The following is a 70149-nucleotide window of genomic DNA, read 5'->3' on the forward strand; positions in this document are numbered from 1 at the left end:
TGCTCGGTGGGAAGGCCCTTTTAGGATCAAGCTTTGGTGGTCAGACTCTGTCTTGTTTTAGAAGCAGGAGGCCTGGCTGGCTGCTGGTGTGTGTCACCCTGATGACATGACAAGAACAGGCCCGGGAGAGGCCCCTTCCTCCAGGCCATCCCCCTCACCATTCTTGTCAACCCTGGGGAGTCTTGGCTGGGACACACAGGTGAGTCCCTGCTGGAAACTGGCAGGATGCTGGAGGACGTTAAGTCATCTTCCTTGGGAGGGGGTCTGTGGGAGGACAAGAAGCTCCCATTGGAACAAAGCCCCTCCCCACAGCAAGGCCCGGGCTCCCAGGGAGCCAGACCTCCAGCTGGGGGCCGGGCGGGTGCCGGGTGTGCCCACAGAGAGGGGGTTTGAAGCGGAGAGGACCATCCTGTGCCTTCTGCTGGCCCGGGGTGGACAGAGTGGCCTGCGCCAGGGCCTGGCAGGGAGCCGACCCCTGGCGAGCTGTGGCTGTAGCTGAAAGTTAGACAAGACCCTGGACCGGAGGTGCTTGCTCTGCGCTCAAGTCACTGGGCGGGACATGGCTGGGGTGAACAAAAACATCACTGCCCAGGATCAAGTGCGGTCTCTGGAGGGGTGGCTGGCACTGTCTCCTCAGAAGCGCTGAGGCTCTGAAGTTGGCAAGGGAGAGGACGAGGGGAGAAGGGAGGGCTAAGGGAATGCTACTTGGTGACCCTTGCCTCCTTAGGCCGGTATGTGTGGCGGAGCACGCCCCCGTCCCGCCAGGCTGCTGCGCCTTTAAGGGCCACTGGGGGCGTGCTGTCAGCGCCGCGGCGCCGGGGTGAGCGCGGTGGTGACTCGGAGGCTGGGTTTGGAGTGGGACCTGCCGCGCTCCGCGCTCCAACTCTGCAGCGCGCTCGGGCCCGCGCCATGCCCCGCAGACACTGAGTGGGCCCCGCCGCGGCTCGGGAGGGCGCCGCGCGGCACGGCCATGGGCAGCTTCCAGCTGGAAGACTTCGCGGCGGGCTGGATCGGAGGTGAGCGCGCTTAGGGGACCCCGCCGGGCGCCGCGCGGGCAGATGCACCGCGCGCAGCCGAGGCAGCTCTGCGCCCCTGCGCTCCCTCCACGCGCCCGCGCGCAGCGCCCTCCCCGACTTCTGTCGGGTGGTCTTCCCGTTCCTCGTCTGCTGCCCGGCTAACCTCTGGGAGCTTCGCAGCCATTCGCCCCAGCTTCTGATTTGCCTCAAAGTTAGGACCCGCAGAACTTGCTCCGGTAATGATTAAACAGCCCGTCAAAGCCCACGGCCAATGGAGCCTCCCGGAGTGCACACACCCTTTGGCGACACGGTGCGGTGCGCACCTGCATTTGGGGAAGTGGCTCGGGAACTTGTGGATGAGGCTGGCGCTTGGCGGCTGGCTCTGGACGCGGGTGGCGGGGAGCCCGGCTTCGCTTGGGGATCAGGCCGGCCCTAGGGGAGCGCCAGGCTGCAGGTGCCCACTGACAGCTGGGACGAACCCCTCCTGTCTTCTGTCAGCCTTGCCTTCCTCCAAGGTCCCTCCTCCCGGCATTGTCGGCTGAGCCTCTCTTTGCCTGGCCTGGCATGGGTTGCGTGGGCAAGAGCTGCATTTCCAATAGGTCTTACCCCTCCTGTCTCAGCTACTGGAGGCGGGGCGGTTAAGGGACTTTGCTAATTATAAAAAAATTATCTTTCTTTTGACCCATCTAAGAGGGGCAAATGCAGCCTGTCCCCAAAGAAAAGATTAAAAGAGAAGCAAATAGATAGGATGCCAGGTCCTCTCTCTCACCTGGCGGGAGCCCACTTCTCTCTCCCCACAGTGACTAAGGGCCCTGCTCCACACCTTCCTGAGCAGAGAGGGCTCCTTTTATGGTGGACAATTCTGTTGGCACGGGCACCCTTGGGTTGGGTGGAGACCTGCCTCTCCTAACTTTACCAGGCAGAGCGCAGCGGCCTGAGGCCCACGGGGCATACCCAGGCCCTCTTCAGCTGGACAGTCCTTCAGCCACTTGGAGGGGCAGGCAGAAAGGGGAGACCCTTCCCTGGGCTGCCTCCCCAGTAACCAGACCTACTTTAGTAGGGCTGCAAGTGGCTTGGTTTGAGAAATGCTCCGGAGGGTAGGGCTGAGTCAGAATAGCTCCTGATTAGACAGAGATAGCCTGATTAGTCAGATGGCCTCTGATTAGATAGAGACCCCCCACCCTCCCGTGTGATGACTCACGGGCCCTCCCCAACTCACATGGCTTAGCGACTAGGGAATTGTCCTTTATTCTGATATTCTGAGATTGTCCTTGCTTTGTTGCTGTTAACATGCCTTTTTTTTTTTTTTTTTTTTGCTTCCATGAAATGGTGGTAAGTGTAGTAACACTGAATACTTAGTTGGTGCCAATTGCTATTTAAGTGCTATATGTATTCTTTTAAAACAACTTTATTGAGATTTATTTTATGTATCATAAAATACACTAATTTCAAGTGTACGATTTAATGATTTTTAGTAACTTTACTGAGAAATACAACCATTACCATAAATTAGTTTTAAAACATTTTCATCTCCCAGTAAGACACTTCCATATACAGCTGAGCCCTCTCTCCTGCCCCGTCCCTGGACAACCACTAATCTCCTTTCTGTAAATTTATCTTTCCTGGATATTTTATATCAATTGAATCCTGAAATATGTGGTCTCTTGAGTCTGTTTACGTACATTTCTTTAATTATTATAATGACCCCAATGAGGGAGGTGCTGTTTTATCCCCATTTTACAGATGAGGAAATTGAGATACAGAGAAATTCACTGACTTGCCTAAGGCCATGCATCTAGCACGGGCACTGGAATTCCAGCCCAGGCAACCTGGCACCAGGCTCTGCCATCTCAATGCCCATCTATAGCTGTTTTCTTTCCTACCACCCTTGCACGGCAAGATTTTACGATTAACATCCTCCACATCTAGTTAGAGATTCAACTGGTCTATGAAGTCCTGAGGTCTGGAACAACTGACCTGATAATCCCTTTTTTTTTTTTTTTTTTTTATCTCACATGCACTTTCAGATGGGTGGGCAGGAGGCTGAGCAGGGCGATGTTGACCCATGGCTACATCTGAGGCTGCAGCTCCGCCTGGGGACCAGGGCTCCTTCCCCCACCCCGCTGGGAGGGCTTCCCGTAGAGGGAGGCTTCCTCAGGCCTGTGGAAGGCTCAGCTTCTGTTGCCCGTCACCTCCGCCTCTGCCCAGTTCAGGGAAGGAGGGGTGAAGAGGGGACAGGAGGTTCTGGACTCAGGGAACCATCGTTCTGGGATTCAGCTGGTTTCTCTAATATCTAATATTCCAGGACCCCTTTCCTACCTTACCTGGGTAAATCACTTCTGCTAGCAGAGACGTTTCTTTCTTCATCAGTGTGCTAGAGAATTTGTCTTTGAAGAAGTTCCTGTTTCAGTCTCAGTTACCAGCTTCTACAACAAGAGCATCTTAATCTAGTGGCCTTGGGGAAGCCTTGCTTCCCTCTAAATTGTACAGGCCTTATAAGTACCTATGTGGACAGGCATTTTTCTGAGAAAAGATACAGCATATTCATCACTTTTCCAAAGGGGTCTTCTTTTCAAAAAAAATTCTGTAGTGATGGCATTCATTTTCAAGCATGCTGTGAGTGGCAGGCTGTCTGTAACTACCTTACATTCATGAATTCATTTCCTTCCCACAATGAAACCATGAGGCAGCTGCTATTATTGTTCCCACTCTACATATGCTAAAAGTGACGCACAGAGAAGTTAGGTAATGTTCAGGAAACTGAAAATTGCTGGATTTTCTCTTCACACACACCCTACCCCCTTTGTGAGTTGAAATTCACATAATATAAAATGAGCCATTTCAAAGTATACCATTCAGTGGCATTTAGTACCTTCACAATGCTGTGCGAACATCACCTCTAGTTCCAAAACATTTTCCTCATGACCCAAAAAGATCCTGTACCCCTTAAACGGTCACGCCCATTTCCCCCTCCTCCCAGCCCTGGCAACCACCAATCTGCCTCTTGTCTTTATGGATTTACCTGTGCTGGATAATTTATGTGAATAGAATTATATAATGTGTTACCTTTTGTGTCTGGCCTCTTTTAGTTAGCATAATGTTTTTGAGGTTTATTCATGTTGTAACATGTATCAATAGTTTGTTTCTTTTTCTCTTCTCGCTGAACAGGATTCCTTTGTATGAAGATAGCGCGGTTTGTTTCTCGGGACTTCAGCTGATGCACATTGGGGTGGTCTCCGCCTTCTGGCTACTGTGAACAGTGTTGCCAGGACCGTGTCTGAGCACATGTACTTGTTCGAGTGTCACCTTCAGTGCTTGGGCCCATGCCTAGGAGTGGAACTGCAGGGCCATGTAGCGATTCTATGTTTAACTTTTTTAAAGAACTGCCAAACTGTTCCCCCAGTGGCTGCATCATTTTACATTTCCACCAGCAACATACAAGAGTTCGAATTTCTCTATATCCTTGTTTACACTTATTTTTCTTTTTATTATAGCCATCCTAGTGAGTGTGAAGAGGACTCTCATTGTGATTTTGATTTGCATTTCCCGAATGACTAATGATGTTGAGCATCTGTTGATGTGCTTGTTGGCCATTTGTACATCTTCTCCAGAGAAAGTCCTTTGCCCATTAAATTTTCTTGTAGTCGTTAAGAGCTTTCCTCCTTCCTTCCTCCCTCCCTCCTTCTTTCTTTCTTTCTTTTTCTTCCTTCCTTCCTTCCTTTCTTCTTTCGTGAATTCTGGATACTAGACCCTTATCAAATATATGTTTGCACATGTTTCTCCCATTCTGTAGGGAATCATTGTGTTCACTATCCTTTGATGCTCAGAAGTTTTCAATTTTAATGAGTCCAATTTATTCTCTCTTTTGTTGCTTGTGTGCTTGGTGTCATGTCTAAGAGTCCACTGAAAATCCTAGCTTGTGAAGATTCTTTCCTATGTTTTAGTCTAAGAGTTTTACAGTTTTAGCTCTTTCATTTAGGTCTTTGGTCTATTTCGAGTAAATTCTGTATATGGTGTAAGGCAGGGTCTAACTCCATTCCTTTGCCTGTGGTTATCCTGTTGTCCCAGTACCTTCCTTTTTTGGGGGTGGTTGCTTCTTCAGGCAGAACCCAGATTTTACTCCATTTTCTCTGCCTTTTTGGTGCCTGGGCCAGTGCCTAACGCACTGGAGGCCCCTCCAGGGACTGACCACTGGCTGACTGAGTGAATGCCTGTGCCTGAGCCCTGTGTCCTGTCCCAAGAGCCAGCGGCTGCACACCAGGGGCCAAGTGACCGGGTGTTCTCTTTTGATCCACAGGTGCAGCCAGCGTCATCGTCGGCCACCCTCTGGACACAGTCAAGGTACAGTAGCGGTGCTGCCCACTACGTCTTGGAAAGAGACCCGGAGCTGGCCTGCCTCGGGGACTGTGCCGCTGTGTCTGAGCCCAGAGAGTCTCCTGCCCAGGCAGGCTCTCCGTTGCCAGCTTAGGAGGTGGGGTGCCGGGAGGCCTTGTTGGGAACAGCTCTACCCTCGTTACTTGGCAGGGATTTTGTTTGTGTGAATGTCCTGCTCCTGCCTACAGGCTCTCATGAGTTGGTTGGGGAGGGGCCGGGGCCTGGCACGTGTCCTCCTCCAGGGCCCTGCGGAGCTGAGGAGTCAGGAACGCCTTCTAGTGTGAGGTGGTGGTGTCTGAACCCCAAATTTAGAGATGGGTTTCGGGTGGGTGGAAACGATACACGAGGCACAGGGAACCGCGTGGATGGAGGCACCGAGATGGGGGTGCCGGCTGGGGGCTGTGCTCCTGCGTCAGGTTTCTGGTAACAGCTGCAGATCAGGAAAGGCGGGACAGCACTCGGTCCTCAGAGGACTTGAATGCCAGGTTAGGACTTTGGATCTAACCCAGAATAACCTGATGATGGGGGGTGAGGACTCTGGAGCTGGCAGGGCCTCCCTGGCATTGGGACCGTCCACCCCCCTTGTTCTGGGGTGTTCCCCGGAGAGGGGAAGGGGCTTGGCTCAGGTCACACGGCAAGGTAAAAACCGAGAAGTGAGATGCTGCAAAGAAGCATTCTTTGGCCCCACGGCCACCCCTGCCACCCAGTGGTGAGCAGGACTCAGAGCCACGCCCGGGGAACATGGCCATAAGTGGTGCCTCCTCGCCCCCGACTGACTCCCACACCCTTGTCCAGAGTTCTGCCTGGATTGTGCACAGAGAGGAACCCCCCAGGCCCTTCTCACATGGCTCTTGCAACCCCCTTTCTCTCCATCTTCCTGTATGACAACGGCTCCTCGTAGGTCAGGGCCCAGGCCTGCTCTCTCCTCCATGAGACCAGCCTACCTGGCTTACATATTTGAAAGAGCCCTCTAAGTAGTAACACTGTGGTGAGGGTCCCCAGGGGACGTCCCAGCCTAAGGGGACGGCAGGCAGGGCCCAGTGCTGGGAGACGGGCGCACACAGTGGTGAGAGGAGCAGGCTTAGTCTGTCCCCTGGGAAGGTGTGATCTTCCCGCTTCACAGAGGAGGAGAGCAGCGTTCAGGAACCTGCTCCAGGCCCCAGAGCTGGGGACGGCACTGCTGGGGCTCAAAGCCCCAAAGTGAACTCGACTCTCGGGCCAGTCTGCCTCCCTGGTCAGCGCCTTCTCCGCATCCGGAGCTCCTTGAACAGACTGGAGCCCAACAGATGTTCCCTGAATGAAGCAAAGTTGTCCCAGAGCTGCTTTCTTGAAAAAAAAAAAAAAAAAAAAAGCATGCTGTTGCTGCTGGCCTGTCCCCGTTGGGGAGCAGCTCCCACGGTGCTCTCGGCCACAGTGGACGGTCCTGAGCCCTGGAGTGGCCTCACCTTTGGAAATCATTCTCCAGGCCGCGCCTGCCCTTGGCCGGCTGAGATCCTCTGTGGTTTGTGCTGAAGCTGCCGAGGGCTGTGCCTCCTCCTTAGGCTGCCTGGGAGCTCAGCACCGAGGAACCTGGAGGAATCCAGAGCTGGGACACAGGAGGCGTGTAGGGAAGGGTGCCGGGGCTGCTGCCAATGCCAGCGCTGGGGCGATCCCAGCGAGCGCGGCCTGCCCAGCCTCCCCTGCCCGTTCCCTGGCACAAGAGCTGGTAAAAGCTGGAGTTCTGGGGCTCAGTTCTGAAGGGGCCCTTGCAGAGAAAGAGGGGCTCTCAGGCCCTCACCAGGTAAAGGCTTTGTGGCTATTTTCACAAGATGTGGGGACATGTACAGCATTTGCAAGGAAGTGGCTTGAGGCCTTGGATTTGCAAAGGCTGAAATCACATGGTCACTGTCAGCAGATGTTCAGGCGCTTATCACTTATTGAGCACCTGCTGTGTGTACTGCACGAGGCCAGGTTATCTCATCTCCAAGCTGGTCCTGATGGTGGGTGCCCCCGTAGGCTGGTGGTCCTCGGGCTTCAGTGTGTATCAGCCTCACCTGGGGGTCCCAGGTTCCACCTCCCTTAGAGACACTGGTCCAAGAAGCCAGGGTAGGGCTGCAAATGCATGAAAAATAAGCTCAGCTCATAAAGGGATTCTGTGGCAGGGCTTCTCGGGGCCACAAGGGCTGGTCTAATCCCTGCATTGATTCCCGGGGCAAGGGGCAAGGCCTTGGGCCACCAGCTGAGCAGAGGCAGCAGTCAGTCTCAGGCCCCCGGGAGAGTATGTCTACTGCAGGGAGGGCTGAGACCTCTGCTGCCACGAGGATCATCTTGGGCCGAAGAGGATAAAGAGTCTGGTTTGTCAGGAAGTACCAAAATGCCAAGCACCTGTTCAAATGCCTGAGCCAAAGTGGTGGAGGGAAGCTGGCAGGGCTGGGCAAGAAGCCTCGCTAACGTGTTATTGTTGGGGGTGTGGGGAGGATGTCGGAGGGGGCAGGTGCCATTGGAGCCAGCCTGGAGACTCCATGGGACGAAGGTCAGGCACTCACCCGCCCATGGCCCAGTACCCGTCTGCCAGGTGCCATAAGCTGACCTAGGGTCTGAGAATTCAGCAATGAGGGAGGCAGGCAAGGGGAGAGATATTTTTAGGACAGTGATAGATAATTATCAGGGGATACAATAATGCACAAGACATTTACAGAAAGTGGTAGGTGCTAGGGGGATGATAGCACAAGGCCATGGCAGAGGCTGCAACGAGGGGCTTCCCTAAAGCAGAGGGTCAGGGATGGCGTCTCTGCAGGGCCTCCAATGGCACCATGAGCCAGACATACCAACTTGGGGTCAGAGTGCTTATTGCAGAGAGACGAGCTGGTGCAAAGGCCCAAGGGTGGAAACAGGCTCGCTGCATGTTTGGAAACAACGGAGGCCGGCGTGTACATAGTGCTTGCAGTGAGGCGAGCATGGGGAGTGGCGCAGGTGCTGGGAGAAGTCTGGGGACACTGGGGTTGCTGGGCAGGCCAGGGACCTCGCTGTCTGCCTCCTGCCAGGCCTACACACCCAAGCCTTGGCTCCCAGAGCCCACCAAGGAGGGCTCTGCAGCAAGTTCACCTCTGAAAATCACTGCTGTCCAGAGGTCGAGCCCATGCCAGACACTCCCCAAGGCTGTCCAGAGCCAAGCCAGGCCCTCGGGCACCCTCCTCACCTCTGTCGTAGATGCGATGCCCACTGAGCTCTCTCCTGCCCAGGCTGGGCTTCCCAGTTCAGAGCACAGCTTAGCACAGAGCTGGGCACCGCCCTGGGTGAGTCCCTGCTGAGCGCGGGGCTATCCCAGACTTCAGCCCAGCTCAGGGTGCCTGCTGTATACCTTTCCAGGGCTGGGCCCGGGGACACCTGGAAGACTGGGATGCAGTCCTTAATGTCTCCTTGAGAGTGAGGTGGTTCCTGGTGCTCCCACCCTCCCACACTCACCTAACTCGTTCCCAGTCTGCCCTCTCTGGGGCTCACTGGCAAACCCAGTACTTGGCGGCTGAGCCAGAAGGACGCGCTCCGGAGCCAGCAGGCTCTGGGGCTGAATCCTGTTCTTGCCATTTTCTGCTTGGGTGGCCTTCTGCTAAACAGGGGACTAATCCCTGGCTTGCAGGGTAAATATAAGCTCAGAGAGTTGTTCCTGGTACCCAGTAGGCATTCAAAATCGGTAACTGCCATTTTTTATCAACATCATTCCATATAAATTAAGTTTTTCCAAGTTACCACATTGTGTGAAAATGTCTAGTTGGAGAATGTGTTTAAAATGCTCTGATTGAAATGGTATATATATAATTTACTATGTACATAATAAGGGGGGCCATAGGACACCTCCTGAGGGGCCTCCCCAGCTGTGGAGCTGGGGCTGCTCTCACAGGCGGCCCCTGTCCGGGCAGCCAGGAGCAGGCGACTGTGCCCTGAAGGCGAGGTTGACTGGAGGGAGTTGTCACTGCTGTTGCTGAGTTAGGTGGGAGAGATTTAACTGTGAATAGCTGGGGGGGGGGGGATGTGTCAGCTTCCTCAGGCTTCAAGCAACTGAAATTTATGTCCTCACAGTTCAGGAAGCTGAACTCCAAATTCAAGGTGTTTGTTCCTTCTGGAGGCTCTGAGGGAGGAGCCGCCCCATGCTGGGGCTGCCAATCCCTGACGCCTGAGCAAAAGCGAGACCCCGTCTCTACTAAACATAGGAAGAAATTACATAGACAGCTAAAATATATATATAGAAAAAATTAGCCGGGCATGGTGGTGCATGCCTGTAGTCCCAGCTACTCGGGAGGCTGAGGCAGGAGGATCACGTGAGCCCAGGAGTTTGAGATTGCTGTGAGCTAGGCTGAAGCCATGGCACTGTAGCCTGGGGAACAGAGTGATTCTCTGTCTAAAAAAAAAAAAGAAAAAAAAAAAAAAAAGATCTAAGCAAGTCTTAAAAGGGCCTTGATTCTGCAGAACCAGGAGAGGTGGGAAGATAATAGCAGAGCCCATCATTTCTCTAGGCCCCAAGTGAGGGCTCGGGGCTTAGTAGCTCCTCCTTGGCGGCTCTGACAGCTTCTTCCCACACAGGTGTGGCATGTGTGGCATGCTGTACATGCTTAGAGAGTGTTTTGGTGGAGAATTACAGGCTGTACATCTTAAAAGAAGTGGGACACTCTGAGGCCAGGCTGAGGGTGCTCTGGGCTCTTGTGTGAGCCTACTCAGACCCCTGTGCCTGTCCGCTGCTGCCCCTGTCACCACAGCCGGCCTCTGTCACAGGGCACCATGCCTTCACCTGCAACCATGTGCCAGGGGTGTGCTCAGCCCCGGGGCCGAGAGGAGAGTGAGACAGGAGGCCTCCCTGGGAGGGTGATCCAGCATAAACCCTACATAATCAGACACACAGGACCATTGCGACATTTCAGCTCAGACCCAAAAGCAGGAGCTGGAGAAAGAGTCTTCAGGGGGAGGGGACAGCAAGGGCAAAGGGCTGGGGGTGGGAAACAGTCACTGCTTGGGGACTGGGGACATGCCGGGTGGTGGGCGTGGAGGGCGTGGTGGGTGAGGAGATGGCTTGCAGGGGCCAGAGGCAGGGTCGTGCTCCCCTCAGGGCCTCCTGGGCGCAGGTAGAGTGTGTGGAATGCATTCTGAGTTTGGTTGGAGGCCACTGAAGTGCCCTGGCTTCTCTGATGTTTGAGAAATGTCGGTCTGACTGCTACGTAGAGAGAGGAAAGAAGTGTGGGAGAAGCAGGAGCCCCGGAGGGGGCCAGGCCACTGTCCGGGTAAAGATGAAGGGGTGCAGCCTAGGGGCGGTGCCGCTGGGGGCAAGAAGAGTGAGTCCCCCAGGGGTACTTAGGAGGGCAGAGTGACAGCAGACAGAGTAGAGCCCCGGTTTAGCTTTTTGTCCTCAGGAGGCCAGGACCATACATCCCCTGGCAACTGTCATGTTTGCACTAACCGGCCTTCCTCCTGCTCTTGCACTAGCAGGTCTCAAGGGGGCAGGAGGGGGAGGCAGGCGTGCAGAGGGCGGAGCGCCAGCCTGGCGGGGGCCTAAAACCCAGACCTCCTTTCTGGCCGGTCACGTTGGGCAAGGCCTCCCCCTCCCTGGGCGTCCTTTGGGGCGGTGGGGACGTGAATGATCTCTGAGGGGGCCCCGCCCCTTGCCTCTCTCCGCAGACGCGCCTGCAGGCTGGCGTGGGCTACAGGAACACCCTCGGCTGCATCCGCACCGTGTACCGGAGGGAGAGCGTAAGTGCCCCTGGGCGGGTGGAGCGACATGGCACCCACCGTCGGGCAGGGGACCGGCCACAGCCCCTCCCCAGCACGCGGGAAGGGCCGGCAATCTATCTCACAGCACAGCGCAAACGTCACGCGGCACCTGCGCTTACCCCGCCGCCTCCTGCAGCACCGTTGGCGAAAGCGCCGGCTTTGTGGACACCCTCTGGAGAGGTTCTGAGGAATTCAGAACCCCAGTGTGGAAAATTTCTGCAAAAACAAGGTGACCTGCCAGTTTTTCATAAGGGAATGAGTGGCTGGTCAACATGTACCCACAGGCAGCGCTGTACCTGGCTGGCGGGAGTCAGGCGCTTCCGAGTCCAGACGCCGGAGCTCGCTGCACCGCTGCCTGGAGACCGCACCACCCCAGTGTTTCTTTGCACAGGGGGAGTCTGAACGGCATTTTGTACATGATGCGTCGGGCTCCCTTCTTGAGAATTAGCATGTGCTTAGGAAGACTTTCTACGGCTGCTCTTTGGGGAATTTAAAATAAATTTTAAAACTTGGATTGAAATGACCTGAATTAAAGAAATGGTCAGGGAGCAGCCCTGTGGCTTTCCTTGAGCCACTGGAAATTGGCCCCATTGTCACCGTTGTCTCCAGCAGGCTCCATCCTAACAGGCGCCCCGGGTCTCAGATGCCTCCCGCAAGCCCCTCGCACGCCTGGCGCCAGGGTGTCGTTTTGACTCTCTTGGTCACTGCTTTGCGGTCGGGATGAGCACCACAGACCTAGTGCTTGGTGTTCCGAGGTGAGGCTGTGCGATCCCACAGTCCCCTGAGTGGCCGCTGAGTGTCCTTTGGCCCACGTCCCTGCAGGGTCTGCCAGCCCACGTCCCGGCTCCAGGGTGTCGGTGGGGACTGTGGGCAGGTTCTCTGAGACACAGCCGCTTGTGGCTTAAGCAACGTCCCAAGTTCCCTGAAGGACCTTGTTATGGAGGAAGAACGAGAAGCAGGGTGTGTGTGTGTGTGTGTGCGTGTGTGTGTGTGTGCGCGTGTGTGTGGCGCCCTGCCTCTGGCAGCCGGGTGGACTGGCAGGTTTGTGCGCAGCCTGGAGTCTGCACCATGGGTCGCCCCCACTTTTTCATCTTTGGCACCCGTGTGCTGCCCTAATTCCTCCGAGGGCCTGCGGAATTTTCCAGTTCTCCTTGGAGCATCTGTGGTGTTCACTGAAAATGCAAAGTAGAAGGGACCTTGCCCCCAGCCCGCAGCACCTTCTCCTCGGCCTCCTGCATCCTGTATGTGCACGTCAGCCCTTCCCATGTCCTTCCGGGGCCCCCTCTCCAGATACTCCTGTCAGGAGACACCCACGCTGAGGGGCACTCACGTACAGGCTGGCCCAGCTTCCCCTCGGGGGGCTGTGGGACCCCCTTCTCACCCCCCAGGCTGAGTGGGTTGTATCATACTTGCCTGTCAGTTTGTCCCGTCCCCCTTGCCCTGCGCTGCCTCTGACTTTGGGCCCAGTGAGGGTGGACACTGCTTCTTCCTGTCGTCCCCCAGAGCTGGCACGGGACACGTGTCAGGAGAACGCTTTTGTCCGAGTAGCAGATGAGGAGGCAGCTCGTGGTGCGTGGCCAGCCCACTGCCCCTTGGGGCCCTCAGGCTGCCCCTCGGCCACAGCCACTCCGCCGGCAAGTACGGGCTCCAGGCCAGGACGCCACCGCACAGGAAACGGGGACACGTAGAAGCTGGTTCCTCGCCAGAGCGGGAACGCCTGCCCTGTGCTGCGGCGGCTCTCCCCCGCCTCTCCTGTCGCACCAGCGTCTTCTCGTCTGTTCCCTGACACACGGGCTCCTTTGCCCTGTGGGGTCTCCCCCACCGGCCCGCAGACTGCAGGAGGGCGGGCGGGGCAGGTGTCCCGCGGGAGGGCGAGGGCGGCCGGGGTCCTCATGCCCCTCCCCACTGGGTTTCCCCACAGGTGTTCGGCTTCTTCAAGGGCATGTCCTTCCCCCTGGCCAGCATTGCTGTCTACAACTCGGTGGTGTTTGGGGTCTTCAGCAACACGCAGCGGTTCCTCAGCCGGCACCGCTGTGGGGAGCCCGAGGCCAGCCCTCCCCGAACGCTGTCAGACCTGCTGCTGGCCAGCATGGTGGCCGGCGTGGTCTCCGTCGGGCTGGGGGCGCCCGTGGACCTCATTAAGATCCGGCTGCAGATGCAGACACAGCCATTTCAGGCAGGTAAGAGGCCCGGGCAGGGGAGCCTGGTGTCTGGGCCTGTGACCCTTCCCCGGTTTGCCGGATCTGGGATGCGGTTGTTAGCATCCTCGTTACTGAGCAGGGTCTGTGTGTTGTCATGCAATAGTCTGTCATTGTCATTACAAGCGTACCTCGAAGATACTGCGTGTTCGGTTCCAGACCACCACGATAAAGCCAATCTCTCAGTGAAGCAGGTCACACACATTTTTTGGTTTCCCAGTGCATGTAAAAGTTGTGTTTCCACCATACTGTGGTCTGTTAATTGTGCAATAGCATTATGTCTAAAGAAACAATGTTCATACCTTAATTATAAATACTTTATTGCTAAAGAATGCTAGCAATCGTCTGAACCTTTAGCAAGTAATAATCTTTTTTGCTGGTGGAGGGTCTTACCTCAGTGCTGATGGCTGTGACAGATCGGGTGGAGGTTGCTGAAGCCGGGGTGGCTGTGACAACCTCCCAAAATAAGACAGCAGTGAAGTTTGCCACAGTGATTGGCTCTTCCTTTCACGAAAGGTTTCTCTGTAGCATGTGATGCTGTTTGATAGCATTTTACCCACAGTAGAACTTCTGTCAAAACTGGAGTCAATCCTCTCAAACCTGACACTGCTTTACCAGGTAACTTTATGTGATTTTTCTAAATCCTTTGTTGTCATTTTGACTGTGTTCACAGCATCTTCACCCAGAGTAGATTCTATCTCAAGAAACCACTTTTTCGCTCATCATAATAAGCAACTCATCTCTTCAGGTTTTCTCGTGAGATTGCAGTGATCCGGTCACATCTTTAGGCTCCACTTCAGTTCTCTTGCTGTTTCCACCACATCTGCGGTGACTTCTGCCACGGAAGCCTTGAACCCCTCAAAGCCATCCGTGAGGGTTGGAATCAACTTCTTCCCAACTCCTATCAATGTTGATATTTTGACTTCCTCCCATGAAATGTGAATTTTTAATGACATCTGGAATGGCGAATCCCTTCCAGAAAGTTTTCAATTTACTTTGCCCAGATCCCTCAGAGGAATCTTTATCTATGACAAATACAGCCTTATGAAACGTATTCCTTAAGTAATGAGACTTGAAAGGTCCAAATGGCTCCTTGATCCATGGGATGCAGAATGGATGCTGTGTTAGCAGGCAGGAAAATATTAATCTCCTTGTGCATCTCCATCAGAGCTCTTGGGCGACCAAGTGTATTGTCAATAAGCAGTAAAATCTTGAAAGGAATCTTTTTGTCTGAGCAGTAGGTCTCAAGAGTGGGCTTAAAATATGAAGTGAACCCTGCTGTCAGCAGATGGGCTGTTACCCAGCTTTGTTGTTCCCTTTCTAGAGCACAGGCAGAGCAGAGTAGCATCATTCCTAAGGGCCACAGGATTTCCGGAATGGTAAAGCAGCACTGGCGTCAACTTAAAGTCACCAGTCACCAGCTGCATTAGCCCCTAACAAGAGAGTCAGTCTGTCCTTTGAAGCTTTGAAGCCAGGCATTGACTGCTCTTTACTAGCTGTGACAGTCCTGGATGGCATCTGCTTCCAATAGAAGGCTGTTTTGTGAACACTGAAAATCTGCTGTTGAGTGTAGCCACCTTCGTCCATTACCTGAGCTAGGTCTTCTGGATAACTCGCAGCTTCTCCATCAGCACCTGCTGCTTCACCTCGAACTTGTACGTTACGGAGATGGCGTCTTTAAACCGCATGAGCCAGCCTCTGCCAGCTTCAGACTTTTGTTCTGCAGCCTCCTCACCTCTCTCAGCCTTCACAGAATTGAGGAGAGTTAGGGCCTTGCTCCAGATTAGGCTTTGGCTTAAGAGAATGTTGTCGTGGGTTTGATCTTCTATCCTGACCATGAAAAAACTTTCTCCCTATCAGCAATAAGGCTGTTTGGCTTTCTTATCATTCATCTGTTCCCTGGAGTTGCACTTTTAATTTCCTTCAAGAACTTTTTCTTTGCAGTCACGACTTGGCTACCTGTTTTACACGAGAGGCCAGCGCCTAGCTTTTGGCCTGTCTCGGCTTTGGACATGCCTTCCTCACCGAGCCTAATCATTTCTAGCTTCTGATTTAAAGCGAGAGACATGCGACTCTTTCTTCCACTTGAACACTTAGAGGCCATCGTAGCATTATTAACTGGCCTAATTTCAATATTTTTGTGCTTTAAGGGATGGGGAGACCCAAGGAAAGGGAGACGGGCGAGTGGCTGGCGGGGGGAGCAGTCAGAACACCCACGAGGTCGATCAGTTAGGGCTGCTGTTTTATATGGGTGTGGCTCGTGGCACCTCTAAACCGTTACAATAGAGACATCAGAGATCACTGATCACCGATCACAGATCACCACGACAGATAGAATAACAATGAAAACGTCTGAGATAGTGCGCAAGTCACTAAGATGGGACACAGAGACGCGAAGTGAGCACGGACGGGCAGTTGGAAAAATGATGCCAAGAGACTTGCTGGATGTGGGGTCGCCCAACCTTCAATTTGTAAAAACTGCATTATCTGCGAAGTGCTGTAAAGCCAGGTGCAATAAAATGAGGTATGCTTGTGTTATTATTTTATATATAGGGTAACTATCATTGGTTGAATAATTACTATGTGCCAGGTACCTGCTAAGAGCTCTGCACGTGTTCTCCTAATCCATTTTCGTAACAATTCTGTGAGGCAGGTGCTGTTATGATCTTTACTTTACAGATGAGAAAACTGAGGCTGCCAGAGGTTGAGATACTTACTCAAGAACATCTAATCGGGGACTGGTGAGTGAGGACCAGCTCTGTAATTTTCAGTATCCAGTGAAAAATAAAAATGCAGGGGCCACTTGTTCAAAAATCGTGACACATTTTGCAATGGCAACAGCAGAGCATGAAGCCAAGCACGGGCCATGTGACTGCACACGCCTCACACCCACAAAGACACCCTCAGCCAGCCAAGCTGGGACTTGTGCCCACATCTGCCTCATCCCAGAGCCCTTGCTGTGTGCCAGGTGCTGTGCCAGGAGCTTTGCGTGTGTTTCGTCCTCACAGCGACCCAATTCCTGGGCGCTTACAAAGGGAGCCTGAGGCACAGAGAGGTTCCAGAGCCTGAGCTCGCTGCCCTAGTGGGAGACGGGCAGAGACAGGGACCCAGGAGGTCTGGCCTGTGCCCACCGATGCAGCTTCTGCTTCTGCCCCAGGGTCTTGTAGAAGCTGAGGCCGCAACACCTTTGGTAATGCCTGGCGGCCGGGGCCTTTGCACAAAAACAGCCTCAGAGCAGAGGAGGGCAGTGGGCAGGGCGCACGCCTCCAGAGGGACGTTGTCCAGGTAACGGGCGTGGCTGTGGGTTCCCAGGGATGGTCGGAGTCACGGGTCTGTGGGCTGCCCTTCTCTGCGTGGCTACTCTGTCCCCCAGCTGCTTGGGGAAGGTCTTTGGTGACTGCAGGTCCTGGGCACAGGAATCTCTCCGGAAAATGAGAGGGAAGGTGGTTTTCTGTCTCTTGTTCCTCAGGAACCCTCAGGGCAGGGGTAGGAAACTCAGATGCCCGTCGGGAGAGATGCGAACGTAAGTGAGCAGAGGTGCCCGGGAAGTGACCGCTCTACCATTTTTCTTGAGACTGCAGCCCTACTAGCCTATATTTCATTTTCCCTCTTTTGATTGAAACGTGGACATAGAACATATTTTACGTTCGGCATCACCCTGCTGTTAGAAAAGCAGCAGTTCAAGCCCAGTGTGTCAGCTTCAGCGTCTGGGAGGCAGTCGGGAGTGGTGAGGACTGTGGCAAGCTGGGCCCACGTCCTGTCCAAGGCGGTGGCCACGACCCCACTCCAGCTGACTGCTGCCCACGTGGCCTGATGTGTTTGGATCCTCTGATTTCCAAGAGAGGGCAGAGGGCTAGATTTTTCTGTGAGATATTTCAGTTGGAAATGGTCAGATAATTCCATTAAAAACAGACAGAACACCATATAGCCCAAAGCTGCGTGAACTGGACAGAATGGGGCTGAGGCCAGGGCTGGCTGTAATCTCGTGGTCTGTGCCCTGGGCCAGGCCCAATCTGTGTGGTAACTGTGCTGACACGGGCATTTCTAGGAATCCCTGGGCAGGGCTGGTGGCTTTGCTCATGGCTTGTGGCTTTGGTCCGTAATTGCCAATCTGCCTCCGGGGTGATGCCAGTGATGTGAGAGGTGGCACCCACGGGCTGAAGCCAGTGCCGGAGCCTCTGGCTTCTCTGCCTGTGACAGGTGGACTGGCGAGGCCAGCGAGTCCCTCCTGGTTGTCTGTTAGTGGCAACCCGTGGCTGAGAACGTGTAGACTACAGAACATGGCAAGGAGAGGGAGCAAATGCTCTTCTACCCAAATACAACCGCTGTCAACACATGAATGTGTTTCCTTTTCCTGTTCTGTATACATAGATTACAGATTTTAGAAGGTTGTGGTCGTGGTATATGGATAATTTCATATCCTGCTTTTAACTCAACATTATAACATAAATATTTTCCATGTTAAAATAGCCTATAAGATTATTTTAAATAGATGGCTAATATTTAAAATGGATATGCAGTATTCCTCAAATATACACACACACATTGAGAGGATCCGTATAGTATGGTAAGAATTCAGTCTCTGGAATTAGACTGCTTGCTTCTAATTCTGCCTCCACCAAAGCTGAGAAACTTCCATCACCTCACCCAATGTCGCCAAGCCTCAGTTCACTCATCTGCAAAGCGGGCACAATAGCAGCTGCTTCACAGCTGGGCTGAGACGGGGTACCCCTGAAGACCTTAGCACAATGTTTGGTGTCTCAAAAACATGAAATAAATGTTAGCTATACTATCATAAATGTATTATTTAACAATCTTTCTATTGGTGAACACTTAGGTTGTTTACAGTTTTTCTTCTCTTAAAAATAGCGATGTGATCAGCAAATTTGTCCATAAACAGTTGCCTTCATTTAGGGTTATTTCCCTAGTGTGTGGGCTCTTTGATTCATGAGTGGGACAAAGGGTATAGACATTTTTAACATTCTTTGTACGTATTGCAAAATCACTATCTAGAAAGGCTTTACCAAATACATCAGCGCTTGCTGCAATTTAACGGGAATTTCTGTTGATGCTGACTATGGTTGCACAACAAACAGCAGTTGCCTCCATGCGGAGTCCTCCCGCTCAGCAGAGGTGTGCTCCTGCGGACTCTGCCACTCGGCAAGCAGGGAGGGGCTGGCCTGGGTCCCGCTGGATGTGTCTTTTACAGTCAGGCAGCTGTGAAGAAACCCTCCTTTTTAAAGCCGTTAGCCTTTGCGTGGCGTAGGTGGTGACTGGGTGCCCTGCCGGGCCTGAGCTGGAAGTCAGGGCTGTGTCTCTGGAGGCCGGGAGTCCCTCTGCTGCCCGAACATGTCCCTCCTAGAGGCTGATGGTTAATGACACTCGTTCCTCCCCCATCTGGAGCTTTGAGGTCTGTGTTTCTATGAAAAGCCTAACATACGTGCAGATCACAAAGCCATCAGCGTCACAGGAGGGCAGAGTTTGGGGGAGGAGAGGAGGACTCGGTACTAACTCCGTGCCTGCCAGGCTGGTCTTTCACCAGGCTCCGCTGGCGGCAAGGGCTGAGCACGGCGTGTGTTTGGGTTCACCCTTAGAATCATCCACTCACGGGCATTTCCTGCACCCCTGCTCTGAGCCGGGCAGAGATACCAAACTCTGAGGGTTCAGGAACAAGGGCCTGGGAGGCCGTGGTTCGGTGGGAGCTCAGTACTGACCTGGCATCTCGTGTTCTTCCTCAGCTTCCTTGGACACTGACATGCAAGCCCAGTTGTGCATGTTTTCAAGAATTACTTCCCAGTAACTTCCCAAATCAACTTTTAAAAGTCATCAAAATTTTGTTTTCGCAAACTAGAATTGGTTCACTGCCAGAGTCACTGAGTACTCCGAATTCAGTGCTTTCCCAAGGCTGGCTGCCAAGGCCCCCAGGCCACGCGTCCCCGCCACGCCATGCCATGTGGCACCTGGCACCGCACGGGCCACCGGTGGGAATCTTTGCTGTTTTCTAGAGGAAAGCTCCACTGTTCATTCATCAGCAGTGGTATCTTGAGCTGGGCACAGGTTTCCACTGCTCCTACTATTGCTGTTGAATTAAAAGTAAGTATTGGTAGAAATTCATCATCATCATTTTAGGTTTTTGTGACTTTGGGCCTACCCAATGGTGTTCCTATGATGCATTTTTGTCTCGGGCATATTTGGGCCTAAAATTATGATGACTGTGCTTGAAGACATTCTGCTTTGTGGTCCCGTATGAACCTCCATCCCTCCACGGCTAGTGCTGACAGACCCGTGACAACTGCTGTCACGGGTTGTGTGACACCTCATTGATCTCCCAGGGTTCTTTCACCTGGACAATCAGGAGAGGGTAGGTGGGCTGTGGAGTCTTTGCTCTGCCTAAGTGGACTGTGACCAAAACAGTTTGTTTTCAGTATAAGAAGTCATTGACTTGGTAGGGTGTGTGTGTTTGCACAGGTTCTTGCAATTGTCAAAGCTCATGAACTGTACACTTAAGAGCTGTGCCTTTTATTGAATGTAAATTATACCTCCATTGAAAACCAAACTTGGCTGGGCGCCGGTGGCTCACGCCTGTAATCCTAGAACTCTGGTAGGGTAAGGCAGGAGGATCGCTCGAGGTCAGGAGTTCGAGGTCAGCCTGAGCAAGAGCGAGACACCGTCTCTACTAAAAATAGGAAGAAATGATTTGGACAGCTAAAAATATATGTAGAAAAAAATTAGCAGGGCATGGTGGCACGTGCCTATAGTCCCAGCTACTTGGGAGGCTGAGGCAGTAGGATCGCTTAAGCCCAGGAGTTTGAGGTTGCTGTGAGCTAGGCTGACGCCACGGCACTCTAGCCAGGGCAAAAGAACAAGACTCTGTCTCAGAGAAAAAAACAAAAAAAACCAAACTAATAAAAACGAGGATATGAGGCTAGAGAGGGAGAAGACCAGGGGCTCTTGAGAGTGACTGGTTCTCATGGAAGAAGTGAGGCTTAAGAATGGAGAGAGGTCCAGCCAGGAACACACAGCCCCAGTGTAACGACAAGGAAATGTCGGCCAAACCCGGGGTGAGGAAACTCTATTCACAAGAAGTAGGCAGTGTAGTCTTTCAAACTATTGTTGTAACAGAAAACAAAGACGGACTATGGAAATGTTCCAGATTAAGACTGGATTCTGTACCAGAGGGGAAAGTGCTGACAAGGACACCCTGATATCAGTTGGCAATTTGATGACAGATAGTAGATTAGATAAAAGTCCACTCAGTGCAGAAGTATCAAACTGATAGCTGATGACAGCTGTGTAAGACAGTATCAAGATTCTTAGGAACTGTGTTTGCAAGTATTTACTGGTAAAGAGCCATGTTGTAGGTCACCCACCCTGAAATAGTTTAGAAAATGAAATTATGTATGTATGGGTGGGGAAAAATGTACGTATACGCAAAGGAATTTTCTCATTGCTTGCCTTAGGAAGAAAAGAAAAAGAAGGACAGGTTTGGTTCTTGTTGACAAGCCGGTTCACGGTTTGACAGGGGTTTTTCCAACGTCTGCACTTCCAGAGAGGATTTTATCAGAACACTGTCCTTCAGTTAGGAACTCCTGAAAGCCAGGTCATACCCAGAGCTGATTCCTGAAAACCTTGACTCATGGTCAGGTCATTGTTACCCGGAGATGAGTGAGGCCCAGGCAAAGTTTGGGCACGGGGACAATGACCTCTACTTGGTCAAAGTGCACACATCATGGAGTGAGAAGGGAGGTGGGGAGAGACCCCACAAACGACAAGCAACTGAGGGAAAATGTGAGCAATAGGTAAATCTGGGCAAAGGGTATATATGGGCATTCTTTGTACCATTTTGCTTTGTACATTTTTGCAAATTTGCAATTATGTCCAAATAAAATTTAAAAAAATATCTATTGGGAATGAAGGTGCTGGAAGGAGTTCCCAGGGCTTTGCAGTATAAACTCGGGGCGGTTCAGAGCTATGTCAGTACCCTAGGGATGGCCGTCACCGTGACAATTCTATTGCTTTAATCTCAAGCAATAAAAGTTAGATTGCTCATGCTGCAAAGCTGGGCGAATGCGAGAGAATTTCCTTATTGCTTACCTTGGAGGGAAAAGAAAAAAAGTACAGGTTTTTTGTTGACAAGGTCAGCGGCAGTTTGGCAAGTGTGTTCCTAGTCTCTGCACTTCCAAACAAACAAGATGTTATCAGGACATTCTCCTTCAATCAGTAACTCCTGGGAGCCACTATCTACCCACAGCTGATTCATGAAAACCTTGACTCCTGGGGCAGGTCAGCATTACCTGGAGATGAAAGTGCTCCAGGCAAAGCTGACGTATCCGGACAATGACGTCGGGTCTGCCTAGTGGCGAAATTTCCCAGGATGACCAGGTTTGGGAGGGGACCAGGTGCCGAGTGACCTTTCAGGGGGCTTTCAAAGGCCACAGACTCTGACTTTGTTCGGGGGGCCTTGTACCCCAGAAGCGTCCATCACCCCTGCTCACCTCCTGTAAAATCCACTGGGGAGGAGGTGGGCAGGGCTCTGTCTCCCGCACGCTGTGGTTGGCCCAGTGGGGACGGCAGGGATTTAGTGACGTCCCCGCACAGATGGGAACTACAGCCTGAGCTGGTCCAAGCACACTGCCCAGGCGAGCAGAAACCTCCCCCTCCACCGCTCCTGCTTCTGGGGTGAGGTAAAGCACAGGTTGTGCTTTACGCCCAGTGCCCAGTTTAGGCTGTGGAGTCGTGAAGCCGAATGTTTGTCCCTCAGCTTCCGTCTGAAAAAGCTGGGACTGTTGGGGGCCTTGGACGTTTAACCACAGGATGAAAGTGACTTGCTTGTCTGCCGGCATGTGTGAGAACAAACCGGGACACTGTGTGCAGGGAATTAAACCAGCGGGCAAAATAGGTTCGTGGTCACAAGCAAACTTCACTCTACTTCCCTTCTGGTCATGGCAGGTTATTTTAGTTCCTTGAGAAGGGAAAGTTGAGGACAAGAGCCTACTTTATCTGCATTGGGCCTGGAAAGTCTGTTTGTACTAAAGGGTCTGTAGCAAGGAGAAGATGAACATCAGACGGGGAGGGATATGGAGTCTCTGCTGGCTACACGCCTAGAAGGAGCCAGAGACACAGATAAGCCCTGGTCTGCCAGCATAGACCCCCGAGGTCAGACAAGAAGACAGCAGCCCTGAGCCCCTGAACTTTGCGGGCCCAAGGGCACCAGCACTGCCCTACAGCTGTTCAGGGTGCAGCCTGTCCAGGGCTGGCGTGAGTGGGTGAGAATGAACCCGCCCCCTCCAGCCTGTGGGTCCTGCACCCACGTCACGCCAGCCACCTCGGTGTCAGTCAGTAGCTCACTGAGCCACTACAGTGTTCCGGTCACCACGCTGAGCACTGTACGTGTATTACCTCATTTATGCTCAGGACAGCCTATCCCTCTTTTAAAGATAAGGAAACAGAGGCTGCAAATGCTGACCTGCCAAGGCCAAAAAGTTCGTGAGTGGCAGAGCTGGGATTTGCAGCCAGGACAGCTGGCTCACATGCTTTTTGTCACACTGCGCACAGGTACACGTGTGCACACACATACAGCACGTTGGATTTTCTAGCCTCTGCTTCAAGAAAGAGCCTGGCGTGCCTTGTCGTAATTGAGCCTGGGCATTCTGCAGTCACCTCTGCTTAGACAGACGTGGTGGTTGTTGACCAGGAAGCTCTGGCAACCCTGAGGCGGCTGGTGCTTTATCCCGTGGTTGAGTTGTCTTCAGTCTGGCCGTGCGTGTTGGCAGTGGCTCCTTGCTGGGACCTCAGGATCCTGGTTTTAGCTGCCAAGAAGGTCAGGAGGTTTGGTAAAAAGCCGACGGGCCACGTGAGAGGGGCCTGCCAATGGGCCGGGCTGGCTCCAGGGCCAGGGAATGGCCGGTCTCTTGCCCTCCGGGTCACTTGCCATCTTCTCCCCCTGTCTTTGCAGCCAACCTCGGTTTGAAGTCCAGGGTGGCAGCTCTGGGGGATCAGCCGGCGTACCAGGGACCTGTGCACTGCATTGCCACCATCGTGAGGAGCGAGGGCCTGGCAGGGCTGTACCGGGGGGCCGGCGCCATGCTGCTGAGGGACGTCCCGGGCTACTGCCTCTACTTCATCCCCTACGTGTTCCTGAGCGAGTGGATCACACCCGAGGCCTGCGCAGGCCCCAGCCCCTGCGCCGTGTGGCTGGCGGGCGGCGTGGCAGGTAAGAGCAGCAGCAGCCGGAGCCCCGTCCCTGAGGAAGGGCAGGACACACGCAGCCACTCACCCGACAGTTCTTGGTGAAGTGCCTACTTGTGCCAGGCCTCGCAAGGCAGGGGGGAGGGCTGGCAGTCGGGGATGGCACCCCTGTTCTCTCATCCCCTCCCTGCCGAAGCTGTGAGCATGGCGGTCCTCATTTGGGCTCATCCAACTCTCAGACAACAAATATATTTTGAGCACATACTCTGTGCTCAAAATTACTGGGCTTTGGGGAGGAAATCTGTTATCATTGTTCATCTTCATTGACTATCGGCACACTGCAAACCTTTCTAACGTGAGGATTTGATTTGTTCTATGAGGCAGGAATCCATCTCCCCATTTTACAGATGGGAAAACTCAGGTCCAGAGATACTGAGCGACCGACCCAAGGTCACATGGGTGATGCTGACAGTATAGCAGGGGCTCTGCAGTCAGAAAGAGCCAAGTTCAGATCCACACTTCGTGACCATGGACTGGTTACTCAACCTCCCAACTCAGCACCCTGCACACGTCCCCTTTCATTTAGGGAAATAGTCAGCATCCGCGCAGTGGTCCTCCCTGTCGCCCCCAAACTCATTTCTGCTCCCCCCTCCTCACCTCCTGCTGCCACTTCACCATGCCCGGCTCTCCCCACCACAGGGCCTTTGCACCCGCTGCTCACACTGCTCAGATCTGACAACGCGGAGGTCACTGGAGATTTTGACAAGAGCCTCCTTTGTGAAGAGGAGGGTGTAAATCCCTGATGTCGTGGGACCAAGGGAGAGTGGGAGAAGGGAATTGGAGAGCCCGAGTAGACATGACACTTCCAAGGGTCTTGCCTGTGCTGTGACGAGGGACAGGGAATGGAGCTGTAGCCCGCGGGGCACGAGACGGTCAGGGGAGGATTGCGTCCTAGGGAGGTGGATATCACGGCATGTGTGATGCTCACGGGAAAGCTCCTACGCAGAGAAGAAAACTGTTATTCCTCCCCTCCTCCCGCACCTCCTCCTCCTCCTCCCTGCGTCATTAGCGATGCTGTAAACTTAGAGCAAACACGGCAAAGCCCAGGTCTTAGCCGCCGCCCAGTGTGTGCCCTCTGCACCGCGGGGCTGGGGCCCGTCCTGTGCCCGGGTCCTGCAGGAGCTCAGTCGTACTCGTTGGCCGAGAGGACGGCAAGGTCCCCCTGCTGTCATTTCTGAGGAGGGCAGATGTGCGTGGCCTGGTGGGCAGATCTCACTGTGTGATGCCCTTGCCAGGGGCTGGGGGAAGCCGCTCTGGTCCTGGCAGAGGGTGGGGAGAGTGGAGACGGGCAGAGGGGAGTGGAGACGGGTGGGGAGAGTGGAGACGGACAGGGGAGGGTGGAGATGGGCAGGGGAGGGTGGAGACGGGCAGGGGAGGGTGGAGACGGGCAGCGGAGGGTGGAGACGGGCGGGGAGGGTGGAGACGGGCAGGGGAGGGTGGAGACCTGCAGGGGACGGTGGAGACGGGCAGGGGATCCCAGAGGGCGCGAGCGGGAGGCCGGGGGTCCGGAGGCGGGTGGGCAGGCAGGGGCTCCGTGGGGAGCTGCTGGGCAGCAATCACAGAACTCTGCAAACCGGCTGCCCTGGACTTTGACATCACTTTGGTTTATTCTCCTCACCCGAGAATGTGTCAGTTTCCGTGTTTGTACAATAAGCTGGTTTTCCTTGAGTTCTTTGCCTGAGCTCATCCAATGAGGACGGCCCAGTGGCTCGTGCGTGGTCCCAATTCTATTCCACATATTTGGAAAAGAAATATTTAAAAACCCTGTCCCTGCTTTTTTTTTTTTTCCAATCACTGAGCTGCCTCATCCCGGGCTCCCTCTTCTGGTGCCCTGGGAAGGTGCCGCCTGTCACTGACTCTCCGGTAGCAGCTGGCACGTAGCACCCTGGCCGGGGACCAGCGCTGCGCTTGGTGCTTCACGCCCGTCAGTTCTTGTGGTCCTCGGGGCAGCCCCGTGGAGGCAGGCACTGCTGCCCCATTTCACAGACCAGGGGCCCAAGGCTCAGAGGAGGGAGGAGTCCTCTGCCGGGTCCCGCGGGGACCCCGTGGCGAGGATGGATGGGAAACAGACTCCGCGGGTTTCAACCCTGGGCTCTGTCCCCTCCCCCAGCAACTTGGTCAGTTTCTGAACGGTGGAGATTTGCAGCCAGCCCCGACACCAGTTTTCTCTCTTTGCAGGAGCGATTTCTTGGGGGACAGCCACTCCTATGGACGTCGTGAAAAGTCGACTCCAAGCTGACGGGGTTTATTTCAGCAAATACAGAGGTGTCCTGGACTGTATCTCCCAGAGTTACCAGAAGGAAGGCCTTAAAGTAAGCCACGGGGGTCCCGCGGGGCCAGTGCCCGTCCCCGGAAGGGGGCTCAGACATCGGGGGGATGGGAGACTACAGGAAGGGACTCGGGAGACCGAGGGGCTTGCGGTTACCGGGTAGGAGGCGCCACAGGCAGGTGTTGCGCCAGGGACTTCCCCTGGGTTGTCTTGTCACGTCCTCGCCAGCCGGGAGAGGCGGAGGTGTGCGGCCCACCTGATGGAGGTTCAGAGAGGGCTGGTGGCCTGCCCACGGTCACACAGCTGGTACATGGTGTAGCGGGGGCCTGGCCCCCATCTCTTGTCACCACCGTGTGCCTGCCCAGCAAGGGCACAGTTTGTGATTCGACCAACAGGCAGAGAGGGTCATAGAACTTCAAACGGGATGCTCTGTTTTTATCTGAGATACTTCTGTCTACTTTCCCAAATGGTCATAATTCTAAAAAGCTTATAGAGATAAAATATATTGCTGATACTATTTCCTTCAAAAATTACTGTGTTCTGTAAAAAATGAAGTCCCGGAGGCCAGCTGAGTCCAGACGATTAGTTTCCTAAGGCCGACAGCGTTTGGTCCACAGTGTTCATTCAGAGACAGGGTTTAAGTCGATACAGCAACACTCAGCTCGATTAACCACCCACTGACCAGATGTTTCAAGAGTAATTTTTAAATTTATTATTAATTCGTTAAAAAATAGGTAATATATGAAAATAGGAAGCTTCCAAAGTACAAGAGAATGTACTGTCTCAATGTCCCTCCTGGGTCCCTGTCCTCTCTCAAAGGTGATTACCGTGAAGAGTTTATTGTGTTATATTGACAAAATATTCACAGCATGTACCAGAATATGTGGGTGTATGTATAGATCTGTGTATGTTTGGATATGTGAGCGAGTGTTTACTTAGAAACATAAATAGTAACGTTAGTAAAAACCCCACACAGCCCTGGAAAATGAAGTTGTCTCAAAGGCAGGTTTCTAGGAGCATCAGAAGGGGGTAGAGAGCCCTTCCCGGCCCAGGCAGCTCCAGGTCCCTGCTGGCTCAGGCTCTGCCCTTGGCACGGATCACGCCACCCCACACATTCCTTCCTGTGGCCCCGGGAGGCCGGGCACAGAGCTAAGCCCATCCCCATCTGCCCTGTTCTCACCTTCCCGTGGCAGAAGATCTCAGTGACAATAAAGGACTGTAAGGGAGTAAAATGATGATGGTGGTGCCCAACCTCAGCGGCCGTTTGTAACCCACTTAGGGGTCATCAGTGGTGTGGCCTCTGTGATAGGAGAAATCAAAAGTCCGTGGCCTCGGGGGTGTCCCCGAGTGAGAGCGGAAGAAAGGCCTGCAGCTTTGCAGCCGTTCTCCGCGGGCTGTGAGGACCGTGTCCAGCCACACGGGCCTCGGGTCTGACTGGGAGGGCTGCCCCTGCAGCGGAGGCTGGAGGAGCGCCTGTGCTCTTTGGCTCCGTAGGGGTGGCTGCTGGGGAGGGCTGTGACAGTGCCACGGGGCCGGAGGACAGACAGAGAGGGACAGCTGCAGGTAGACAGCTGCCAGGGGCACCGGCTGCCCTGTGGTGCGGCCTCTTGGGGGTCTGGAGCCCCCTCCCTCCCCAGGAAACCCCCACAGCTGCCACCACCGGACTCCCAGCCCAGAGACTCTTCCTTCTAGCGTCCAGTTCATTCATTCATGGCTCATCCATGGATCCACGGATCGTGTAATAAATGTGCGTAGAAGTCTGCTCCGGGCCAAGCGCTTGCAGATGCCGGGGACTCAGAGGCAAACCACACACACTGTTCCCGCTGCCTGTACTCACGGCCTGTCTGGGATCATTAGTGGGGAGAACAGCGGGAGGAGTTGCTGGCATTGGAGAGACAGAGTGCACACAAGGTGATGGGCCACACTGCACTGTGTGGTGGCCGTGGGAGGACTGCCAGAGGCTGCTTGGCAGAGGGTCCCAGGAGAGGCCCGGTGGTGGGAAGGTGTTAACCTGCCCGGGGTGTCAGGGGAGCTGCCGCCCAAGAAAGCCAGGGCAGAGTGTGTGGTTCTTTGCAAGCCAGGGAAGGGTGTGGACTTGACCTTGGGTGGTGCGGAGCCGTTGAGTGGGGGGCCCAGTCTGAAGGCTCAGAGGTAACAGCCGCAGGTCTGCACTCTGTTTGCTTCTGTGGGCCCCTAGCAGGGCAGGCCACAGCTGCTGGGGGAGGGCCGTCCGTCTGTCTGTCTGGAGTGGCCACGGCTCCTGCAGGGCCAGCACTGTGGGCGGGGAGGCTCCCACTCCAGGCTGCCCAACTCGGCCTCAAGGGCAGAGCCCAGCCCAGAACCACAGGGAAGCCTCTGGGGGCACCAGGCATGGAATTTTCCTCTCTGCCTGACCCAGTTCCTCGCTGTTATTCAGTCACTCTGGGTGAGCCTGTGGAATTCCGGAAAGGTCAGCGGCGGAGAGGAGCACTGATGTTCCCAGGCTCCCGCCCGCACCCTGCCCGGGTGGCTCCGGGACATGCCTCAGCCCCCTGCTCACCCCAGGGTCCCGGCCCGTCCGCCCCCTTCCCGGGGCCAAGCTCGAAGGAAGGCCACCCGCCACCCTGGCCGGGGACACGGCCTGCACCACCTCCAACACCACAGCGCCAGCGGCCACAGAGGCTGGGGAAGTGCGTAGGCTGCTTTCTACTGTCTTGAAAATACCAGTTCTGGTTCTGAAACTTGGTGAATTATTTGGGGTCAGAGAGCGGGTTTATACCACATGCCCGACAGTTCTCTGGCCATTCATGCTGGGGTGGGGGTTTGCATCGAAACTGCTGTTTCCTCCTAGAGCATTCATTACAGGCCAGTCCCTGCTGCACCCCTCACCAAGTCCCTATCTGTCCCCATCACTGTCTGGGTCCCCAGTGGGCCTTATCTCCCCCAATACGTTCCAAACTGCTCCAGGGGCAGAACCACATCCCGGTTATCAGCCTCCACCCAGCACCAAGCAGGGAGACCCAGGGAGGAGGGGAAGATCCGGGCGGTGACTGGGAAGCATCTTGCAACGTTCCCCAGGATGCAGACACTGTGTGTGTGTCACGTAGCAGGAAAGGCAGAGGGTGGCAGCCTCAACACAGGCCCCTGCTCTGAGCACTCAGAGGTGGCGTCCTACTGCCCGTTAGGTGGTGACTATCGGTAATGACGACGAGGGTGACCGTGATGGCCAACAGTTAATGAGCACCTACTGTATGTCGGGCACTGTGTAAGTGCTTGGAAAGCTTTGTCTCATTTCGTCCCTCAGACGTCCTTACTGCACCAATACTAGTGTTACCCCATTTTACGGTTGGGAACATTGAGTTCCAGAGAGGTCACCCCTTTGCCCAGGCGGCACAGCTACCGAATGGGAGAAAGCTGTGGCTCAGCTCTGTCTGCGGAGTCTTAAGCGCGGCCCGAGCTCTGCACTCTGCCGTGTTGGGATGTCCTGTGAGACCCGTCCCAGCGGCTGGTCACGGCTGGGTGCTCTGTCTACTTAGGGCTTGCAGATTCCTGAGGGTTGTGTGTGCTTGTGTGTGTGCACAACAGAGAGAGAGAGACAGAGGGAGAGAGAGAGGGAGAGAAAGAGAGAGAGAGAGACAGAGACAGAGAGAGAGAGATGGAGAGAGAGATGGAGAGGGAGAGACAGAGAAAGAGACAGAGAGAGAGAGAGAGAGGGAGGAGCCGGGCGGCGTCTGCGGGTTTACGCAGCGGCCTACAGCGCTCTGTGCACGCGTGTCAGGGTCTGGGCGGGCAGGTGCCGTCAGGTGACAGGGGTCAGGGCAGGGGCACGACTGGGGCATCCTACGTGGTCTCTGCCTGCACAACCTTTGGCCTCTGGCCGGGGACTGGGCCCGGGGAGGGCGTCGCCACCCGCTGCTTCTCTGCCCTCAGCGGTGGCCCCCGCAGGGTGTGGGCCAGTCTGTGATAACGGGGACCCTGTCCTCACGGGGCCCCTGGGCGAAGGTGTTTTTCAGAGGCGTCGCCGTGAACGCTGTGCGGGGCTTCCCCATGAGCGCGGCCATGTTCCTCGGGTACGAGCTGTCGCTGCAGGCTCTCCGCGGGGACCACGCGGTGACCGGCCCCTGAGCACCAGGTCAGTGTGCTTCCTTCCCGGCCGCCTGTGCCTCCTGGGAGCTCGGACTCTTTTCTTTGCCATGAAAATGTTGTGGGCTTCTGGGATGTCCCTGTGCCTTCTCACGTCTCACCTGCGGTAGGTCTGGGGCTGGAGCTGCCCCTCCTCACCCATCGGTGGACGGCAGCTCTAAAACGCACACCAGCGACGGGCGGTGCACTGGGTCCTGGTGACCGAGTCGCAGAATTCGCCTGTTCGTGGCCAGCTCTCCCACTGTCTGCCCACTCAGCAGCTTCGACAGCCCTTGGGGAGAAGGGCTTTTAGCCTCACTGCACAAACGCCATGGCCCGTGCCCAGAAGTGAGGACTTGAACCAGGGTGCCCACCGAGGGCACCATCTCCCACCTCCCTACTGAACTTCGGAGCCTGAGTCTGAGAGCCACCCACAGGCTCCCAAAGCCCTGAAGGACAGCTCTCTGCCACCATTCCTTGTCCCCTTTCTCAATGCAGAAAGATCACTGCAGCAGGAGTGATCTCCTGAAAACAGCAGTCTGAGCCAGTGACTCCCTTGCTCAAATGCCCTTAGTGGCTCCCTGGCTCCCTGGTGCCTCTAGATAAAGCCTGTCCTCAGCACTTCCCTTCTCCAGCCTCTCTCTCCTCTCTCACCTCTGGGTCTCTGCCCAGCTGCTCCCTCTGCCTGGCACCCTCTTGCTTCCTTCAACTCTCTGTCCTCCAGGCCCCGGGGCAGAAGCTCCTCCTGCAGGACACCTGCTTGGCTTCTCAGCTGGGAGGACTTGTGCCTGCTGTAACCCTGCCCCACCCCACGCCCTGCACCATGACGGCCTGCGGCACCCTCAGCCCGGGGCAGTGCTGCGGCGCTCGCTCTGTCCACTGTGGCATTGCCGGTGCCTGGCGCGGAGCCCGGCACACGAGGGTGGCTCAGCGGCATCGCTGGATAGGTGGGTGATCAGCCTCCAGTGTCCCCTCAGGGCCTCCTCTCCCTCCTCTGGCTTATTCTCCTTTGTTTCTCCTCTGGCCCCAAACTGGTTTCTTGTAAAGGTCAGAAGACAGGTGGGGTGAGTCGCTGAACTTTCTAGTCAACCAGTACCATTTCACTCCAGCCTTGGTTACTACAGATTCTCCCAGGAAGGACGGTCTTCATCAGCAAGGTCTGGAAAACCCCACTGCTGCCTCCCCCGGGGGCTGGCAGGGGCACAGAGCCCCGCCGGGATGCATGGGGGGCACCGGAGCCTGGACGCAGGGACGGCCCGGCCCACCGGGCTGGCGGGAGTGAGCCCAGGACATGCCCTGGAAGCCGGCTTTAAATAAGGGCCCTCAGCTCTGTACTGCAGCACGACAGTCACAGCTTGGCGGCTTTTGTCCTTCCTGATACAAGGGAAGGGGAGCAGCGCATTTGCATAACTGGGCATCCAGGGTGAGGAGTTTGTGCTCCAGTGAGGCCCAGGCCGGGAAGGGAGTTTGCCTTGTGCTTCCCACTGTGCTCAGAGACCGGCCATTCCCCCGTTTTAACAGATAAAAGTAACCTTTAAAAAATCCTATAATAAAGTCAATGCATTTTTATTGGAGAAAAAATAGAAAATACAAATAAACAGAAAGAACAAAATAAAAATACTGCATTGCAAGACCTTGTTATTACTCTTCCAAGTGTGTCTGATGTGCATCCCCAGCTTGGAATTCTGCTCTGCACGGTGATTTATGGCCCTCTCTCCCCGTTTAGTAGGTCAGGACTGGTTTCCATGCCATTGAATCTTCAGCCATAGGACGGTTTCAGTGCCAAGACCTCACAGAGCCCGGAGTGGCTGGGTGCCTGCCCAGCCTGAGTACCCTGCCTCTTGTGGGGATGGGCTGCTTCAGGACGAGGGAAGAAGTTTCTAGCAAGCCAGTCATGACTGTCCTGGATTTGGCCTTTCATAGCAGTGGCCAGCCCAGCTGGAAGCTTTTCTTTCTGAAGCGCTGTCTCTTGCAGGGGGCTTGGATGTCCGTCTTCCTTAGGAAAGAGGACGGCCAGGATCAGCTGGGAGCAGGAGGTTCCCGGCCACTGGCCGGGGCCTCACCTTGCGTAATCCTCGCCCAGGCATTCAACTGCTCGCTCTGGCCCAGGAACACCACAGCCGTGAACAAGACCTGCATCTTAATTCACTAAGTACCCTGAGATTCGGGGCGGGCCATGCTCCAAGCAGGAGGAGCACTCACTGAAGATGGGGAAACCAAAGTCTTCCTCACTGTCTAGTCAAGGGCAGAGTGAGATGGTGTCTGTCAGAGAACGAGGGAGCCCTACAGTCCCTGAGAAGTGGTGGGATGGTGACTGTCTCAGGAGTCCCTGGGCACAGGCGGCAGGAACAGCGTGAGGATCGTTTCCGAGCTCCTGCCGGGGTAGAAGTGTCCAGCTCCAAGCAGCCTCCCGCTTCCTTCCACAGCCAGATCCGAGCTCTCCTGCAGCTCCCAGAGTCCTGGTGGGAAGGTCACTTCCTTTTCCTCCATGCTCCGAGTTATTTCTCTCCCAGAGCACGTGCAGCAATGACCCCAGGAAGATTCGAAGCCCAGTAAACACCACACGAGGTGGCTATTTTGTGACACGGTTAGTTTTACCTGTGTACAGGGAGAAACCAGAGTCAGACGATACGAACATGCACACTCCGAACCTCATCAGCCTTCTTTCAATTTCAGGAAAATTCATTTTTAAGAAAAGAAGACACGTTCTCCCTATAGGATCTCTTTGGAACATTCACAAAGAACCGGGCTGTGCTCATGGCGATGCTTTGCCATCTGAACTTCTAAAAACCAGGCCCCGGGTGGGTTGTTTGACCCCAAGATCTGACGGTAACTCCAGTTAGATGACGCTCTTGTCTTTCCTCCTCTCTCCCAGGGCCAGTGTCGCCTGACCAGGGCATCACTCCACTGCAGGTCGGTGCTGAGGGCGTCTCCGGAACCCGCAGCCGTGAATCTGATGAAGAGAAAGGACTCCCCGCCCCTGGGCTCGGTGCCAGGCGGGCCTGCGGCCAAGTGCGCCACGCTCAGAATCGGAACCTTCCTCCCTTCGCAGTCCCAAGCACACGGTCTCCACCGGCTGGGCGCCAGCTGCGGCCTCGGAGGGAAGCGAGGGACCGTCGGTCCATCCATCACCATCTGTTTCAGCTCTGGACTCACACCTGGCAAAAAACGGGGTAGAACTGACCCCGCCCCCATGGCCAGTGTAAACTCGTTGGGGATTCACGGAGGAGCTGGAGTTGGCTGTAAGTTTCCAAATAAAAGTCTTGAAAACTTCTTCAGGTCGGGTCTGTATCCGATGCCTCTGCCTGGCTGTTGAGAGGCACCCGGCCACTGTCTTTGCTCTCTCTGTTCAGGTCCCTGTAGATGTCACCAGCCCAGAGAGAAACCCGCTCCATGCAGGGGAGGACCTGACGGTAGCAGTCTGGTGACTTTTTTCCCAGATGCTGAAGGTGGGCAGGGGAGGGCGCAGGGGTAGAGAAGGGTGATGGGGGAGAGAAAGCCTCTCCCGCCCCGAGCAGTGGCTTTGTGACGTGCTTTGGAGATGGTGGCCCTGGGCTTGGGTGGGGTGGGTGCTCTCTGGGCCTTATTTTCACGTGGAAAACTGAACAAAACAAAAACACTTTGTCCACAGTATGGTTTCCAGAGTGATTCCATTGTTCTACATTTGATTCCCTGCTGCCTTTGAGTGATTTGGATCATGTCTCCGAACATCCCCTGCCTTAGCAGACCCAAGACCAGAGCATTGCTCCGGCACAGAGATGTTGGAAATGTTCGGTCCTGTCCCTGTAGCCGAGGGTTCCCTCACATGCCCTCCCTGGCCTTCCTCCTTCACGGCTCCTGGTACTGCAGGGTCCCCTGGGCGACTCTGCAGGCTGCAGTCCAAGCTCGCCAGCCCTCCCGCAGTGGGACGTTCATTCCTTCAGTCAGCAAACCTTTTTTGAGCAGGTGCTGTCCTGGGCTGGGGTGGCCACGAGGGGCCGCAGCGGTCCCCGCATTCTGGTGTACGGAGCGGCTCTGTGGGCAGGAGAGACAGGTCTGCCGTCCACCCGGCATCACTGGCCGGGCAGGCGCTGAGGGTACCGGTGAGGAGATGCTCTTGGCCTCCAGCCCATTCCTGAGTGGGCCCCATGTCTCTGCTGTAACGTGTCCTGGAGCGTGTTTACTGAGTCTGCCTCAACGGGACCATTGCCTGGTGCTGGTCCTGGCTGCGCAGCGTGTTTGGAAGTGATGATGTGTCTACCGGATGCCCCTGATGAGGCTGAGATGCAACAACGACCTTCTTCAGGTGTCTGAGCCTCTCCCGGGTTCTCCTGGTCATCTTGGTGCCTCCTGACGCTAGGAGGAGGTAAGCAGAGAGAAGCATTGACCCAGTCTGCAGATGCAGAAACTGAGGCTCTGATGTCCCTGAGCCCCTGCTGAGGACTTGGACCGCCAGTCCCACTTGACAATCTTCCTGAGGCTACACTGCCTGCCATCCAGCCCAGGGAACGTCACGAGCAGCCGTGGTGATGACCATTTCATGTTGTGAAAAAGAGAAATTTGTTGGGACACGTAAGTATGGAGTCTCTAACCACCATCAGAAACCTTCCATAAACCACATCAGAGCTGCCCTTCCGGACCCGCCTCCCATCGCTCAGTTCCAGGCTCCCTGTGCTCCAGCCGTTTTCCCGTCCCACCCACTGGCAGGCACGTGATGGGCACGCACATGTTTGTTGAAGGAATGACCGAGTGGTCCAACAACCTGGGACCCCTGGGCCAGTGCTGTCTGCCCCCGTCCCCCAGGCTTCCCTGCCCTGTGCCTTTCTTTAGCCTGGACACCCTCCCCATCCCCAGCAACAGGGATGTCCCCCTTCCCCAAGGCCCGGCTCTGACGCTGCAACTGGGGCTTCCCTGATTCTCCCTCTGTCCCCCGGCAACTTGCACGGCCCTTTCACCCACACACCCCCGAGGCACTGTGTCCCCCTAGTGCCACAGTGTCTGTGCACCCTCTCTTTCTCATGGGGCCTGAGCCCACTTCAAGGCCGGGGCAGAGCTTCCTGGTCTCCTGATTCCGCAGCAACCATGGACAGTGTCTGGAATAAAGGAATAAAGGAATAAAGCAAGCATACATCTACCGGCAAAAATGCAAGCCTCACCGTGTTGATTGAGATTTGATTGTGCTAATGGACATTTAGAAACTTTCTAAATGTCCATCAGCAGAATAGGGGGTTAAAAATTGAGGTGCATCCATACTCTAGAACAGCGCCACACAGCCACTAAAAAGAGTGAGAGATCTTAGATCTTACGTATGTTGTCATGGGAATATTATGTCAGCAACTTTATAAGTGCAAAACTGAGGTGGTAGAATAAATATATGATGTTATTTGTTTTCTTTTTAAATACATACTATATATGCCGAGTTATATGGGCAATGAGGAGCCTGGGAGGGGACACACCAGACTTCATAGTGGCCATTGCCGGGATGTCAGATTGGGGAACGGCTTTCAATTTCTACTTTGGTAATGATGATTTCTTTGTGCACCACTATAGTGTTTCGAGTTTTTACGGCGAGAATATATTGCTTTTGTAAAAGCACATGGTTTTGCAGAGCGAGGGCTCCATGCCGGGCACTTGTTTTGGGGGCTGCTGCCTGGCTCTGCCTGCTGTCGCCCTCAGCAAGGCTCTAGTGACAGCCCCTCGTGTGCCCCTGCCCGCCCCACCCCCGCGCTGGTTAGACGATGCTGCAGCAACTGCCCCTCAAAAGCACCTGGGCTGGAAATGAACCAGACTCGACTTTAATGGAGACACTCCGCCCAGCTCAGGCAGCTCCCATGTGGTAGCCAGAACTGGGAGCTGTCGGCCCTGCTTCCTCTCAGATTCTTCCAGAGAAGCCAATCTTAGGGAATACTGGGGGCCCACAGCCTGAGGATTTTCCTCAGTCCACACGTCATGGTCTTCCTCTCGCTCAACCACAAACACATGTGCTGGGTCTGACTGTGCTGGTGCCGCGGGGGCCCTGGGTGGCAGCGGCAGGGACACTTGCCGTCAGGCATCAGCGTCTGTGTCGTCCTCTGCAATGTCTCTAGACAAATGCAACTCAATTTTTAAGAAAGGCTGAAAACAGAACAGAATTCCAAGCCAAGCGTCAATTCTGGTGTCTGAGTCCTGGAGTTGAAGAGCTTCAGACGCAGCCAGTTGGCTTTAGTGAGGACGGTGAAAAAAATAACAATAACTATTAGTCTCCGGTGGTTTCAACAGCGGGCCTTTTCGCTCCTAAAAATTATTAAGGGCCTCGGAGAACTTTTGCTTATCTTCCAACACTTACCAGAAATTAAAACTAAGAATTTTAGAAATACTTATTCGTTTAAAGTATAACAAATGACATGTTAATATAAATAACCTAGCCTATGAAAATAACTATTCTTGTCAAACACAAATAATGAATGAGAAGAGTTGCAATTGTCTCCCGTTTTTGCTGCTCTCTAAGGGCTGTCTGAAATGGGGGGCCGTCCACGCCCCGCCTGCTGCCGCAGGTGTGTGGCATTACCGCCACGCAGCCTTTGGAGAACGCCCTTGTATGCTGGTGAGAAAATGAGAGTGAAAAGGGCAGATAACGCCTTAATGTTATAGGAACATAGGTTCCACCTGATGGGCCCCTTCGAGACCTGCTGCCCTGCAAAACAAATCTGTCTCCCGAAGGCTGAGAACGGCTCCCTTGGCTGCTACACCGCAGAGCCGCCACTGGGTGGCAGCAGGGGACAAGCAAACCCTCTGCAAGTGCTGGTGTCTGGTAGTGCGTGACCTTTGACCCCACCCCCATCCCCTGCCCGGTGATAAGAGCACCTGGGCCGGTGACATTTCTCTTCCTGTTTTCTGGGTCTTGCCATCTCCCTTGGCATTGTCCTTTTCCTTCTCTGTGGTGGACAGAACCTCAGCCTAGGGAGACCTTCACCTTGAGTTCCGGTCCCAGGTCGGCCACTGGCGACCTGCGTGATCTTGGCAAGCTTTTGCCCCCTCTGAGCCTGTTTCCTCGCTTGTAAAACAGCCACACTGGCCTCCCTTGCCTCCCCTCCATGGCTTCAGCAGGAATCAAGTGCAAAAGTGGTTTTGCAGACGGCACAGTGCAGTGCACAGGGGCGGGAGGAAGGCAGGGGCTCTGCGATCTTTCTGGTTTCTGTCCTCTGCCCTCTGTGAGTCTGTGCTGTTTGCTTTGCTCAGGAGGGGACGCAAGGTGGCTGCAGGCTGCTCCTGGGCCTTGTCTCCGCGGATGAAGCCCCGAGAGCTGCAGACATGTGGCTCCTCGGCCCCTGGGGCTCCAGGCGGACGTCCCGTGAGCTGCGTGGGGGGCTGGTGCAGACGCTGATGGCCCTGCTCATGCCCAGGGAGCCTCAGGGTCACTGGCTCAAGCTCTCCAGGGTCTGACCCTCCTGGGGAGCGTGAGGAAGGCAGCCACAAGTGCTGGGGAGGACGTGAAGGAATTAGAACCCTCCTACATTGCTGGTAAAAATATAAAATGATACAGCCGTTTTATTAAATGGTTTAGCATTTTCTCAAAAAGCTAAACTTAGAATTCCTAGATGACCCAGCAATTCTACCCTTAGGTATATAGGTATAGCCAGGAGAAACGGGGACTCTAAAACCCACTGAATGATGCACTTTGAGGGTGAACTGTGCAGCATACGGCATGAATCCTGTCTCGATGCAGCCGTTTCTTTAAAGTAATAAAGACTGAAACGCTTTGGACCCGTGTTCATTCCTGCCGAGGCCCCTCGCAGAGGCAGGGAGGTCTCGGCCTGGGGTCAACGAAGGCAGCAGGGTAGCGACGTGTGGCAAAGCGAGGAGAGGAGTTGTGGGGTTGAGACTTCACGGCATCGTCCTGCTCCAGGCTGGGTGAGGGGTGTGCAGACGGAGGGACAGATGGGGACGTGGAGGGCCAGGGTCAAGGCCAGCAGCATCCAGACTTGGCTCTGGCCAGCGCTTCCATCTATAGTCCCCTGGGAACAACTCTCCCTGGGGCCTGGCAGCCTGGACAGGGCGGCAGCTTTCTGCAGGTGGGCCCTGTACCCTGGGGAAGCCATGCAACCTCTTTGGGCCTCAGTTTCCTCATTCGTGCAGTGAGAATAATTATATACAGTATTTATTTAAATATCGTGGAGTTGTCGAGGCTCTAAAAAGATACTCTAAAGAATATGGTTAGCAGGGTGCCTGGTGCGCAGTAAACGCTCAATAAATGTTAGTTCTCCTTTCTTCAAGGCGGCTTCTGGATAAATCTCAACTCTCCTGGCTGGGAGGACAGCAATTACAGCACACCTCTCGACAGGTGAAGCCTCCTGGAGCCTGCCCGCGGGGCAGATCCTGTGGTTCTGCAGCTTTTGCAGAAAAGCGGAGGGGAAGCACCGAGCCAGGCTGGCGAGGAGGCCCCGGAAGTGAGTCGCAGTGCTCCTCTGCCCACTTCCTCTGGCGGCCCCCTGCATCGCCAGGTTGTGTTCTGAAACCGTCACCAACCACCAGCCTCTGTCCCTGCTGTGATCCTACCCGGGGTGAGCACTGCTGAGGTGGGTGTCTTCCGGTGCTACATGTGGTGAACCACATCGCGCACCACGGCACAGCCGTGTCTGGGCCAGTCATTCAGAAATCACAGGTGGAGGAGGGGAGAGGAGAAGGCCCCGTAGTCCTGACCAGGGATGCCACGTGGCTGGGAGCTCCAGAAGCTCCTGTCCCTCCTGGAGACACCCAGCCCAGTCCCGGATAAAGTGTCTGGGAGAGAATACCCACCTCCCCCCACCCTGTCCCTTCTGTAAGTGGGGGTGAGCCAGAGGAGAGCAGTTTTGTGAATACAGCTCGCCAAGCCCTTATCACAGTTCTGAAATCCAAACCAGCTCTGAACACTCAAGATTTGCTGTGTCTCATTTGGCTGCAAAACTTGGCCACTTTGTGGGAATGCTCATGTGTTTCGCCGCAGGGTAGTGCTGTGTTTGGTTATGGGATCTTGCTGCAGGCCCTGCTGTGGGTGTTACATGACAGATGGCACCTGAGTTGTGTATTAACTTTCCCGAAAGGCTAAAAAGCTTGAATTCTGAAATCTGTCTGACGCCCGGGTGTCTGGGTAAGGGAGTGTGGACTGGAATTATGGCGAACCTATTTTACTCTCAGGCTGGGGTCAGAGGAAGGAGTGAGAAAAGGGCAGAAGGCTAAGAGCGAGGGGTTTAGAACAAGAGAGCTCTGGGATGAATTCCTGCTTTCGTCCCACCAGCTGTGGGAGCTTGGGATAGTCACTGAGCCTTTGTAAGCTCTGGTTTCCGTATCTGTAAAGCAGAAATACAGTAATAATAATATCTACTGCCTACTATATTATTAGGGGATTAAATGAGATACTGCATGCCGAGTACATACAGAGCAAGTTTAATATTAATCAATAACAATAAATGTATTACTTGGGAGGCCTTCCTCCAGCACCTGCTGTGTGTCCCGCCCAGAGCGTCTGTGCTGGGGAGGAGGCACCTTGTCCGTGGGGGCCCACAGGCCGGTAGGGAGCCAGGCGAGACAGCCACAGGGGACACCGTCTTCAGTGTACTGCGCAGAGGCAGGACCCTGGCACTGGGACCCTGTGCCCGAACTCTAAGTCTCCAGGAAGAAATAGTGTAAGAGATTCTGGGGTATTGTCCTTCCTTATAGCAGTGGGAGCGTGAGCTCTCGTACCCACTGTCGTGGGACATCCTCAGAAAACTGCCTCGGCAGCACCCGCGCCCCCGCCCGCTCAGCCCCCACCGCCACACGGAGTTCTCCGCTCCTCCGGGGAGCAGGCGGAGGCTGCTGTCGATGGGTCTTAAGGTCTGTGGCCCCAGCAGCAATGCCCGATGGCCTTTAGCACTGGGGGAGGACAAAGGTTAGCACCAGTGATCGCCTTCTGAACGCGTCCTGATTTCGCAATCCAGCCGTTGCTCTTTGATATCTGTGTCTCTAGAAATAAGGAACCGAGGAACTTGTCTCTTTCTGTCTCAATAAGGTTAAAAACGTTGTATTTGGATGTCACCATGAATCCATAATTTCTGTGCCCGGGAAGGTAATAGGACATTCCCCCGAGCCAGGCCCCCTGTGCTAAAACTCCTTCTCCATCACCCCTGTGCAGGCAGGAGGCCAAGCTTGTGCCCACCCTTACTGCTAAGGGAGTGCCCCCTACCCCCAACAAGCACCCCAGAGACTGGGCTACTTAGATGATCAGAAAACCTACCTTTGGCCGAGGAGTGTCGGCAGGGGGGTCGCACCAGGGTACTGCCTGGCATTGCAACTGGTACAGAATAAAAGCTGAGCAAAGCCCTGCCAGGGCCTCGGTCTCCTGCTGCTCTGAACTTTCTATATTGTTGTGATACAAACTATCCAAGGATGGGCCAGCCTACCGGGGAGGGGAAGCAATTCTAATTTCGACAGTACCTAAAAAATTCTCCTTTATGGTAGATTGCTCCCAGTAGGAAGAAAGTAGACTTTATCCTTTAAACGCCTCCAGGGTCTTCCCAAGAGCGCTCGCCTTCAGCGAGGTTGTCAGACCACCCTGCCCCTAACCTTAACCCTGTGTCCACCCTGCCCGTCCCACGGGGCCAGGGAGGCCAAGCAGGATGGCTGCCGGCAGTCTGTCCCCTCCCAAGAGTTCTCCTGTGTGAACCCCAGCCCGGGGCCCGCCGTGAGGTGTTTGAAAGGACGTCACCTCCCTGAGCACCTGTGGTATGTTCTGGGTCCTGTCTCTGCTCCAGGTGTGCACATTCCCGACCTAGACTCAGTTTGCACTTTGCTCTTGCGTCTCAAGGGTCTGTCCTCCCTCCGGTCCACACTGATGGGGCCAGGCCAGCTTGGTGCAGGCACTCGGGATACAGCAGGGGGCAAAACAAAGATCTCCGCCCTCGGTGAGCTGGCACATGAGCAGGGACAGACAGATACTGATAACACAATGAATGGGTAAAGGGGAGCGCACCTTAGCAGGTGGTAAGTACCGTGGAACAGAGGCCAGGATCGGGTCTGGGGTTGGGAAAAGGTTGAGGATCAAGGCGAGGTGAATAGCTACAGCCACACTGTGCCAGCCAGACAGCCTAGTTCAGGGATCCCTCAGGACACTGCAGTAGACCCTGTCCTCAGCCAGGCTCTGTGCCCCGCACGGGGTGGGGCTGGCTGAAGGTATTTCAGGGGAATAGATAGTAGCTGTCCTAGGGTTTCTCTGCTCCCTGGCACTTCTCCCGGTTCAGCCTGAAGCACTCCGCTGTCTTCCATGAGAACGTGCCCACGGTGTTGAGGAGTCTCCCACCTCTTGGACCCACTGAGCTGCAGCCATCTCCCGCCTCAGTTTCCCAGGACTCCAGCCCCCCGCCAGTGCCCTGCTGCCTCCCTCAGGCGTGCCTCAGCCTCCTCTAGTGGCCCCCCTCAGACTGTCCCCCATGCCCCTTCCCCGCTGCGCCCCTGCAGCCCCGGCCTCGGTTCACGAGCTGCGAGTCTGCACTGAGGATCGGGAGTCTTATTCCTGCCAGGGGAGGCTCCGATTCCTTCTTCCCCTCCACAGAGTCTGTGACTTTCTTTGTTCCGAACAGCAAGGCCTGAATAAACCTGGAGACCAGCTTGTGCTCTTTTTCCCCCCATATTTATTTACTCCAAAATAAAGGCGTAGAATTTTAAACAAATGACCGCAACTGATTATAATTTATAGTAGCTTACTTGATATTTTAATTACAACAGCTTAAAGAGAAAGCTTTTTAAATTCAATAAATAGAATAAAAAATACTTCATCTTCATGCTTTTCCTTTCATCCCTCTCATCTTTTCTTTCTGGAAAACTTCCAGGAGACTCGTCAGGAATGTCACCGTGTTGCCAGCTGTGGTTTGGTTGCAGGGCTGGTCACAGGAAAAGAACTGCGGGGATGAGAGTTGACAAGGACAGAGTGACTCACACGGTGTGGACCCAGCAGCCCAGGAGCCACCTGCCCCGAGTAGGGGGACGGAGGTGCGGGATGGGCAGAGCGGGGGCCCGAGCCCTAGAGTGGGAGGTGGGATAGTCCAGGCTCTCCCGCGCTGCGTGAAGACAGAGTGGGTGGCTGGCATGGTGGCGGGATTCCAGGGGTCTGTCACACGCACACACACACACACACACACACTTAGACACCTATCAAGTGACCCTAAATTTCCAGTTAGAGAAAACCTTTCCTGGGGACTCCTTGAGGCATAAAATTGCATCATTAGCCTTTCCAGTTGCCCCTCCAAGGTCATTGTATAGCACAGTAGCTAAGAGCGGGACTTTGGGGTCACATAGACCTAAGTTCAAATCTCAACTCTGCCACTTATGAAGTATGCAGCCTTAGGCAAAGAAGTTAACTTCACCGAGCATCAGTTTTCTCCTCTTTAAAGTAATAAATCGAATTGTCCCTACGTTCAATGAAAAACTCTACATGAAGGGTTAGAACTGAATGCTGTCGATGGTAGAAACATAGCAGCTAAATAGCGGGGCTCAGGGCCTTCACCGCTCCGTGATCTCAGTGGAGATGCTAATTCCCAAGGCTGGCGGGGAGGTCACCCCACCCGGTCTCAGCACGCCCTCTGCCACTTCCCTCCAGGGGACAGGGGACATGCGGAGGGGACAGGGGACATGCGGAAGAAGATTGTGTGCCGAGGGGCACTGAAGGCAAGTGGCAGGCTTGCACCTTGACCTGGGCACTTTGCCTTTCAGCACCTCCTTCACCAACTAAAAAAAGTCTCCTTTAACTAAAGGCCACAGTATCCCTTCGGTTAGCAAATTGAATCTCTAGGATAATTTGGTGTTGTGGGAGCTATAGCCCTGATTCTCTAGATTGTAGCTCCTAGTTACAATCAGAATGGATTCTCCCATTATTCAGAAAGATGTAAATGGCCCTGTCTGTGTGAATATTTTTTAAAACGAGAGGGAACAATGGCCTATCTCACTTAAATTCTATTGTTTCTGATTAAATTTCTTAGATGTCCCTTATCGACCTTGAACTATCAATTCCAGCTTTATCATCCTTTCTCACTCAAGCAGGGCTAGCATCAACACCCCCATAGAAATCACCAACCAGGATATATCACACAGGAAAACAAACTCACCGGGCACTTGTTGTGCTTTAGGACTTCAACTGCTTTTTTCACCCGACTGAAAACCAGTGGGTGTCTTGTCTGCACCGTGGTGTTGGTCAGCTGTGACAGCCCCTCTCGGAAGCATGGTCGGGTGCAGTCGTCCTGGTAAGTCATAAGCATTTATTAGAAGAAACACTCCAAGGACAGGTTTGAGAATAAATCACTAAGCGTGTTCTATAGAGACTATTTTAATTTAACCAAGGTAACTTGAACTTGCATTATGTTATCAGATACATCCCTTGCCAGTCTAGAAAATAATCAATTTTTCAAGGTGAAGCCCACTTTCCCATAGGGACAGTCCCTGGAGATTTCCAGTGTGTTCCATCCAGGAAGCACGAGGCCTGTGGGGCCCTGGAGAACGGCTAGCTCTGAGTCTCCTGTGTAGACAGTGCTCCCCAGCTCCAGGTCTTGCAAGAGCGAGTTGGGAAGTACAGAGAGAGGAAAAGCCTTTCTGATGGGCTGTGCCAGCTGAAGCGGCTAGAATAGGGACCGCAAACCGGGCGGGGGGTCGGGGGAATGCTGGGCTAGGGCTGCGTGGCGCACGCTTGCACTCCAGAAGACGCCCTAGCCTCTTCTCATCCAGTGCTGGACTGCCATGGGTGTAACGTCTCACGGCCACTGGAGTGCGAGGCTCAGATTCTCCCAGGCGTGGCTTGAGAGTGAAACACTGCACACAGTGTGTGCCTTGGATAAGCACTTCCTCCTCACCATAACCAGGAGTTTGCATTAGGAATCAGAGCATTCCTGCCACCCTTCTTTCCTGCCAGAGTAGCAGTGGCTCCCTCGGGGCTTTGCCTCCACCCACAACTTTAGGCAATCTCTCTGCCCGGAGTGCAGCATGCAAACCACACAGCAGCTGCCCTAGTCAGCTAGGTAGACACCGGGGAGGGAGGGACAGAGGGAGGGAGGGGAGGAAGGAGGAGGTATAGCACACAGATAGTTTATGCAAGATGAAAGATAAAGCGTTGTCATCTTATTTACATTGTTTCACAACACTAGAGTCATTGGCAAATGAGTTATAAGCAATACGATAGGAGCTACATCAATGACTACATTCTTGGTTCTGGTTTGATTTAATTGTGCACACAGCCACTCATCTAAAAAGATATTCGAGATCCTTTTTTAAGTATTGAAGAGTGTTCAAACTTCTCAAGGGCCATAAAGCTAACTAAATACGAAGAAATTTAGTACAGAATTGTAAGAGCCCAGTTTTAAAAGCAAATTCTAATCTGTACTAATCGTAATTAAGTAACAATTTCTAATTTTAAATATCAAATACATCAGTTTATTATTACTTAAAAACAAAAAAAAGGATCAAGATGATATTCTCTCCATGTACTTACAGAAGGGATGGGCAGACACAAACAGCTGGTCACCTGCAAAAGAGAGATTTCAGAGTGAGATTCCAGACGTGAAAATTAAAGTTAGTTTGGAAAGTTCTTAAAAGAGCATTCACTCACGTTGGCGCTGCAGTTGCATTTTGAAGGCGGATCTTTCTAAAGCAGGTAGAGAGGTGAGAACCCATAATGAGTGGTGCGTTTTTCCATGCTCCTACCTGGAGCTCGCTTACATCGCCAGTAGCTGGCACCGCGGCCCCCCGTGCAGCCTACCTGCAGCTTGTTGATGAGGAAGTTGACGTCCAGGATCCCTGTCAAGGTCGAACACCTCTGGCCGTCCGCGGTGCAGAGGAGCAGGGCAGAGGCGAGGATGGCAGCGAGGAGCATCTTGACGGGGACGACTAGAGCTCGACCTGCTGATGCCTTCAGACCTGGTCGTATTTAAAGCTCCCTTTCAAACCTGGGAAAACCCTGACATCAAACCGATACCAAGGGCCCACTTTTTCTCTGTAAGTTGGGGCCACTTGATATTGAAAAACAAAAAATCAAACTGAGTCACTTGACGAAGACTATGTCATGCCAGGAAATATCATTCCCCAGAAAAGATGCTCTTCAGCAATTTGGGTACTGAAAGGCTAAAGGAAAAGTTAAAGATCTAAAAACCATAATTTTTTTTTTAAGGCAGGGATTCCGGTTGTGAGGGTTAGAATACTTTCCATGAAAGCTCAGGTCTGTGTTTTCCCTTTTTACATTATTGGAAATGCTGATATAAGAGCCAGTCATGGGTGTTCTGATGAAGGGAGCCTTGGGGAGGGAGGAGGGGCAGGAGGAAGCAAGATGAGTGATATCGCAGCGCACCTCTTATGTCTGCTGGCGTTTTTCTTTAGTGATTGCAACCTCGGTCTTACTATGCTTTATTCCCAAATCACAGTGTCTTTCCTGCCTAGGACCAAATTCTCCACCTCTTGCAAATGCACCTGAGAAGTATTCCTTTGTGCAAGTGCCTGGAAGAGCAAATCTTCAACTAGAAGCACAAGAATGCAGCAACACACTTGTTAAAATGGGCCTTGAAGATTCCTTAGTATCTTGAGAGACTTTATATGGCACCGTGATATCAAGTAAAAACCTGGTACTCGAGATAGGATAATAGCTAACATTTATTGAGCACTTACTATGTACTTCTAAGCACTTTATGTGGATTAAGCCTTGTGATACCCTCAGCCACCAATTGAGGTAGGTACTAATTTGTCATCTGCACTTTTTACCTTTTAAAGCACTGTCTACATCTTAGCTTCCTGGCCCTTTACCATGGCCGTGTTCATCACTGCGAGGCAGAAAGCAGTCTCGCTGTAGCCCTCTGAGGTAAATACTATAATTACCCTTATTATTTTATAGCTGGAGAAACTGAGGCACAGAGGTAAGTAATTTGCCAGGAAGCTGCAGAATCCATACCCCAGCCGAAAAGTCTGGCCCCCGAGTCCCGCTCTTAACCCTCCTGTGCTCCTGCTTCTATGAGTTCTTACCTGCCTTTCCCAGGTGCGCCCCAGGGCCGTGGGAGTCTAGTTCATCCCTATATTCTCAGCGTGCAGAAAAGTTGGGAATTGTGGGCTCTCACTAAGTGCTTGCTGAATTAAAACATTAATTTGAAAAGTAGTTCTTGAAGTAGAAACTTCCTATTTCCGGGATTTTATAACATTGCAAGTCTAGTTTCTTGGGTACATATTTACAGGTGTGTGCAGGTAAGAAAATGTATCTTGTAGGCAGTAGACTGAAAAGGGGGGAGTTCTTTAGCTTAGCACTTGGAGGCATAGTAGCCAATCGGGGCAAGCTCGTAAGATTTCCTTATGTGTTGGCAATATCGTTTTTCTCATTGCACATCGGTCCTTGTGAGTGAAGATGTTTGGTCAGTGTTCTGCTGCACCATGGGGAAGGGGCGTGTCTCAGTAGCTAACAAGGTAAAGAGAAATAGACTTTTTGCTAACTTCCCCAAATCATTCCACAGCGCTGACTTCCATGCCTGCCCTTTGCAGACACTAAGGAGAAAGCTCATAGGCCTTCCAGCCTTGGCAAACACTACTGTTGCAGAGCTCAGCATTTATACTCTTTTCTTGATGATAGAACTCTCATTAATTTGTGGTATCAATGTACCCAGTGGAAAACCCACTTTTTCAGCCTCTTTTGCTGCTACAGGTAGCCATGGAACATGTTTTGATCAATGCAACTTATATGTAGAATTCTTTTGCTTTTCCGGTAATAGGAAACAAAAGTGGCTGAAACCTGCCTTTCTTCCTTATTCCAATTTGGGTGTGAGGGCAGGAGCTTCAGCAGCAATCTTATAACTATGAAGAAATGGACAAGAGAATTACAGCAATGGCAACACTAACATTTTTCATAAATAGAAGATAAGCATTAAAAAAAGCCGTGAAAGTAATAATAGAAATCACAATAAGAATACAACAGTGATACTACAACGCAACATACCATTGCCTGCTGAAGACACTGAGTTATAAAGCCTGTTCTTGTTTAACAAAAAATGGAAATTAGCATGCTTTGGAGAGACGTTAAAGATATATTAGCATCAGACTAAACCTTTTTCCCTGACATTATTGGAAGACTTCAAAGAGACTTGTAAAAGCAATCAACTTCTCATTCTGTACATCCGTATTATTTAATGCCCAGTGTGTGAACCATGGAAATTATTTCACTTACCATCAAGTATAATCTCTCACGTTGAAGAAAACATCACAGCACCCCCTTACTGTACAGATGAGGGCTGTACCCAAAAAGAGAAATGGACTTGTCCAAAGCCACAGTTCTAGTTACTAACAGGGGACAGTAAAGTGTAGTGGTTAAGACCAGTGACTCTGGAATCAGACTGTCTGGGCTCAAACCCTGCCCCTGTCCCCTGTTAGCCACATGGCCTCTGGGGAGACTAGCTGGCCTCCCCAAGCTTCCCTTTCCTGAACGGAAGATGGAGATAGAGGGAAGTTTGCCAGAGCAAAATCTAGATTATGGGTCAACAAACTATAACTGACTTCCCAGATTCAGAGTAAGGTCTGCAAGCTAAGCATAGTTTTTGACTTTTTAAAGGATTTTTTTTTTAATTAAATAAAAACAAAGAAGAACGTGTTAGAGATAGATGTCTGTGGCCCATAAAGCCTAAAATATTTACGATCTGTAAGGAAAATTTGCTGCCCCCTGGTCTAGTTCACACCCCGTGCTTCTCATTTTCTGGACATCATCTGCCGTCTCTTTCTGGGGCCGGGAAGAGCCAGGAGTTGGTCCCATAAACCCAGAGTCACCTCCTGGTGAAGCCGGGTACCTGCGGTCAAAGACATCCAGGCAGGCCCAGGCGGGCTAGGAGGAGTCTCACATATTGAGGTCAGGAGAAAAGTGAGTGAAGTGAGATCTCTTCCTCCCCGGCGAAGTCCTGGGCTGACCAGCAGGCCTTGGGTCTGCCTCCTGCCACCCCAAGAGCTGATGCGGGGAAAGGGGACCCGTGGACACTGGTGCTCCTTGGGCAGGTTACTCAGCCTTTCCATGCACCAATGTGCCACCGGCACCCACCCGCTCAGAGAAAGGGATCTGGGGGCCTCACTCAGCCCTTCCCACGGAAGGCAGGAGTGCGCCATTTGGGGTACTTTTCTCAGGAACAAACCACGTTTCCTTTTGGAAATCTGGTCTGGTCTGGTCCAGACCCTGCGTCTTTGCTGTCTTACCCACCACCCTGCAGTCACATTGGTCCCCTGCCATTGCCCCCTGCAGGCCCGTGCCCTGGCTGAGCCCTGCCTGGCATGTCGTCCCCAGCTCCGCCTCACACGCCTGTTCTCACCCTTCAGGACTCAGCTCGGCCGCCGCCCCCTCCGCGAGCCTTCCCCGAGCACAGTCGCCATTGCAGTCTGCCACCTGTCCCTTTCCGCGTTCGGCTCTGCAAGTGGAGTGCGAGCTCCCTAAGCGTCTACACTGTGACTGACCGTCTCGCTCACCACCGTATTCCCAGGGCATGGTCTACACTGAGTGCTCAGGAATTACTGGTCAAATGAATAAATGACCAATACATTTAATTTTTCACACATTTATTACATTTGTGTTCTTTATAAAATGACCGGTCCATGGTTCGCAGGAGGTAACAAGCAAAAAGCAGATACGACATTTTAAAGACCTGAACAAGGAAAGCCTTGGAGAGAGAGTGAGCAAAGACGGGGGGACCCTCCTGCGGTTCTGGGGTCCCTCACATCGTGCATGGGTGCGACTTTCTCAGGTGCTTTTCAATCTCTTCTCTTTCTGGGTTCTCACAGCACCTGCGTGCGTGGCGTGGGAATTCCGGCTCTGCAAAGGATGAAAGGGCGGGTTAGATGACTGAGTCTTTGCAATTCTTTCCCATTTCCCCACCCACTCAGTTATAAAAAAGAAAAGAATAAAGCCTATTTACACAGTAGCTCTGCCGTTCAAAACACCATTAAACAGCAGATGTTTATCTAGGCAAAGTCTACAACTTCTGAGGTTTAGTTTCTAGGATTTCTTTCAGTATCAAAATGTTAAGAATGCAAATGATCTCCGGAGGAAACACACCAAGCTCAGAAATAAATTACTCACCTGTTTTAAATATCAAGAAGATTGGAGAGTGAGATGCACGCCAAGATTTTACACAGATAACAAATTTTACAATAAATGACAAAAGACAATAATCAACCATTTATTTTGTTCCAAAGATAAAGTCTGACATTTTTAGTTTGTGATAAAGGCTCATGTGTCATGGATAATTTCTCCAGGAATAAAACAAAATGGTTATTTGTTTTAGGAAACCACAACATGAAATGAAAAAAAAAAAAAAACCACACCTAAATTTCTAAGTAAAACCCATTCTGCCTTTTACTCTAAACATCTAAGAGATAAATAGTTATGAGAATCGTCGAGCACTAATTTCTTAATCAAACAGTTATTTCTAGAGCACTATTTCCCAGCCAAGTGGGATGAGGTAAGGCCCACTGCATGCACTGACCTCCCGAAGGGGGCTTCTCCCCAGAGGAGGGTGATTTTCAGCTGGGCGCCTTGGACCTCCTCCCTGGTGTCCTTCCTAAGCCATCTCTGGGTCTGCCGTCCCTGCAGGGCTACTGCAAAGGGCCTGGCTCCCGTGCAGTCTTCCCGAACGCCAAGACCTGGGATCCGTTCCTCTGCTCCCTCCCCTCACCGCTTCTCGCTCCTCACTGTCGTTGGTTAATAACAATCCAGCCTCTCCTTGTAAATGGAATTTTCACCTCCTCCCATAGGTATAGTTCATCGTTACCTGAAACCTGCCCCTATATTTCTCAGGGACTGTGGGACCCCGCTATGCTGTGGCCAATCCACTGGTGTCCACTAATTAAGAAAGGATGAGAACTTCTGTTCTGGATTATTAATACACTGGGGCCTTAAGGTGTTCGAATTTATTCAATCTTACTGTACACAAGGTAACATATTAAGCAGTTTTATACACATTGTCTCACTTGGCCCCCTCAACAATCTTTATTAACCCCATTTCATATGTATGGAAACTGAAGCTCAAAGAGGCCAACAGAGGGGCCGCAGTCACGCAGCCGGACGCAGCCGGCAATCGGCACGGGATTTACCTGATGCCGGAGCCTGTGCTCTTGTCTGCAATGCCATAAATCAGTCTCCGGCTCTGGCGACCCGCGCCACATAGGCTGTGTTCCAAGTCCACTTCACACAAGCAGAAAATCAGTGTATGCCTTTGGGGTGGGGGCAGGTAGATTCCAGGCGTTACCTGTATTAGGGTCCTAGGGCTGCCATACCAAAGTACCATGAACAGGACGACTTACAGCAATGGAAACTTATTCTCTCACAATTCTGGAGACCAGAAGTCCAAGATCAAGGTGTTGGCAGAGTGGCAAGCATCCTGATCACTGTGGTTGTTGAGAAGAGGGGGAAAATGAGGCTGGAAGTTTTGAAGGGAAGGGTAGAACCCTGTGTCCTCAAGGATGCTTTGGCCACAAATCACAGAAACCCCAGCTGACCCTGACTGAAACAGTGAGGAAATTTACTGTCTCACAGCTATGGATGGAGCGGGTCCCAGCGTGGCTGGATCGACAGCTCTGGGGTCTCACGGAGGACTGGCTCCTTCCGTCTCCGTGGTTGACCTTCCTCTCCTTGGAGGCTGCCTCAGCGCCAGGGCTCACGCCAGGCATGACGGTATGAATTCTAGATTTGGAATTAGTGGTTGAGAATTTGTAACACTTTCACTTTTGATACAGGTTGCCAAACTGCCCTCCAGAAAGATGTTCTAACGTGTAACAATAGAATTTATAATTTATAATAATCCCATCAGTCATGTTTAAGAATGTCCTGCCAACGCTGCATATTGATTTTTTTAATTAACGTTGGCAGGTGTGTCTGGCTCATATATGATGCTAATACATATGTTTTGAATTCATATATTAATGAATTATTGCTTATCTATATTTCTTTACCTGATTGTGCCCAGTTTTCTAGTAGTGTGTTGATCTTTTACTTAAAAGTTCCTTGTATATCTTTGTTTTTCAAATATATTACATTTCCTTTCCTCTATTTGTTGTTCTTCTTGTACTGTTTTCTGATTGTGTTTTCATGTGGTCAAATATATAACATATTCATCTCTACTTTTTTAGTCTGTTAACGATTTCTTTTAGCAATTAAATCTTTAATCTTTTTGGAGTTTATCTGAGGATATAGAAGGGATCTAATTTATTTTTCCTCTATGTTTGGTCAATACTATTATTGGCTAAATATCTCTTTTCCCCATTGATTTGAAACACCACTTTATTGAGTACTAAATTTTTATTTTATTTAGGTGTCTTTCTGGGCTCTCTGATTTGTTCCAAGGAGCTTACAGCTCTAGGTTGGCTTTAGAGTGCAATCGCGGTCATAAAAAAGTAGTTGACATTTCCTTCACCTTATTGGGAATGCTTTCAATGTCATTTAAATATCATGTTTACTACTAATTTCATAATAGGGAATAGTTCTGAATTTCTAGTTCTCTGAGTTTTTATTAGATATGATAGCTGAGTTTTATCAAATGTCTTTTAAGTTCTTATTAGGATAGGATCGTGAGTTTTATCTTTCAACTAATTCATGTGATAAATTATTTTACTAGATTACTAAATGCCGAGCCATCCTTACAATCCTAGAATAAGTTCTGTTTGGTCATACTATGTTACTATTTTAACACACTGCTGGATCCAATTTGCTGTTTCTTTATTTTGATTTTTTTTTATCTGTAATGCCCACCAGGAGGTCTTCTCAGGCTCAAACATTCAACTAAACACAGGCTCAACTAAACACGCAGACTCACAAGACTATCATGGGTTATACTTAGTACTTCTCTTCTCTGAAGAGGGGAAGACGAAACACAGGTTGGGGATGGAGGAGGTGGGAGGCTTCAGGTGCTCCTCATCAGTGGGAATGGTCTTCGCCATCATCAAAGAACTACTCTCTTCAGTGCTCCAGGTGAAGGCGCAGGTGTGAAGAAGCAAGACTCCAACTGGGAGGGCCTGGGTAAGTCCTGGTTTAAAGGCCTCGTGCTCCACGGAGTCAGCATCGCTGGAAAGAGCTCCGCAGCCATAGCTGCCAGAGCCACTGTGCTCAGGGGATCCCAAGGCTGTGACATCCCCACCAACATTTATAGTCCATTTATCGTCCTCCCAGCTCAGATACCCTTCGCCAGCCATGCCTTGTTGAGTCTCATCTTCATCTGCTGTGCAGGGGAACAGAGGTAAGTAATTAATGGAAAAGGCCAAATTCTCTTTCAGAAGGGAAAGAGTTGTACTAACAACTCAGCTCATACACCCACAAGTGAAGTCATTCTTAATTTCCCTTTTCTGTGCCTTCTTTTTCAGGTTTTGATCAGAGATATGCTATCCACATAAAAAAAATTAGGAAGCTTTCCATCTTTTTGTATCCTTTGGAAGAGTTTAAATAGTATGAGAATTTTCAGTGTTCCCTCACTCCTCCATGGGAAACAAGGGATTTTTCTTATTCAAAACAGTGAGAAAACAGTGCCCGGGACATAGAAATTAGAATACTTGCTGAAAGAATTAAGTTCTAACATAACTCGTCCTTAAAATCTGGGTGTGATGACTTTTGGAGGTTAATTCTTTGGCATTTTCTATTTCTTCTGTTTTTATTGCTATATTAGATTTTCTACTTCTTAAGTTTTCATGTGTATTTGCCTAGGAAATAATCCCAGATTTGCACTGACAAAGTATTAATATTGTACATTTTACCCACCTTTTCTCTTTAATAAAACTTGTAAGAAATTTGTATATTTGACTCTTTTCAGAGATTCAAGTTTTGCTTTTATCAATTCCGTATATGATTTTTCTTACCTTCCTAGTTTAGCCTTGTATGTTTTTCTTTGGTTAACTTCTTCATACTTGATTTAGATTTATTTTATCATCCCTTTTCTAGGTCCCGAGTTGCGAATTTGCTTCGCTCTTTTAAACAAACAGTAGCTTCAGTGATTGAGTCCGCTGTATTGTAGGCACAATGCTATGCATTTTAAACGCATTATCTCACCGAATCTTCGTAATACCCCACAAGGCCACACGAGAAGTCTTTATAGCTGAGTACTTACGAGTGCAGACTCAAGCCAGACAATCTATAAGTCTACCACTTATAACTCTGTGACCTTGTGCAAGTGACTTCTCTGTGTCTGAGTTTCCTCGTCTGCAGGGTGGGATAATCGTATTAATACAGTCTACCTCGTAGGGCTGCGGTGGGGGACAAATGCATGAGCACTAAGAAGCCTCTAGAACAGTGTCTGACCCAAACATGGCATGATGGAAGTGGTTGGTATCAGTATTTAAAAATGAGGAAAACGAAGCTTTAAAAAGTGGAGTGACCTGCCCAGGATCACATAGCTATTACTGGATACGGGGCCGTCTTTTGTACTCAGCATGGGCAGCAGCTCACAGATTTTGGTCTGTAGTTTGCTCATTCTTATTAATTTCTTAAGTCTATAATTTCCATTTTGTTTTCTTCTTTGATGAAGTTAGTATTGTTTTTCCTTCTGTAGGAAACATTTTTGTTTCTTCCTATGTGTATGATCTTCATCCTTGAAACTCAGAAATTTTACTAGAACAGTCTTTGATTATTCCTGACAGGAAGGCCCATTGGATCTTTTCTTTCTTTCTTTCTTTCTTTTTTTTTTAGACAAGGTCTTGCTTGTCACCTGGGCTAGAGTGCAGTGGCATCATCATAGCTCATTGCAACCTCAAACTCCTGGACCTAAGCGATCCTCCTGCCTCAGCCTCCCAAGTAACAGGGACTACAGGTGTGCACCACCACACCTGGCTAATTTTTCTATTTTTTTCTAGAGATAGGGTCTCACTCTTGATCAGGCTGGTCTTGAACTCTTGGCCTCAAGTGTTCCTCCTGCCTCTGCCTCCCAAAGCAGGCAGGAGCCACCGTACTCAGCCTCATTGGATCTTAAGACCACATTCTCAAGCTCAGTAAACCTTTTTCTGTTAGTTTTTTGATCTCCAAACTTCTCTTCTTCTATAATTCCTATTGTACATATGTCAAAATCAAATCCTATGTTTCATGTCTTTGGTGTTTTTTTCCTCTTACATTTCTTATGATTTTTTTTTTTTTAACTTCTGATTCCTGGGGGAACTTCTGGATTAGGTCTTTTAATTCCCAGTTCAATTATCTGCAGAATCCAATATGCTGTTTAATTACTTCTATTGATTTTTTTAACCAATGAATATTTTAATTTTAAGATTTTAAAATGTAAATATATATTCCAAAAAGTACATAAACAAGCACATGCAAGCCTCCTTTGCACCATTTTTATAAAAATGGGAAAGATGACGTACAAATGATAAAGCCTCATATAGTGGCTTAAATTTCCCACTAAAATTAAGTTAATTAAAAATTCCATTTGAACTTTAGTCTCCATGAATGTTCTCCTGCCCTGGGTCTGGCCATCCTCCTGCTCCTTGTCCAAGATCTGGCGCCCACCGCTTGGCCCTAAAACTAGTCCCCTGAGCTCAGCCTGCTCTTCTCTGTGCTCTTCCCCCTTCTGCAGCGTCACCACCATTTTCTTTTTGCTTCTTTAACAAACTTTTCATTTTGGAACAGTTTCAGATTTATACAAAAAAGAAAATTGTGAAGATAATAAAGGAAGTTCTCATATACATAGGATTTCCCCCATTATTCACATCCCATATTAGCAAGTACATCTGTTACAATTACTGCATCAGTATCGATCGATTACTATTAACTCCATACCTTACTCAGGTCTCCTTCATTACCTAATGTCCTTTTTCTGCTCCAGACCCCATCCAGGACACCCCACTACGTTTAGTCATCGCGTCTCTCTAAGCCCCTGTTGGCTGTGATAATTTCTCAGACTTTCCCTGTATTCGCTGACCTCGACAGTTTTGGGGACCACTGCTCAGGCATTTTGTAGACTGTTCCTCCATTGGGATTTGCCTGACATTTTTCTCATAACCATACCGGGGTTATGTGTTTTGGGAGAAAGACCACAGAAGTAAATGCTATTTTTGTCACACTGTATCAAAGGTACAGCCTAGCTACGTGATGTATCACTGTTGATGTGTCCTTGACCGTCCGGCTGAGGTCGTGTTTGTCAGGTTCCTCCACTGTCAAGTCAATCTTCCCCCCTTTCCATACCGTGCTCCTCTGAAGGAAGCCGCCGCGCACAGCCCACACCTAGTGTCGCAGGGGTGTGCGTCGCTTCCTTGAGGGCTGAGTCTCTACATGAATCATTTGGAATTCTTCTGCATAGGATATTTGTCTCCCTCATTTATTTATTTATTCATATCATTATAGATTCATGGGTATTTACTATATATGTTGGGTTATAATACAATACCGCTTTATTTGTTTTCTTGCTCAAATTGTTACAGCTTTGGCCTCTTCAAGTTGGCTCCTGTGTCCCCTTGACCCCTCCAATGTGTCTTTTTTTTTTTTTTTTTGGACTTTTGTTTTGTTTTTTGAGAACTTATAACTATAACATACTCCAGGCTCATTTTGTCTATTTCCTGCGTCAGTCCTAGAAGCAGTCATTTCTCCAAAGAGTCCTGGTTCCTTTTATTAGAACCAAGGGTTAGAAACCAAGATGGCAGGTAGGTGTGCTCATTGCTACTGGGTTACACTGAGATCTTTTTAGTTGTGCAATTGTATTTTTTATCGTTCGGAATTGTTAAAATGTTGCACCTTTTCCGTAACAATCTGCCCTTGATTTGTTGATGTAAGGTAAGAAACAGTTACCCCCAGTGACCTGCCTTTCATGGTGTGGTGGCCACCCAGCCCACCCCCCAACTTTCCTCCTGCCTGTGCCATTCAATTCCAAAACCTCATATAATGACAAGATTGATACATTAGTTAGTTATTGCTACGTAACAAATTACTCCACAGCTCAGCAGCTCAATATGGCATGTACTTATTATTGCACAGTTCGTGTCTCTCAGGACTCGGGCATGGCTAACCTGGTCCTCTGCTTCCCGGTCTTTCACAAGGCTGCAGTCCAGGTGTCGACAGAGAGGGTGTGCTCTCATCTGAAGGCTCCACTGGGGGAAGAATCTGCTTCCAAGTCCACATGGTTTTGACAGGATTCGGTCTCTTATGGGCTGCTGGACTGAGGACGCTGTTTCATCCCTTGCTGTTGGCTGAAGGCCCCTCTCAGGTCCTCATCACATGAGTCTCTCTCACGTGGCAGCTGGCTTCAACAAAGTGTGCAAGCTAGAAGACAATAGAGAGCATCTACTGACAAGACAGAAGCTGTAACTCTTTATAACCTAGTCTCAGAAATGGCATGCAATTGCTGGGTCTGCCTCGCACCGAAAGGGAAAGGATTCCAGTGCAAGAACATGAATACCAGGAGATGGGGGTCCCCGCGGGCCATCTTGGAAGTCTGCCCTGCACTCCAGTCTCCAGAGGGGATACAGGATTTTTCATCTGGCATGGGTTAGGTTGTTTCTGTGGGATATTAGGAAAGAATTTGTGCAAAACAAGTGGGCTTAGAATTCTCTCTTATTCCCGATACTATGAACTTGATTTTTAATACTCTGAGTTTGAAATTATGGAAAGAGCTTCAGGTGAAAATGTTCAGTTAGTTGTTACTCAATAACAGTTCTTTTAATCCTTCCTATAAGCCAGCCCTAGTGTTAGATATTTTATGTGATTATCTCATTTTAAACCTTATTAAGGAAGGCATTATTAACTGAAATTTTTGGATGAAGAAACAGAGGTCTAGAGAAGTTAAGTAACTTTTCAATGTTGAGCATCCCAGCACCCCACACCTCTCCCCCACATCCCTAGCATGGCCTGACTCATCCAATGCAGTCTCCGTCTCACAGGGGGCAGTTGTGCACCAGCACTGTAGGGACAGGAAGTAGGATCCACTTCCTGTGCACCCCTGAGGTCTGCTAACTCTCTCTGGAGTTGGTCCCAAATGCAACCTATTGGCCTCTGTCTCAGTTTCCCCTCTCTCTCCTTCTCCGTTAGATGGAACACGTCATGGTGACTCTCTCCTGGGTCTCTGGCTCAGCGTCCCTGCCCGCCCCCCACAGTCATGGCAATCCCTGTTTCTCCTCCATGACTAGTAGTGGGTTCTGGAAGCCCAGTCCAAGCGAGAGGGCGGATTTCTCACTACCCACCCCTCCAACCCACTGAATTACTTAGACCTCCAACCTCATTGAGCTAATAAGAGAGCCAGGATTCAACCCATGTTCTTTGTACTATCTCATTCTTCCTCTCGGGTTGCCCATTAAAGCAAACAGATAATTCAAACTCCTGACTCAAACACTATTTTCTGATTGCTCTTTCCATGATCTATAATCTGAATTTGATTGAATACATGAGATGGAACGGAAGAAACAAATAACATTCCTACAAGGCCATGGTCACAGTTGGGAATGGAGGTCAGTGCAGGAGTGGAAGTCACCAGGAACTCGGAGCAGTGTCAGGACAGGCAGCAGGGCACGGGCACCACGCATACCCCGAGGGTTTATTTCCCTGCCCCTTTTGCTGGAAAAGGAAGCTCTGCCTCTGATTATAGTCCTACCAGCTCCAGAATGCCTGGGACGCCAAGCACAGGACCCTGCAGAGGCCTCACCCAGAAAACCATGTGTTTAGTGTCTGCCTGAAAGAATGAAAGATGAGTGTGTTTTCCAAGTTGATTTCAGAAAATGATAAGCAAAGCAAAGAAAGAGTCACCCTGCTCCTCCTGCTGCTTCATCGCAGGCAGACGGGCTGCGTGGAGAGCCCCTGCCGGTTCCCAGTAGCAGCGGGGATCTCCGAAGGTCCTGCTCATCGCTTCGCCATCCCGACGGGTTTCAATTTGGCTCAAAGAGCACAGCATTTGCTGAATAGAGCATCACCTTAATTAAAAATGGTGACATGATGTTATGAAGTTTTGTGACCAGTGGTCCTCTTAGATAAAGTATTGGCTATTTTTTTCATTTCAACTCATCCTCAGTGACCTTCTAAGGAAGAATTGGGGGTCTGGGTCAGGGTGGAGGTTAGGATCCTTCTACGGGCTTGACCTCCCGGCTGGTTTGATTCAGCGAGTGCTCCCTCCCTCTCGAAACCTGCTCTCTCGTGGCCTTGGTGACACTTTCGCTCGGAACTCTCTTCCTAGCTCATGCACTACTCCCTCCCAGGCTTCTCTGGGGCTCCTTCGCTTTTTTCAGCCTCTCTGTGCTAGATTGTCCCAGGACTCAGTCCTGAGCTTCCTGTTCTTCTCTGTCACTATTTAGATGTTCTCATTCAGTCCACAGCTTTACTTATCCACTCGCTGACGACTCGAATTCTACCTTCCGGGCCCTGCGGGAGGGCACCGTGGGCTCCCCCCGTCTGCCAGGCTGGACAGCTGAGGGACGGCACTGTGCCCAGCTCCCCAGGAGAAGCAGCCCAGCCCGGCTGACTCTGGCTCCTCCCCCACCTGCGCCCCTCCCTCAGTGTCAGCCATCACGAGGAAGATCCGGGAAGAGGACGTGATTTTGTTGCACTTCCGAGTGATACTGGATGGAATCACAAATTTCCCCAACTCATGGATCTGGTTGTTTGACGTCCAACATGTATCTTAGATTAAATATGGCCCAAACTGAATTTTCCACTCCCCACTCCCCTCCAAAAAACCCAAGTCCACTCCCAATTTTCCCTTCCTCCATGGGGACAGCGCCAGGCCTCGTGAGTTTGAGGCTCTCCACTGATCTCTCCTTTCCCCTCACCGCTCACATCTCCTCCATCAGTAAGTCCTGCCAACTCCGCCTCCGGACGCATCCTAAATCCACCCGCCTCTCTCTTCCTCCACCACTGTCATCCCTGCCGCGATTACTGCAGCCGCCTCCTCCCTGTCCTCACTCCCCGCACGTGCTTCGTGTGCAGCGAGGAAAGGTCCCCTCTCTGCAAGGGCACAGAGCCCCGTGCTGGACACAGGCTTGTGCGCGGGCGAGGGCTGCATTCCAACCCCTCCCCCGGCTCTGCCCGGCACTGCTGTGCAGGACCAACCTGCAGAGCACGGCCTGTGCCCCGGGGCCCGGCATCCACCAGCGGATGGACAAGCCAGATGCCACCGTCCCGTGAAAACGCTCAGTGTCTTCCCAGCACTCTTAGAACCAAGTTCAACTGCCCCAAGGCTATATGTGCTGAGGCGCTGCCTCCTTATCCAGCCTCAGCATCCTCCCCCACGGCGGCTCTCTCCCTTCCACACCACGCCGGCCACGCCTTTGCTCTCGCTGTTCCGCCCAACTGGAACACACAGGCCGGCTGCTTCTCGTCATCCGGCTTTGGGCCCAAATGCCGTGTCCTCAGTGAGGATTTTTCTAAACGACCCTGTTCATATTGCCCCCTCCCACACCCTCTATCCTATCACCCGCTTTGTTTTCTTGATATTCATCACTCTCTAAAATTATTTCTTAACTTTATTCATTGGCTTGTTTCCTGTTTCTCTTTTTCTTCCACAAGAATAAAAATTTCAAAACCAGGGGCTGTTTCTGTCTGGTCCACCTCTGTTTTCAGAGTTTTAAACAGTGCACGGCTGATACTTGTTGAATGAACACTTGAATCGGAGCATCAGTGGTGAACGCTGCATGCGGTGCTAGTGGTACGTTGCTCACCAGCAAAGCCAAGTCTTTAGAATCTCTCAGAGAGGCAGCGACGTGGACCCAGAGACCTATGGGTGGGAGAATAGACACAAGAAACCAATAAGCAATTTGCCGGACTCATATTTTTCAGCAGTAAATAGCACAGCAATTTGATGTCAGCGCTATGAGTGCAACTTAACAAACTTCATACTTAACGTTTTCTGAATATTGCAGAAGTTTCAGAATAGTTACTATAACATACTATGCTTGGCATATAAAACTATTGATGAAAACATCAATAAAACCCATTTGTAACTGAAACTAGATCTTCTAGATTACCACATGTTAAGCTAAAGGTTTCTTGCCTGAGAAAACCTGATTTTAATATCCTAATTCACTTGCATATTCGATTTGGCTAATTCAGCGAGGGTGATAGCGAAACATCCTCCCCCTTTCCTTCCTCATAACGTCTCAATCTGAACACAGCGTGGTAACAGATGCCCTTCCTTTGTGTGACTATGAGACTAAGGAATCGTTGGCGGGGTGGGGGGGGGGTTGCCTTTCATCGCTAAACTTTAAACTGGAAAACAGCCAGCTTCGAAGTGGTTGAAGAGTTTTACAAAGCCGTGCAAAACAAATTCTTTTGATGACCATCTTTTTCTGACTCTCAAACTCTTTTGTCATCATTTCTGCATCCTGTTTGTGGTTTTAAAATCTGATCACAAGGAATGATATAACACATCCTAAACAATAGTTAGAATAATCTTAAAATCTATTCATCATCAAGTGTTCGAGTTTACTAAACTGTTTTTCATTGTGTTACTAAATCCAGGAACTCCCCACTTTCACACGGCTTACTCCGACACACGGCCCTTGTGAGTGAGCATCCCTGATGGTGACTGAGCCCTGCCGTAACCGGTTCACAGAACTGCGGCAGTGAGGCATATGTGAAGTGTCAACATCTCCTGTCACCCCCTCCTGTCACCCCAGTTGCTCCTAATCTTCAGCCCTGCCAAGACGGCCTTGTGGTCTGAGGCTCCGACTTGGGGTTTCTCTTCTCACAGTTTCTTCTGTTCAATGAGGAAAAACAGTAGTTGCATAATGGGCTGATTTCAGAGACACATTTTGAGATCACTATAAGATACTAGTTATTAAACGTAAGCTCCGTTGAACAGTAGGAAAAATAATTTTTACTTGAAACCCATTCTACTTTTCTTCCTTCTTTTCTTCTTTCCCTTTTTTTTCTTTCCTTCTTTGCATCCTTGCTGCCTTTCTTCAAGTGTCTATTGAATTTCAACTACACATGAAGCCCAGCGTGAGACAACTATTTATGAACACATTTATTAATATGAAAAACCCTGTTTTGTGCCTAAGAACATAGTAGACAGTCCATTGGGGAGAAAAAAGAATCAAACTTATGGTTTCTGCCTTTGATGCTGACATGATTGAATCTTTCACTTGAACTTATCCAGATACGAATCAACCAGTCTGAGCTCTCTTCTCATATCTTAGAATTCTTAATAAATGGTCCTCTATCTTTTGCTTATGTAAATGGATTTTGCCATGATGCAGTATGGTCTGGGAAAAGACCTGTACTATCATTCAGAAAATGTGGCACAATTCACAAGATGGAGTATAGAAGGCACAGTGTGTAGAAAATGCACTGGGCTGGAAATCAGGAGGCCTGACTTCAGGTCCAGATTTTCTCTCCAACATTCTGTGTAACCGTGCGTCAGCCACTGTCTCCATGCGAGCCTCACTCCCTGCATTTGAAGAACGAAAGGGTGTACTGTGTAGGATTCTTTCAATCAAAAGTAACAGTAACACAGCTAAAACTAGTTCAGGAATAAAAGAGACTTTTTCAAATCAGACATCTTCAGGCATGGCTGGATCCAGGAACTCAAACTACATCACTAGAACACCGCTTTCCTCTCAGCTTTGCTTGTCTTTGTGTTGGCCGTTTCTCCCCTCCTGTGTGTGGGCTTCTACTATGGGCCCCGGGAAGTAGCCACTGGTAACGTCAAACTTGCATCATCACAGCTTATTAACTCTAGAGAAAAGAACTTTAATTCCCAAGACCTGTGTATCAGTGTGAATGTAAAACTCAGATTGGCTCTGCTCTGCTCGCGTGCCTGCCCTCGGGACCTATCTCTGTTGCTAGGATGTGGCACCATCACTGGCCAAGCGCGGGTCATATGTCCACTGCTGAAATTGGCAGGGGAGGGATCTTCTTGGTTCCTGCTCTGTTGTCCATTTTCTGGCCACAGAAGAAACTGGAAAGTGTTGGGGTAGCACAGCTGTGCCCTCAGCCTTTCCAGACAACCTGTTTCTCTATGCCTCTGACAGATTGAGACAGAACCAGAGAGGCAATTTCATCTTTAAAGCAAAATTATTGCCATGTGCTTTGCTCCTCTATCTGCTGTGTCCTAGGGGATGATGGCAAGTTTTGTTACTTACTAGGAAGGTTTCTGTTTCCCAAAGCCAAAGTGACATGGCTGGATTGTGACAAAGTGCAGGCTAAAACTTACACCGACTTCTCCCACCTGGGGTCCTCTCCACACCACCACGCCTTCTTTCTTCTGTCGAGCGGAGAAGGCTGATTTGTCACTGTGGTGCCTGCAGTCACAGGGCTACTCTTGCTTTGAGTAGGTGACACGTTAGATCTGCCCGGGCCCAACTCAAAAACCTCCTTATTGTTCTATATGATTTGTATTCCTAGAACATGGGCATTTTTAAAGCATCCTGGCCAAAAAGCTCAGTCAAATATCACTGCTTCAGGCTAGGAGGAAGTGCAGAATGATCTTGCCGAATTCCAGCAGCTTTTGCAGGTGTAATCTGGTCATTTTCAACCACACACAAAAGTTAAGACGTGGAATCTGTACTGAGCTGTCGCAGTTACCGCAGATCAACAGTTAACTTTCTGGAACTGTATAATGGGAAAGTTAGACTACATGACTTCTAAGGTCCTCCAGCACTCTGGGACCATGATCAAGACCTGTGGAGCTCCTTTCAGACTCTAGACCCATAGTGCAGAGTTTGTTTCAGTAAGTAGAGAAGCTACTTGCTATGTGTGGAGATGCTTGGGGTGCTGGGGTTTGAGTGTCTCTCCTACTCGACTTCGTCTCCAGGCATGCCCCCCAAAGTTCTGCCCCCCAAACACAGACACTGGGGCTGGCGTGGTGATTGCTGAAATTTCACCACGGACTCTTCACTGGTTTTGCTTCTAGTTTTCATCGCTCCAGGAAGACACACCACAACCTTGGAAGCAGCAGCTTGTTTAAGCTGTGATCAGAGGCTTTCCTGCGTGCTAGTTTGGAACAGAAGCAGAGTAACGGTTCTGGGCACCTGAAGAGGAGACTTAGGTGGTAGGGGGCATGTCCTTAGGAGACCAGGGCACCAGAGCCACACGCTGATCTGAATGTGGCCCGTTTGCGAGGGCTCAGGCTCACGAAGAACACTTGTCTTGACAGGGTAAGTGTGGTCAACACGGCGCACTTGTGTCATCACACTATGACCTCAGGAACACACTGTTGGTTAACCGCCAAGAGCGAGCCCCACTTCCTCTCAGCTCTTTCCCCGGGTAATCTGCTCAACCGTGATATGCCCACGGAGACAGGAAGGAGCAAGTGAAGTCAACTGAGGTGACTGACTGGCCCAAGGTCACCGTGAGACTCTGCAGAGAGTCTACAAGTCATTCCACTTTTTCCTTATGCAAATAAGCCAGGCAACAATAGACTTTCCAAGGTGTCAATGACACCCTGTAAATGTCAAGCTGCTACTTGGGCTTATCTTACATTTTGGGTTCCGATACAAGCGTGTCAGAAGCCAGTGAGGTCTTGAACCCATTAAGCCTTCTATTGCTCCCTGCTATATAATAGTGCTGCAGAACCACGTGTAATTACTGTGCTCTTTTTTGGTAACACATTTTAAGATGTTCGAATGAAAGGTATTATTTAATGCTTAATTTCTGAGAAATATAAAATGTATAATGATTATATGCTGTCTTGTAGCCTAAAGTGGGAGAGTTCCGTCTGTAATTCTAGGTTAGTACTTGTGCTGCTTTACCTGGGGGGGACGGGCTGGGGCAACGGCAGTGACAGGTTATGCCTACCTGTCTACCCACAGACTCTCTCATCCGTCTGTCTGTCTGTCTATTTCTCTCTCTCTCTCTTTCTTCAGCAGTGACCAAAACAGACAAAAATACTTGACTGCCTGGAGCTTACCTTCTAGTGGGGGGGACAGATAAGCAAAACATGAGATTGAATAGTGCAGGGGTCTCCAACCTATGGTGAGTTGTAGAATTATTTCATTATATATTACAATGTAATAATAATAGAAATAAAGCTCACAATAAGTGTAATGCACCTGGATCATCCCAAAACCATACCCCACCCCACCCAGTCCGTGGAAATAGTATCTTCCATGAAAACGGTCCCTGGGGACCAATGATATAGTGGCAAATGCCAAGGAGAAAATAAAGCCGGTGTCATTTGAATAAGGTGCTGAAGGAGGAGAGGAAGCGAGCCTTAGAGACGCCTGTGGAAAGAGCATTCCAGGTGGGGGGATAGTGAGTACAAAGGCCCCAAGGCAGGACTGCGCCTGGAGGTTTCAGGGACAGCAAGAACAGGCCCCCGTGGCCGGCACAGAAGGAGGGAGGGAGGCGGGAGGTAGCAGAAGATGAAGTCAAAGCAGCAGGGGTGGAGGTGAGACCGGGGGAGGCTTAGAGTCCTTCTGAGGACTTGGCTTTTACTCCCAGCGAGAGGAAGCTGTTGGCGGGTGTTGAGCAGAGGTGTGACACGAGCTGACAATTGATCACGACTCCTACGGCTAAATTAAGAAGATGCCGCAAGGGGCAAGAGTGAGGCAGAGGCCAGCTGGGAGGCTGCGGCGCACTCCGGGTGACCGAGGAGGAGGACTGGGCCCCAAGAGCGGCGGTGAGGCGGGAAGAAGTCTTCAGAGTCTGGACGTGTTTCGAAGGTAGCGCCGAGAGGCTTCGCTGACCGATGGGAGACAGAATGTGGGAGAGGATAGAGGAGTCAAAGATGATGCCAAAGTTTTGGACCCAAGCAACTGAAAATGTGGAATTGCTACTTCCTGAGATGGGAAGACAGCGAGAGAAACAAGTTTTAGAGATGATCTGGAATTCTCTGTGGACCTGAGGATGAGAGGACTCTCAGAAATCTAAGAGAAGCGGAGTAGAGAGTTGGACGTAAACCTCTGCAGGCCAAGAGAGAGGTCAGGGAGATGTGGGGTTGGGAGTCAATCACATAGAGATGGGGCTTAAAGCCACGAGACGGGATGGCGCCCCAAGAGAATGAGCGCAGAGAGAGAGAGGGAGAGAGAGAAGTGCTCCTCAGATGAATCCGGGGGGTGCTCCAGAATTTGCAGGTTGCAAAGGGGAAACCATCAGTCAAGGAGAAGACTGGCTAGAGCACAGAATTAAATAGTGCGCCCCAAAGCCATTTTAGATTAATCGTACTCTGTTTAGAAGTATGGCTATGGTTTGGCCTGAGAGTCAGGCAAACCCGTGCTAAAAAGGATTACATTACATCATTCAGTCACGGAAATCTATCTGGGTGTACCTCCCATTATTTTTCTCCTTTAAAAGAGGCTGCACACTAAAGTTTAAAATTCAAAGCATTTGATTTAAAAACCATTTGGAGATTTTTTTCTGCATAATTCAGGAATATAAATAATTATAATTCCCAACATGTTTTTATGGAATAATACTGAAAGGAGTTCTGCATTAAATTTAGGTTATGGGAAAATAGGTTTTGTATGACTTTCAGAATGCAAAGGATTCTGAATGTGTGAAAAGGATATTTTGCTCAAATTTATTACATTTTATGATTGAGTATGCTCCAACTCAATCAATTAAAGAAATTGAGAACAATTAGGAAAAATGCTAACGACGCTATGGATGTTGTATAAGCAATGCTGTGATGTATTAATTAAGTTTCTAGCACAATTTTCTGGCTAGGCAATTCAAAGAAATGCAACTGAACTATTAAACTCAGGGGTCAATGAAGTATTTGTACATCATCACCATGGTGTATCAAAGACAACATATAGATCTATCGTTCTACAAGTTTAATGTTAGTTAATTTCCCTGCACTGAGAATGAAAGCTCTGTTCCAAAGGAAAATGCATCAGTATAATAAGAGTTTGGGTTCTCTTCTGAAACACCTGTATAATTATCCTACTAAAAGTAACAACACATTTTTAGGACATGACTCAATAGCAATTTGCTCTTAATGAAACACACTTCATTCAAGAAGGGACAGAATCATGATGTCCTTTTAAAGATTTGAACAGTTCCCTATAGGTGAGAACGTGTGGTAAGTGTTGATAAAGGGAAATGAACAACAAAGTTTTTAATAAAGAGAAAACCTTCTTTATTAAATATAGGCCAAAAATGTTCAACAAGGATTTAGGGATCTAAAATATACTTTTTGACTATGATTCAACCCAAACTGAACATATATGCTGAGAATCATCACTGTGGGAAGAAAACGTTTCCAACTCCCACACATGAGATCTGCTCCCTCCTTCGGGGGCAAATCATTGCCCTAAACACAGAGCGTTGCGCATGCTCAGAAGACTGGGCTTTCCCCAAAGCCCAGCTTAGCACCCACAGCTCTCCAAGGGCCAGATATGCAAGTCAGGCAAGTGGTTTCACTTAAATTTTTATCTGTGCATGTTCTTTACAAGTTTTTATTTGTACATGTTTTATTTGTACATACCTCATCCCATTTTTCTAATGTTCAAATAAGAATCGTCATGCAAGATTTGAAGATGTAATTCTCCCTGTAATTGCTGTTATCATTTTACTCCACACAGGGAGTCCATATGGGAATTGTAAAAGTCAGACATTCTGTCCTCTATTTTAATCTATTTTTGTATTAATTTTAATTCACATCGCCATCTAGAAGACTTAGTGATAGGTGTATGTGTGTCCAGAGACGATATAACCAGCAGTAAATACTGTTGCAAGCACCTCGCTTAACGGCACAGACAAGCGTGTGGCCCACAGTTTGCTCTTCTGCACTGGACTCTGTCCTGGATTGGCCTTGATTAGTAAACCTTATTGATGTCTGTGGGTCTGTTTTCTTAAAGTCTTCTTAATAACTTGTTTACAAAGTGTTGCCCTATTTCTGTTGATACTTGATTGGTGTGTTTGCTGGCAGTCTACTCCCGTGCTTGGCATTTTAAATTTTACTTCCATCAAGTATTAGAGTATTTTTTTCTGACAATTACTCTACTTCATGATTTCATTGCACTTGACTAGCAATACCATATATTCCTTCTATTAATAAAAATCTTTTTTTAAAAAAATCACTTTAGAACTTCTTTCTAAACCCGGTAAATCAAATTAAACTACTATGAACTTAATTTTCAATCTTAAGATATGGCAGTTTTCAAAGATTGTGAATTAACATAGAAGAACTTGCCATAAACCATGAAATTAGAATTTAGTACCTTGAAACAGTTCCCTATTGTTTGTAAGGAAAATATTTCAGTGTTAAAATTTTCCTTTTGTTCAAAAAACTAAGACATTTTAATTTTTGGCAATGATTACTTTCTGAAATGCCCTTTAAAATGGTTGATCACCAGGACAACTGTAAAACATGACCCACTAACCTACTTTTATTAAGGGATTTTGAATGACTGATCCTGTTTCTCTCAATGATCCCAGATTTATGCTGACCACCAAAGTAATAACACAGGGTTTTGTCTTTCATAAATAAAATGCAGAAAATTATCTCTAGACTAACACAGTGTTCCTATGAAAATTTTAATTAAACATGGCGATAAAATCATTTGCTTTTTAAACAAAATGTATTTGCAGAATTACTTTCCTTGAGTTTCAGCTTTTAAAACCAAGTAATCTACAAAGTTGGAAAACATGATTCAATGTTACATTTGATTTTAAAGACTGTGCAATGTAAGAGCTTTACTAGAATAGTGAAAAAGCAACAAATTAAAAATCATTTTTCCTCTTCGTTTTAAAAAGTGTTGAGTTCAGATCCATGAGGCCATTCGAGACCTAGCTACCATACATCAGAAGAGCGTGGTGTTAATGAAATCTTGAGCTCCACGTAATGCCTTTGATTTTATTCACTCTTCAAAACAGGGTAGTGGCCTTGAACCACTGTTGTCAGTGATGACTCAGCCTGACCCATTTAGAGATGTTTATTTCATAATTCCCTATTTACGGGGCTTCACGTTGGGAATACAGCGCAAACGGAAGCAAGTTCTTCCACATTTAGAGACACACTAGCTTGGATTTGTGATTTTAAAATGAATAGCCTAATCTTTGAGTAAAAGTAAATAGTTCCTTTACTAATTTCCTTTAGGGAAAACTTAATCTAAAGGAATATAAAGTGAAAGCTGTATCTCAAGAATCCTGAGAGATTTTCACATAGGCAAAAAAATCTTGACTTATTTAAACAATAGGCTATATATATTTTAAAATAGTAAAAACCAAATTCTTAAACGGAAAATACAATAAATCTTCAGAGCATAAATAAGTTCACTGCAGGCTGAAATGCGACAAATCTGAACAAAGGGAAATCTTAGAGTGTCTTTTTATGCCAGCAATGTGTTTATTATAGTAATGGCCAAGGGGAAACTGTGGAAAGTATACGTGAACTTTTCTCTGGGAAGTAGACAATGTATATATTAAGCCAAATTAGGCGTACCTCAGATATATTACGGGTTTGGCTGCAGACCACCTCAGTAAAAACAAATACCATATGGAAGTGAGTCACACACATTTTTTGGTTTCCCAGTGCATGTAAAAGTTATGTTTACGCTATATTGTAGTCTATTAAGTGTGCAATAGCATTATGTCTAAAAAAGCAATGTACTACCTTAATTTAAAAAGACTCAAAGCTAGGCACAGTGGCTCAAGCCTATAATCCCAGCGCGTTGGGAGGCAAAGGCAGGCAGATCCCTTGAGGGCAGAAGTTAAAGAGCAGCCTGGGCAACCTAGTCAGACCCCTGTCACTACAAAAAATAGTAATAAAAAAAATTAGCCAAGTGTGGTAGCACATACCTATAGTTCCAGCTACTCGAAAGGCTGAGGCAGGAGGATCGCTTGAGCCCAAGAGTGCAAGGTTACAATGAGCTGGGATTGCACCACTGCACTCCAGCCTGGGCGACAGAGTGAGACCCTGTTTCTAAAAAATAAAAATAAAAATACTTTATTGCTAAAAAAAAAAAATGCTAACAATTTTCTGAACGTTTAGCCAGTCATGATCTTTTTGCTGGTAGAGGGTCTTGCCTCGATGTTGATGGCTGTTGACTGGTCAGAGTGGTAGTTGCTGAAAGTGGGGGGCTGTGGCAATTTCGTAAAATAAGACAACAGTGAAGTTTGCCACATTGATTGACCTTTCCTTCCATGGAAGATTCTCTGTTGTATGCCATGCTGTTTGATAGCATTTCATCCATAGTAGAATGTCTTTCAAAATTGGAGTCAATCGTCCCAACCCCGACACTGCTTTACCAACTAAGTTTATGGAATATTCTAAATCCTTTGCTGTCATTTCAGCGATGTTCACAGCATCTTCACCAGGAGTGGATTCCATCTCAAGAAACCACTTTCTTTGCTCTTCGTATGAAGCAACTTAGTGTTCAAGGTTTTTCATGAGATCAGAGCAATTCAGTCACATTTTCAGGCTCCACTTCTAATTCCAGCTCTCTTGCTATTTCTACCACAGCTGCAGTGACTTCCTGCACTGAAGCCCCGACCTGCTCAAAGTCATCCGTGAGAGTTGGAATCAACTTCTTCCTAACTCCTCTTAATGTTGGTATTTTGACCTGCTCCCATGCTTCACACACACACACACACACACACACACACACAAAGCATGAAGGGATCTGTGTGTATCTATAGGGAACTATGTCCATGACATTGTAGACAACAGGGGAGGTTCCGGAATGTTATGTATAGTTTGATCTCAGATTTTTAAAGTAAAACAACCAAGAAAAAAATAATCCTCATCTCTGGCTAGAACTGTGAGGATCCACTTATAGAGGGATATTTTTTTTTTGTGCTTTTGCCACCCCTGAAACAGCAAGACCAACCCCCTCCTCTTCCTCAGTCTACTCAACTGTGAGAGGACCAAAGACCTTTCTGAGGCTCCCTTTTCACTTAATGAATAGTAAATATATTGTCTCTTCCTTATCACTTTGTTCCTAACATTTTCTTTTCTCTAGCTTCCGTTATTGTAAGAATACAGCGTATGGTACATATTGTTAGGTCCGGCGCCGACAGAGACACACGAAGCCCCATGTGTAGCAAAGTGCTGTTTATTTTGAGCACCTGGGTGCAGATGGGTGGAGGCCGAAAGAGCGTCCACCTGGAGGGAGGGGAAGGCCTTGGGTTTTATAGAGGGTTTCTCCGGGGGGAGTGAGTACCTGGGCCAGAACTGCCGCTGCAATAGAAAATTTTTAAACCACCAATTTCTGGGAGCCCTGGATCAGGCTCATCCTGCAGAGATAAGGGAGGGGGTAGCTTCGTCCTCATCAGGGGACAGGAGCGCTGGCTGCAGCTGTCTGTTAGGTTTACAAGGTCTGGGGACTCTCCAGACTCCTGCAGCTACTGTCTTCCAAACATTAGTTTTCTATTAACCGCACTCCGTCCTATACGTACTTTTCGAGTTCCCACTTGGAA

At 50.4% G+C, this 70149-nt stretch overlaps 2 protein-coding genes across 2 annotated transcripts; one reads left to right on the forward strand and one right to left on the reverse strand.

Moving 5' to 3' along the window:
• Nucleotides 1-844: 844 nt before the first annotated feature.
• On the forward strand, nt 845-33177 carry SLC25A48 (solute carrier family 25 member 48). Its single transcript, XM_069484068.1, has 8 exons — nt 845-1016; nt 5314-5357; nt 11034-11105; nt 13048-13306; nt 23280-23537; nt 25751-25884; nt 29823-29952; nt 32818-33177. Exons 1-7 carry the CDS (start codon nt 971-973, stop codon nt 29943-29945), a joined length of 936 nt encoding a protein of 311 aa, XP_069340169.1. The 5' UTR covers nt 845-970; the 3' UTR covers nt 29946-29952; nt 32818-33177.
• An 8515-nt stretch (nt 33178-41692) lies between these two features.
• Nucleotides 41693-44769, reverse strand: IL9 (interleukin 9). The gene is made up of 5 exons (XM_069484458.1): nt 44656-44769; nt 44506-44541; nt 44389-44421; nt 43016-43147; nt 41693-41812 (listed from the first exon to the last, which is right to left on the reverse strand). Exons 1-5 carry the CDS (start codon nt 44767-44769, stop codon nt 41693-41695), a joined length of 435 nt encoding a protein of 144 aa, XP_069340559.1.
• Nucleotides 44770-70149: the final 25380 nt, after the last annotated feature.

This window comes from Eulemur rufifrons, chromosome 10, assembly GCF_041146395.1.
Source record: "Eulemur rufifrons isolate Redbay chromosome 10, OSU_ERuf_1, whole genome shotgun sequence".
In the NCBI taxonomy this organism is placed as follows: Eukaryota; Metazoa; Chordata; class Mammalia; order Primates; family Lemuridae; genus Eulemur; species Eulemur rufifrons.

What these genes read in the sequence shown, in the direction of transcription:
- SLC25A48 (XM_069484068.1), top strand. Translation starts at nt 971, where the DNA reads ATGGGCAGCTTCCAGCTGGAAGACTTCGCGGCGGGCTGGATCGGAG. An exon ending in GACACAGCCATTTCAGGCAG is followed by an intron (nt 13,307 to 23,279) that starts GTAAGAGGCCCG and finishes CTGTCTTTGCAG; the next exon opens with CCAACCTCGGTTTGAAGTCC. An exon ending in ACCAGAAGGAAGGCCTTAAA is followed by an intron (nt 25,885 to 29,822) that starts GTAAGCCACGGG and finishes CCCTGGGCGAAG; the next exon opens with GTGTTTTTCAGAGGCGTCGC.
- IL9 (XM_069484458.1), bottom strand. Translation starts at nt 44,769, where the DNA reads ATGCTCCTCGCTGCCATCCTCGCCTCTGCCCTGCTCCTCTGCACCGCG. An exon ending in TCCTCATCAACAAGCTGCAG is followed by an intron (nt 44,542 to 44,655) that starts GTAGGCTGCACG and finishes TACCTGCTTTAG; the next exon opens with AAAGATCCGCCTTCAAAATG. An exon ending in AATGCAACTGCAGCGCCAAC is followed by an intron (nt 44,422 to 44,505) that starts GTGAGTGAATGC and finishes TCTCTTTTGCAG; the next exon opens with GTGACCAGCTGTTTGTGTCT.